The 72089-nt window shown below is 36.6% G+C and overlaps 1 protein-coding gene across 1 annotated transcript; it reads left to right on the plus strand.

The window, feature by feature from the left end:
* Positions 1 to 1988: 1988 nt before the first annotated feature.
* Positions 1989 to 47581, plus strand: COLEC10 (collectin subfamily member 10). The gene is made up of 6 exons (XM_063079071.1): positions 1989 to 2136; positions 28175 to 28246; positions 29641 to 29712; positions 43628 to 43681; positions 45083 to 45178; positions 47190 to 47581. Exons 1-6 carry the CDS (start codon positions 1989 to 1991, stop codon positions 47579 to 47581), a joined length of 834 nt encoding a protein of 277 aa, XP_062935141.1.
* Positions 47582 to 72089: the final 24508 nt, after the last annotated feature.

Below are 72089 nucleotides of genomic sequence, written 5' to 3' on the forward strand. Positions count from 1 at the left end.
CTCTAGAATATTCATTTTTGTCAAAACCAAATAGTATTTTATTTTATTTTATTTTATTTTATTTTATTTTATTTTATTTTATTTATTTTTAGCAGCTGGCTGGTACAGGGTTCTAACCCTGGATGTTGGTATTATCAGCACAATGCTCTAACGAACTGAGCTAACTGAGCAACCCCCCAAATAGTATTTTAAAAGCCGGACTTTTAGGAAATAATTTGGTTTTTTTTTTTTTTTTTTGGTCTCTTTTTCAATGAATGACCTTATGCAAACTGTTTAACTTTTCTGAGCCTTAGCCAATTGTTTGCAAAATGGAAGGATTACTGCCTATTCCACAGGGCTGTTTTGAGGCTTAAATGAGATAAACTTAAGTTGAGACCAGCCCTCAGCCTACCCACAAAGACTATTCAATCAATGCCAGTTTCTTTCCTTCTCTCTCCATGTATTGCTTATGTAAAGATCATAAAAATGATTACATTGTGTAATGTTGTACATACTAATTAGTCTAATTTGAGCCTCACATATTGCACACAGGTATGGATATGCAGCACTGTACCCCACAGTATGTACAATCAACTATGTTTCGATAGATAAAAAATTTTTTTAAAAATCATTTCAGTCATACTATAAAGTCTCTTGTTACAGGTTGAACTGTGGCCCTCCCATCCTGAAATTCATGTGTTAAAGTCACCTCAGAACAAATTTCTGTTGTTTAAGCCACTCAGTTTGTGGCACTTTGTTATGGCATCCCTAAGACATTAATACACCTGTATTTCTTGGATTGACTACTACTTGTAATGACATCTCTTAGGGATACTTCTTTAGCAGTTGATCCTTATCAAGATCTGTAAGGTCCTTCTTTTTAAATTTCATGGAAGGTAGATCTAAAATCCTTTTCACCCAACTCTTAGTTAGCACGCCTTTTCAAGCATGGAGGGCGTAAGGGGCCTCTCCTGTGTATAGGATTCTGGTTCTAGTCTTCCAATATCTTACTAAGCCTCGGTTAGTCATACAGGTTATGTATTAGTGGACTAGATAGATAGACAGATAGTTATAGAGAGATCTTGATCTCTATATCTATGTGTATATCAGATCTATATAATTTATACCTAAATCTATTAAATTTTTTCAGAAACATACTACTGTATTTTTCCCTATTTTTTCAAAAATGCTTACAAACATCATTTTAATAAAATTGTCATGTCATACTCTCTAATACATTCCTATTTACCATAATTTACAAATAATTAATGCGTTGTTAGGCAGTTAATGTCCCTTCCCTTTTTGCCACATTTCCTAAAACAAAGCTTTGTCCATCAGAATATTTCCTTGAGATAGTGTACCAGAAGGGCAATTACTAAGCCAAAGGTTATAAACATTTTTATATTCTTAGTACTTATTGCAAAATTGCTTTGCAGAAAAGCTGGTTATTCTTTCCCTTTGGGTTTAACTCTGAGATAATTCTTGGTCACAAAAGAAGGAAATAAGATCATGGAGAGCATTGGGAGCATTAGTGTTCAACTCGCACAAGCAGGTAATGAATATTATGTTATGAAAAGCTCAAAGCCATGGATAGTGTTTGCACAACATATAGAAAACTGAATAAATCTCTGGTTCACAACATTTCTGGAACCTAGCATTTAAATGCAATATAACCTATTAAATTGTCAGCTCAAGTACTGAGCAGAAAGCATCTCTATTGTCTCTGCTCTTGGGATGTTTCTGCTGACCTGCACATTTGAGTGTTTAGTTCAGAGATACTTCTCAATAAACTCTTGTCACTTGAAAATAAACAGTCTGGACAATGTATGGTTCGTTTGGAATACTGAGAAAATAAACAACTGAAGATATGCTTCCTTCTTGTCTTTGTAGCCCTTTTTGGAATGTGTGATCCAGATACTTCCCTTTCTTCCCCCCAAAAGGAGGTATTATTTAAAATAAAGCAGTTTATTTGGCATATCTGGGAGATCATTTTTTGAGAAGCCACAGCAATGAATGGCTTTGGAGCCCTGCTTGGAAGGAACCAGTTTATCCTCCTGGTGCTATTTCTTTTGCAAATTCAGAGTCTGGGTCTGGACATCGATAGTCGTCCTACCACTGAAGTCTGTGCCACACACACAATTTCACCAGGACCCAAAGGTGAGGAAAGAAAACCAGAATCTTCATGTATAATAAATATGATCTCTTTCCTCATCTCTCAACCCCATCCTAGCTTCTCAATGACTTTCTCTTCTCATGCTTTCCTTCTATTTTGGAAAATCAATGGTCTCTTACTTATTTAAAGCTCTCCCTGAATGTTAGGTAAGAGAATGTTGGGAAGGGATGGAACCCTGGGGCAGGAATCCCAAAACTCACCCAGGGCAGGGGGAAATTCCATCTTTCATTCTGCTGCAGGGGAAGATGCACAATCAAGGCATTAGTCTCCAGGAATCCTTTCTTTAATAGTATCTCTACTCTTGAGCTGTTTTTATCCTGCTTCTTTCTCATGATTTTGGTAAAGCTATTTATGCAAAAGTTCAGTAAAGTAAAAATTAGATCGTAAACACATATTTTATAAATTAATGGGCTCCAGGGTTCCACTAAACAAGATAGGAAATTTTTTTGTCAAGAATTGGAAGTAGTATACAAATGAACATTTCTTTATTTGAAAGTGGAGTCTTTGGGGCTAAGTGCCTTGAGCTGAAGAATGATGCAATGCTGTAAGATTTTTTCAAGTAGAACCAAGGTCCAAATAGCTTCAAGCAACTGGTCAGTAAAAAAAAAAAAATCTGTATTCTGGTTTCATCTCTCACCCATTTGTTCTCAAAGTGGTCACTGCACTGCAGATTGGTGCACCCTTATTAGTCATTCATGCTATATTTCTCCAGGCTACAGGCTGGAAGACTGCAGCTGCTTTAAATTTTAAGTAGAAAAAAGGGTCTTTCCTAAAAAAAAAATAATATATGAAATACATTGCCCTATGCGTGTCAGTTATTTCAATGTGTATTGCTTAAAATGCATTTTTCTTAATCAGTGAATTAATTTCCCTCTTAGATTGTGATCCAAGTTTTAACCTTTGATACTGTAAAATAAATGGTAGGAGAAACAATGAGACCTTGAAGCTTCCAAATAATTTCTTGGGTGAATAAATGAATAATGTGAGGGCAAATGTTCAGAAAAGAAAGTTTCGATTAGAAATAAAGTATTTAATTAAAACCATTACTATACTTTCCAGAGTGTAGGAAACTTTGTATTATTCCTAGAATGTCATGAGAGGTGCTGAAAATTAAAGTTTTTCTTGTTTCTGCAAATGGGAGAATCCATTTGAGAATAGCACTGTTAAACAATTTTCCTTGCAAAGAACCTGCAACTTCTAAACTAGAAGAGTGGACAAAATGTTGTTAAAATGATGTTCAAAATATAATGCGTTCTAGTTTAACAATTTCATTCAGTCCAATTCATCCAACATATATTGGATACCCATTAGGTGTGAAGCGCTAATTTAGGCACAAGAATACATTAAATAATATATATTAGTGTTTTGGAGAGATCAATGATTTAGCAGAGAGAACAGAGAGCTGAAGAGATTTTCTGAGAAGGGAGCTATTGAGTTGGGCCTTAGGCATGATTCTTTTAGGAAGATGGGGAAGAAGTGCATTCCAGGGAGTGGGTAGAGTTTGGCAGAAACAAGAAAAGAAAATGTGTAGAATGTGCTTGGTAAAGAATTCCATTAATCCTCACTTTTGAGAGTTTACCAAGTATAGGAAAAATCTCAAATCCTTCCAAGAAATAGACAAGAAGTATACTTTCCAATATTTTTAAACCACTTTACTTATCACTTCAATCCATACACAATTAATAGTTGTTAAATATCAGCAGGTTACCCCTCATGAGTCTGTCTACTATTGTTGTTTTATCTAACACAAAACTTCTCCATTCCTTTAGAAACCCTGTTAAGATTTCAAACAATGAAAACCTCTTTAACTCTGTTCCTGAGCTTGTGTAGGAATTATGAGATGATTCCAAGCTATTTGCAGCAAACCTATTCTAATTTCCCTTCTTAGTAAAGATATTCCATGATTCTGGAATGTACTGAACCTGAACACCTACTAAGTCCGAAGCATCATAATAGATGCTAAGAGCTTGAAACTAAGGTAAGGAACCTGTCCTAGAACTTGTATCTACATATCAAGCTTGGTATTAGATTGCAAAGTCTCACGGTCAACACCCAGTTAACTTGTTTATTTTTCTTTGCAAACTGCCTGCACATGCACATAGAACAACATAAGCATAGTCACTGCTGCCCTTCCTCTGCTCTAGGCACTGTGCTAGATGTTGTGGGTACACCAAAAAAAACCCCTAAAAATGGCACCTTCTCTCAAAATATAAACTGCCATTTACTCTACCTGATTCCTTCATTGTACTGTAAACTTCCCCACCCCCAAACAAGGCAAATTTTTATATTTAGCTCTCCAAAAAAAGAAAAAAAAAAATGCTTAATGGCTAAGTAATCATTTTAAAGGACTGGGCTATTGCTTTTGTTCAATATATTTTTTCATAAAATGAAGCTGGTCTATATTTTTTCTCTGTAGCTAGTCATCTCATTACCATATTTACGAGCACTGCAGCACTGTGCTCGGAAACTTCTAGACACTCTGGAAAAAGACAATAAAAGGAATTTTTACTAAATTCATTTGAGAAAGTGGAAACTAAATATATTACTTAGAATTGCAGGTGAAAAACCATAAGGATAACCCACTGTAGAATATATTGACTAACATACAGACTTTTTTAACAGTATTATTTCCAAAGCATGATTCAGTGGAAAGAAATGAGTCAATCTGATTTGCAAAATGGGCCTTCATCACAGAACTGTTTTAAGAATAATAGAAGATAATCAGTAAAAGCTTTAAGCTGTGTAGACATTATAAATAGATATTTAACAAGTTCTATTTATCTTTCCTTCCTCTCCCTGTCTAAGTCTGTTGAGTAACAATTTTGTGAATAAGCACTGTTTTAGTTATCAACAATTCTTTGTTGTAAGCCATCATTATTTTTCTTTCTATTCCTTAAATTTATTATTTTATGCTGCTTAATAGAAAAATGTTTTTTTCCCCACCTTAGTGGTTTGTTTAAACAATTTATGTGAAATTCTGACCTCTAGTGGATTTACTTGAAAACGACAGGAAATTTTAACAAGAAATGTTAAAAAGAATTTTAAAACCAATAAGAAATGTTGGGATAATGCTTTACAATTTTCAGGAAACTTTAAAAAGCATTTTCTTATTTAATGTCTACAATTGCCCTAGGTGGTGGAAATTTTTTAAACTTCTACATAAGGAAACCATCCCAAAGAGGCCAAGTGGAGTGCCCAAGGTCTTCCAGTATGTGTAGTATGGACCTTCAAGTATGGACCTGCTGGCTCCAGGTCCAGGGTCATTTCATGACATCCACTAGTTTACACTAGTTATATATCAGGTTTGCAAACACAGTTACCAGCCACTTTCTGATAATAAGAAATGAATAGGACAATAAGTGCCGAAGAACATGGAGTTCACGCAACATTGCGTTGGACACTAAAATATGCTGAAAGTGATAGCATGTCTTTTCTTTGATAATTAACTTCATTACTTCATTAATTTATTTTTGGAAATTAACCCTGTGTCACCCTATTGCTTATTTTGGCTTCTGCTATCTTTTTAGTAGGAGCTTTTCTCTTTCAGTGACATTTTTGTATATGTGGTCTACAAGGCCCTCTTTAATCTGGCTTCTCCCAACTTCTCCCACATCATTTCAAACTGCTTTTCCACTTGTGGTTTTCTCTGGCCATGCTGGTCTTGTCTCTCATTCCTAACTCAGGATCTGCCTCCTGCTGCTCCTTTTGCCTGGTCCAACCTTACCCCAGATCTTCCCATGGATAGTTCCTTCTCATTGACATCTTAGCTCAAGTGATACTTGCACAGCAAGGCCCTGCCTGACTACCGCCATATTCTCTGTCATAGTTCTCAAAAATTTTATTATTTTCATAGATTTCTAGTAAGTGGAAATCTCTTGTGTACTTAGAGTCAGTCCTAGAATGCAAGCTTTGTGAAAGCAGGGCCCCTATTTATCTTGCTGAGTATGTTCTCTACTGCCTAGAAAAGTTCTTGACTCAGATTCCAGATTACTGAGCCAGGTATCATTTCATTCCACATGCTACATCATTGTCCTCACCTTTTATCATTCGCATTACACATAAAGTAATACTTCAGTTTTATAAATTAAGGTTAGTAAAGGAGTTCTGGAGGTCAATGTATAAACATGGCACAGTATTGTTTTAACTTGGTCACCTTGATATAGGTTAAGCTGCTGATTCCTTTCTGGTGACTTTCTCAGAGAGTTTAAATAAGTAGGCATTTTCCTAAAACCTTTTTATTAATTGTATTAATCCAATAGATCCTTTCATTATTCATTTTAATATATATTTTATGTATAAGGACAAAACAATATTTTAAGCGGTATGGATATTCAGAACCATTTTTCCTCTCCTTTTTCCATTGTGTAGATGCCAAGAAAACATTTTCAAGGTTAGATTGGGGGGGGTGGGGGGGGAATCAGCTCCAGTAAAAGTGTGGATAAAGATGACTCAGGAGGTACTGAATGGTAACGACTAAAAAAATAGTGTTTAATTTTAATAAGGATGTATCATTTACTCGTGCCATTTTTCTCCCCACTTTTCCTACATAATAATTTGGCTTATGACAATGGCTAGTAGGGACTTATTACTTATAGCAGTAATTAGTTGCATATTGGTAAAGACCATGTGCTTTGGAGACAGACATATATGGTTTTGAATTGGAGCTCTGCTTCTTACCTAGCCATGTGAACTTAAGCCTCAGCATGCTCATCTTTAAAATGGGATGAAGATATTGCCCACCTGAACTGCTTATTTTGAAAATTAAAACATGTTCAGGATGTCACTTAGCTATCATTATTTCTTTCACTGGCTTCCATTGCTGCTACTAGTCACCATAAGCTTCTTCTCCCACCGTATTCCTAAATAAAGGCCCATAGATTGTAATGTTGGCTCCCCAAATAGAAATCTACCAAGGAAAGGCCATGACCTTCTGCTCCTTACTGCAATTTGCTGCCTGTCTTTAGTCTCACTCCAAACTCAACTTTTATTCATCAACAGCCCATAAACTTGAAACTACTCTCTCTCTTCAGTAATATTGCCTCCTTTCTGTAGTTTTCCAAATAAGCCTGGTGTTTCTTATTAATCAAATGGGAATAACAACAGTGTAAATGCCCCTAGAATTGTAACAGAGATTAAATGAGTTAGGACACACAAAACCAAGCCTCAGTTTTCTCATCAGTAACATGGGGATGATAATAGTATAACTATGTCATAGGGTTGGGGTGAGAAAAACTGAGTTAAGCCACATGACACAGTACTTGATATAGTATCAAGAACTGTGTAAATATTACCATAGGTTGGCAAAACCAAAGGGAGAATGAGATGGTGTTTCTTGTTCTTTTGTTCTTTTTTTTTTTTTTTTCCTTTAAGGAATATTTTCCTTCATCTATTGTCTGTGCCCTAAGCAGGTTGTTCTGTTGGCTTTGGGTCATGGACAATATTATAGAGGCTAGGCACAACTTTTCTGTTTCTTAATCTTCTTGTTTATGTTTATAAAATTCTGTTTGTGGAAACTTGGCAACTCTAGTAGAATGGTTTATTAGGCCTCCCCACACCTTTTCTTGATATTCCAACCTATATTTGTCCATTTCGTGTTGCTATAACAGAATACCTGAGACTGGGTAATTTATAAAGAACAGACATTTATTTGGCTTACTATTCTGGGATAGCTGCATCCAACACGGGCCTCAGGCTGCTTCTACTCATAGCGGAAAGTGGCAGGCAGCCAGTGGGAACAAGCAGATCACATGGCGAGAGGAAGCGCGTGAGAGAGAAGGGAGATGCCAGAGTCTTTTAAACAACCAACTCTCACAGTAACCAATAGAGCAAGAACTCACTCAGGCCTCTCTCCCCCAGGGACAGCATTATCCATGCATGAGGGATCCACCCCCATAGCTCAAACAGCTCCCAGCATTGCCACATTGGGGATCAGATTTCCACGAGTTTTGGCAGGGACAACACACATCCAAACTCTATCACAACCCATAATCAATTTGTCTGTTTCTTGTGTCACATATTTGATATGCAATATCCTATAATTTTATAAAATTCTTTAAGTTTATTTTATAGCTTTCTCTGAACTTTTGGAAGAGAATTATATATACACACAGTAAAAATCTGACACTCAGAGACTCAAGTGCAGTAGCATCTAAATAATTTAAATTTTTTCAAATTATTTATTGTGATTGTATTGTTCTTGATTTTTCTTTTATTCTTTTTTCTCATTTTTTTTGATTTTTGTTTTTTTATTTTTTTGATTTTGTGATTGTTCTTGATTTAAAAACTCTAGAAAATCATTTTAGGTATCTGTGGCCACTTGACAATACTCGCACCTATTAAACAAATTATATAAACATAAATCTTTAGAATTTACAAAGGGTTTATGCATTACTTTGTTTTGGTTTCACTGACAAATATAGGGATGATTACCCCTTTTTTAAAGAGTAGGAAACTAAAGCACATTGCTCTTGCATGTAATTTGACTGCATAGTTGTGAGCAAATGTTCTGAAGAGAAATCTTAAGTCCATTCTACCTCTCTAACTATGAAGGAAGGAACCCTAATTGACTAGGGTAACGTGAAGAACTGAGATCAGTTAAATGAGATATCATCTCAGGAAAAATCAGCCATATCTTAATAAGGCAGGTCAGATGTACTGATGGTTCCAAATTCTTTGAAGAGGTGACTATTATTTTTCCTGGAGTTCGAGAACTTCTAGATTCCAAGGGTCATTTATGTGATGCCACTCAAGGATGAGTGTATGCACAAGACATTATAATACTGGGTGCAGTCAAAAATACTTACAAGAGTGTTTTTCTGACTGGCCTGAGATTAATCTAGTATCTAGAAAAAGATTTTGCCATTCAGAGTCAAAAGCTGTGACAGAGTCATTTCTCTCTTGTTAGACATCATACTTGACAACCAAATGACAGGACAAGCAGAAGGAAGAGGCCCATATGTCTAATGGGAAATTGGAAAATGGATTGTGACAGCAAGTGTGACAGTATGCTCCAGACAAAAGAGAAAGTCCCCAAAGAGACTGGGAGACTTTGCTATACCATAAAGGAGCTTCTATGGACCTCATTTATCAATGTCACCTTAGCACTATGCTTATCATTTGAATAAGTCCAACAAGGCTGGACAATGCCACCAATGATTTGGGGGCAAAGCCAGTGCTAGACTGTAGACACAAACCAAATACACTAAGATAAATTCACATAGCATATACAAAGGCAAGAAATCTGACCTGCTTTCCTAGATTGGAGTTCACCTACTAGGACTTTTTTTTTTTTTTAATTAAAATGAGCACAAAATTATGTTTAATCTGTATAGAGAAAGTTTTTCTTGTCTCCCTATTATCAGGGGGTGCAATACCATGTTGGTTTTATTTTAATGTGTCCCAATCACACTGATGTGAAGTTTTCTCCTGCTCCCTCTTCCTGATTCTCTAATATTTAAACTCTGAACAGATGAGGGCATGCAAAACTGAACCAGCATTTACTGCTGCCAAGGTGTCCCTGCATCTGCCTACAAGACTTTATTAATGGGAACTGAGTCTCTCAAAATGCATCCTATCACTGCCTGTCCTGCTGTATCCTTTTCTGTCTTACATTTAGGAGTATGGAAATATGAATGGGGAGTGAGGCGTTAGGGCACAGTATTCTGCCACATCAAAAAGCATGACTAATGCAACAGAGTTATCAGCTCAATTTTCTGGTCAGTACAGAACTTGGGTACTGGGACAGAGGTGAGCAATGGAGGAGGAACTAAGTGTTATTCTACCTGCTGTTAGGTGGACAGGATTGATTTGTTAATAAGGTAGAACACAGAATTATTTTCCCTATTCTAGCTTCAATGGCTTCAACATAAATAAAAACTGATTGTACTAGTTTGCTAACCTAATTTTCAGTGTACCTTGCATTTTCTTTTCTTTCTTTTTAGTTTTCATAATTATTTTGCAGAAGTTGTGAGATCGTTTGTATCTGAAACAACCAGCCAAATAAGAGTTTAAGCCAGAGGATTCACTGGAAGTTTTTGAGTAGAATGACGTAATTAAATTTGTTTTCAGGCAGATAATCTCTTGGCAGGGTTGAAAATAGACTGAAGGATGTGAGAAGGTCTTAGTGGGACCTAAATTAAAAACAAGAAGTGAATTAGGGCTGTTGGAATAGAGAAAAAGGAGCACACTAAAGAGGTATTTCAGAAACAAAATTGGAAGATTATAATGAGTTCTAAACTGGGTTTGAGTACCTTAGGACCTCCGAATGGAAAAGTCCAGTAGGCAGGTGGAAATCAGTATCATAAATATTTCTCAGGCATTACTTTTCCAGAAAAGGTAATCACATGACTGACATATAGCCCTGACTTACAGTTTTTATATTTTGTCTCATTTAAAGATAATCAGAAGATACTGCCATTCTCACAGATAGTTGAAATGTCTGTAGATTGAGATGTCGGTATATATAATAGCACAGTTATTACTTACACTTAATAACAATATGACTCCTTTGCTTTAAATTTGTTTCTTCCCCACTTTGTACTGAAAGGAATTTTAGACAGAATATTGTGTTACATCTATAGATTGTAGTACACATTTCAACCCCAGAAGCAGAAATCTTTTCTGGAAGCAAAAACACATGTCAGCCAAGATGTTGCAAATCTACACACCAAGGTGTGGGTTAAAAGAGGCATCCCTTCCCCTTTGTCCTCTTCTTTGTATCCCACTAATTCCTAGTGGCTAGTAATTCTACATGGCCACATGGATAGTACTGTCATAATGTACTATTTCAAGTACATTCCAGGCACTGTTCACTACATTCCAGGAACTGTTCTAAGCCTTTCGTATGCATCATTCCATTAACTCCTCACAACAAAACTGTGAGGCAGGCATTTCATTATTCTGACTTGCTGGTGAGAAAATTAGGGTTTAAAAATTTTAATGGGGTTGCTAAAATCCCACAACCAATTGGTGATGGAGCTAGGACTTGAACAAAGCACTCTGACCCCAGAACCCATACTCTTAATTACTACATTGCACTGCAGAAGTGTGCCACTTAGTCCTGGACTGACAGAACTCCTCCTTGTCTTGTTTATGCTGGCTTGGCTGAGAATGCATTTTAATAATGAAAAATATGTTAACGTGGAAAAAACTCCCTAACAAACCTTAATGTTATATTTTTCATTAAGTACAATGTTAGTTTCTTTCCCATCCCTCATCTCTTACTCAGACATGCAGTGACTGCAAAAGACTTGCAGGTCCCAAGTAGTAATTATTTTTTGAGACAAATAAGTCTGAAAACAAAGAGTATGTGCTTTGTAATTCAAGTAGGAGAGATTGTGGGATTCTCAAAATCCTGAGATTTTTTTCTTTGCTAGGTTGCATAGGAACTAGCTGAAAGGGAAATGAAGTTTATGGATCCCTGGAATTGATGGGGCACAATTAAGCAGTGGGTTAAAATCATGTTCATGCATATTAATGACCTGGCGTGAGCCCTAGAAAGCACCCCATAAATATTAGCTATTATTATTATTGACATTGATATTATTACTAGATAAATTAATCTTTTTACATATCGTATTTCCTTGCATTTTCTTAGTATACTAATATTGAAAAAAACACTTTCGTTTTATATCCATATTGGATATTTTATCTTGTCATTTGAGGGGAAAGCAATATAGATGACTATAAGCCAGGTCTCCTGATACCTGCATCATTGATCTTTCCAAAGGCTCGCCTCTTTGGATGCCAGCAAAACACACTGAAATTCCCTTTTAGTAACTTATTCATTTGTAAGACCATGTTCAGTGCCTCCTTCCCCACCAAACTGTAAGGCATCAATCATGACCTATCCAAGATGGTACCATATCCTTAGTGCACAACAACAGAGCTTGGGAGCTTGCAGAAACACGATAAATGCTTGTTCAATGAGTGAGTGAGTGAGCAAATTGTGAAGCTTTGAACAACTCTAGAATAAAGTGTAGAATATCTGCCCTTATCACAAGGAACTTACACTGTAAGTAATTGACATTAATACAAACAGTTAAATAACAATGCCTTATTTAAATAATACTGCAAGGCAGCAGCTGGAAAGTAGTTACAAGGAACCAGATGGTGAATTACCAAGGAAATAACTTTATCAATAAATTCAGAGAAATTAGACTTTAAATTGAGACAGGAGTTATGAGTGGGGCTTATAAAGGCAGAAAGGGCCATACTTCCCTTCACATTATTATTTATGTTTTAAATTGCAAGAGTATTTCCTGCTTGTCGTATATGTAACATGCATGAAGATGCACAAAATACAGATATATAAAGAAAAATCTAATGGTCTCTCTTTTCACTGCCACCTTTCCCTTTCTGGACCCATTTCTTCCATGTAATCATCATTAATAGCTTAGTATGAACCATTTTCTCTATATTTATTCTGTCTATTAATTCTTTCTTCTAAATGGTACCATATATATATATATATATATATATATATATATAAACATATTACTTCCCAAGAGACATTCTATAGATAATGTAACGTGGAGCTCAATCCATATCCAGAGAGCTTTCTCTAACTCATTATTTTTCAAATCAGCATAATAATGTATTTTTAAAACAACTTTAATAATTGTAATGTAACTGTAATCATTGTATTTTTAATCAGTCCCATTATAATTTTTTAGATTATTTACGGTTCTTGTTTTTGCTACTGCAAACATTCTTGTGTATAAATTTATTCTTACTGTTATTACTGTAAACTAGATTCCCTAAAATAAGTTAGGGTATGTATGTTTTTTATTTTGAGAGATTGTTTTGCAGAAATGTAGCAATCTACAAGGGCAAGAGCAATGAATGAGAATACTCAGCTCTCTGCATCTACTGCATCTTCGGATGCAAATCTGATGGCAAAATATAATATAGACTAATAGTGAGTCTGGGCATTTTCACCTACTATTTATTGTTTAAATTTTTGCACTATCATCTTTTTATTTCATTCATTCTTTTTTTTTTTTTTTGCAAAGCTCTTTGCATGTTAAGAATATTAAACTTTTTTTATGTCTCAGTGTTCAATTTTTTTATTGCCTAACATTTATTTGTTTATCAGTCTTGTATATTCATATGGTATCTTTAACTGTATAAAACTTTTCATTTCTCATATGGGCATATATGTCTATCTTTTCTTTTATGATTTTTTGGCTTCTTCTCTGAGCAGAAAAATTTCATGTGAAAAGAAAAGCATATGCCTTTCAGTGGAGGCAGGTATTGAAAGACATTTCCATGAACAATGAATAAATAGATTGAACAGAAACAGAAGGTTATGCAAGTCAACGTCAGAAAATAATGCAGAAAGTCCCATTGATTCCAGTCTGTGAAAGCCCACATACTAGATTAATTAGTTTGAACTTGGCCTATAAGCAAGGAAAAACTGTTGAAATGTTTTAAATGGGGCTGTAGCATGATAAAAATGTGATTTTATAAAAGTTAACTTGCAAGAAGGTTTGGAAAAGTGGATTTCCTATCCAGGGGAACTAATATTTCAACAAATATTTATTAAACAGACACAATTCTAGGTACTTGGAGTACATCAATGAATAAAAAATCATAAAGACCATCTAGGAATCACTTGTAAGGAACACAGGTTACAGCATGAGCACAGGAAGAAGTAAAATAATGGCAGTAGTGATGGGAGAAAAAAAGAAATGATGGACGTGAGAAAAATTAAGAATCAAGATGGAAGTGAGAAAGGGCGGACAATCGAAGCCTATTTGAATATTGAGGCTGGGAAATTAAAGCACGGAAGTTACATTGGGTGACAAAGGTAAATTAAAGAGGAAACAGAAATATGGGTGGAAAGTAGCTGTAGAGTTCTGTGTATTTGCCTGGGTTGCCTTGCTAGATTATGGGCCATCACCAGAGATCTACCAGAAGACTGAGGTCAATTCATTAATCAGCCATTATTGAGAATGACTTTTCAATCAATTATAAATTCATTTGCTGTATTGTCATTACATTTGCATTTATCCATCTTGTCTTTAAGGATGTTACTCCTATTATTCCGAAAGCATTTATTGAGCAAACACCTACTGCATCTCAGATTCTGTGCCAAGTGCTAAGAACACAAAGAAAACAATGTATCGTGTTGACCTGTATCATGGTGCACAACACAATGTGGTGGATTCTAGGAAGTGTAAGAGGAATACCATTTAGGGAATGAGTTTAATTCTGACTTTAGAAGAGAGAGATGGAGACAGGAAAGTCTGTACCTAGAAGACCCCTTGGTTGAGGAGAAAACTCATGAGCTGTATCTATAAGGTACAAGGAGTTCAACAGAAGATAAAAATCCAAATGAACTTTTATTGGTGAGGATATTTTAGCACCACCCTTCTCGAATATAATGACAAGTTTGTATTATATTTTCTTTGCATTTACTGTGGAATATAAGTTTATTCAGATGGAGCCCAGTCCAAGAAATCCCAATTCCTTTTTCTTGGCAAAGAATAGAGGAGAGTTTCAGATGTGGGCGGGTAGAGAGAGGTGTTTCCTCCTTCGTGCTTCCATAGCAGTGACTCTTTCAGCATTTGTTATAGATGCCTTTGTGCCCATCTTCTCCTGAGGCTTTGGCCTTCTCACAGGAAGGAACCATAATCATTGTCTAGTAATTGTATTAAGAAGGAAATTCGTGTTTGCAAGTGAAATCAATCAACACAAATCAAGCTTGCACTGGTTAATCAAACAAATGGAGTTGAGAAGGGGGATGTATGGATTCATGTAACAGGGAGAGATTCAAGTTAAGTTAGCTCTAGGTGCTCAGGTGATATGTTATTGACTCAGTCCTCACACCTTGGCTGTTCTTTCCTCTGTAATGACTTCACTGTACAGCAAGTTCTTTCTTTGTGGTGTTAAAATAGTTGCAAGTACTTCAATGATAGTTTATCTGCTCTGCTATCCCTGCAAAAAGAGCAAGTCTCCATTTTTTGAGACTTCTAACTCAAATTCTTAAATCGAGACTTAGGAACTCTCATTGAGTTATATGTCAATTGCTGAATGAATTTTCATGGATAATGTCCAAACCATATAAATTGAGATTGAGTGAGTGTGGTTTACTACACACACATAAAATTGTGGCATTGTTACCAGAAGCACATCTATTGAAAGCTATATTGGTGGTTCAGTGAGGGCACCCTCGATAACAAAGGATTCTTTTATGAATTTTACCATCCATAATCTCACCTAATCTTTAAGTAATTCCATGGGAAAAGGGTCATCGTCTCCATTTTCCAGGATAGGAAACTGAAGCAGAGAGATAATTTGGTATAAGATTTAATTTGAATTTAAATAATTTATTGAATAATTTGATGTTATTTAATAGAGCAATTAAAATTCAAGTATTTATTAACTTCAATTACTTATTAAACTAAAGTATACATTATTTAGTGAGCTATTACATGGCTGATTTAGGATTTGAGCCTAAGTCTGTGTGACTATAAAATTCCTGTTCTGTCTATTGCAGTAAGCTTCCAGAAGGAACTTGAATGAATGTCCTGTTTGCTAATACTGGTAGTCATGTGGTTTCTGAAGGTGGAGTCTCTTGGCAAAACACATCTCTGTAAAGAGTTGCCATCTCCTTTATAAGATTCTCCGTGGGACAGCTTTCCAATTTAAAGGCATTCCTTCCGTTTCCTATAAACTAAGATGCAGTTGGTTCTTTGTGACCATATCCATGAGCTTCATCAATATATCATCTCACCTTTCCAGGAACTACTGCTGCCTTCTGTGAATGACCAGTGGAAATTTGTTTTCTTTCAACCACTCTGTTCCAAGGCTGTTTCTTGATTTTCTAGTAGTTCTCTGAAAAGATAAAATGGAATTATTTGTCATGATTTCTTTCAAACTGCTTAGGCTTACTCTTCTGAATTTCTGCTTCTCTGAGTTCTCACTTCTTTTTTTTTTTTTATTAGACTATATATAGCACAGCAGTATGTGCTCAAGATAAATGAGATCACAGAACTCCATGAAGGTGATTTTAGCACATACCTACATCCCATTATAAAAATACAATTGATAAAATGATAATATGTTTATAGGAGACTATTCTTACCTTTTAGAGACACTCACTAAAGTATTTTAAAAAGATATATCTGTAGTTTACTTTTTAAAAATAAATTGGCAAAAACAAACAGATGAAGCAACATCAATACGCTAATTGTTAAATCTTAGTAATGGGAGTATATCCCTATGTCTTTAATTGTGTGAAAATTTTCATAGTAAGGAGTACAAAGGTGAGGTCAAGATGGTGGAAGAGGAGAGCTGCCTGCTGCTTTTCCGCCAGGAGTAGAAGCAGCCTGAGGCCCACGCCAGATGCAGCTGTAGCAGAATCGGCGCAAAGGAATGGCTTTGAAAGGGTGTCTTTACCCTGCCAAGAACCGGGAATCTTCCCCCAACCCGCGCCCGCGTCACAGCCGCAGCCGCAGAGGTGGAAACATGGAGGCCTGAGCTGGTGTGTGTCACCCTGGGCTGCAGCGGTGACCACGGCTTCTGACCCCCTCCCCCACCCACGCATCCCTGGAGCTGGAAGCGAATCAACCCGCGGCTGAGACAGGGAGATGTCCAGCGGGAGAGGCAGAAGTTCCACGGAGACCACACGCCCTGCGGGGCCGCCACTGTGTGATCCAACAGGTAGGCTTCGCTGCCTCCAACCAGCTTCATTCCCAGCCCAGCCCAATGCACACAGAGTGGGGAGACGTCCGGCAGGGGAGGCGGGAACTCCACAGAGTCCACGCTGCTGCCACAGCAATCCAGCAGCAGGTAGGCTTCACCACCGCCACCGGGCTCCATCCCAAGCCCGGCCTAGTGCACACAGAGCAGGGAGACATCCTGCAGGGGAAGGGGAAGCTCTGCAGAGACCACACACTCTGTGGTGCCTCGGCGCATCCCAGCAGCCCGGACCAGAGTGCACCGAACAGGGAGTCACTGAGGTAGCGATACCAAATTGGCAACCACAGCAACATCTTAGTCAGTCAATAGTGTCAAACCTGTGGACTGTGAAACCCCCTGCCACAATGAATAAACATCAAAGAAAACATACCAGAAATACGAAAAATCAAGAAAGTACACCACCAAAAGATAATAAATCTCAAGCTCTAGATCCTATAGAACAAGAAGCCCTTGAAATGACTGACAAGGAATTTCGAGTGATAATTCTAAGGAAACTGAATGAGATGCAAGAAAACTCAGCTAGACATCATGATGAAATGAGGAAAAGTATACAGGACCTGAAAGAGGAAATGTACAAGGAAATCAATGCCCTGAAAAAAAATGTAGCAGAACTTGCCAAACTGAAGAAGTTATTCAGCGAAATAAAAAAACACAACGGAGAGCTTAACCAACAGTCTTGTGGAAGTTGAAGAGAGAACCTCTGAACTTGAAGATGGGCTGTTTGAAATAACACAAGCAGACAAAAAAAAAAAAAGAATAAAAGGCATTGAAGAAAATCTGAGAGAGCTATCAGATAACCTTAAGCGCTCAAATATCTGAGTCATGGGTATTCCAGAAGGGGAGGAAAAAGGAGATTGCATTGAAAACATATTCAACAAAATCGTGGCAGAAAACTTCCCAGGTATAGGAAAAATCACAGATCTTCAGATCCAGGAAGGTCAACGATCTCCAAATATATTCAACTCAAAAAGGTCTTCTCCAAGACATGTTATAGTCAAATTGGCAAAACTCAAAGACAAAGAGAGAATCCTAAAAGCTGCAAGAGAGAAGCATCAAATCACCTATAAGGGAGCCCCAATCAGGCTAACATCAGACTTTTCATCACAAACCCTAAAAGCTAGAAAGGAATGGGATTATATATTCAAAATACTAAAAGACAGAGGTTGTCAGCCAAGAATAATCTACCCTGCAAGGCTATCCTTCCGAAATGAAGGGCAAATAGTATAATTCTCAGACAAACAAAAACTGCGGGAGTTCACCACCACATGACCACCCTTACAAGAAATCCTCAAGGGAGTACTGGGTTGGGCTCCTGAAAAATAACTACCACTACCATAAAAACCCAAGAAAAATCTAAAGCCACTAGTATAATAAAAATGGCATTCATGAAGAGAAAACAAACAAACAAAAAGGCTATCTACAACCTAAGGAACAGACAAACAGAGAAAACAAACAGTAAATCAGAAAGCAAGGAACAAAAGACACCTAAGAGAACCAAACAACAATCAACAAAATGCTAGGAAGAAATCAACACTATTCAATAACAACTCTTAATGTTAAAGGCTTAAATTCCCCAATCAAAAGACACAGACTGGCTGACTGGATTAAAAAGGAGGACCCAACTATATGCTGCCTTCAAGAGACCCACCTCACCCATAAAGACTCACATAGACTAAGAGTGAAAGGATGGAAAAAGATTTACCATGCAAACAGAAAAGAAAAATGAGCTGGAGTAGCTATTCTTATATCTGACAAAGTAGACTTTGAACTAAAAACCATAAAAAGAGACAACGAGAGACACTACATAATGATAAAAGGACTGATCCATCAAGAAGACATAACAATCGTAAATATGTACGCACCCAATGTTGGAGCAGCCAGATTTATAAAACAAACTCTATTAGACCTAAAGAAGGAAATAGACACTAATACCATAATAGCAGGGGACCTGAACACTCCACTGCCAATAATGGACAAATCATCTAGGCAAAGAATCAGCAGAGAAACACAAGATCTAAACAATACTCTAGGCCAATTGGACTTGACAGATATCTACAGAACATTCCACCCAACAACCTCAGAATATTCATTCTACTCATCAGCACATGGATCATTCTCCAGGATAGATCACATATTAGAACATAAATCAAGTCTCAACAAATTCAAAAAAATTGGAATTATCCCATGTATCTTCTCAGACCATAATGGATTAAAACTAGAAATCAATGACAAACGAAATTCTGGAAACTATACAAACACATGGAAATTAAACAGCATTCTACTTAATGACATATGGGTCCAAGAAGAAATCAAGCAGGAAATCAAAAAATTTACTGAAACTAATGAAAACAATGATACATAATACCAAAACCTGTGGGATACTGCAAAAGCAGTATTAAGGGGGAAATTTATTGCATTAAATGCTCACCTCAGAAGAATGGAAAGATGGCAGTGAACAACCTAACACTTCACCTTAAAGATCTAGAAAAACAAGAACAATCCAAACCTAAAGTTAGCAGATGGAAAGAAATCATTAAGATCAGAGCAGAACTTAATGAAATTGAAACCCAAAAAACAATACAAAAGATCAATGAATCAAAAAGTTGGTTTTTTGAAAAGATAAATAAAATCGACAAACCATTAGCATGGCTAACAAAAAAAAGAAGAGAGAAGATTCAAATAACAAAAATTAGAAATGAAAAAGGTGATATTACAACTGATTCATCTGAAATACAAGGAATCATTCGAGACTACTATAAACAACTATACACCAACAAGTTTAAAAATCTGGAGGAAATAGATAAATTTCTGGACACACACAAGCTCCCAAAACTGAGCCATGAAGATATAGAAAATCTGAACAGACCAATAACAATAAAGGAGATTGAGGCTGTTATCAGAAAGCTCCCAACAAAGAAAAGCCCAGGACCAGATGGATTCACAGCAGAATTTTACCAAACATTCAAAGAGGAATTGACACCAATTCTTTACAAACTATTCCAAAAGATTGAAACAGATGCAAGTCTTCTGAACTCTTTCTATGAAGCAAACATCATCCTGATACCAAAACCAGGTAAAGATATAACCAAAAAAGAAAACTACAGGCCGATATCCTTGATGAATATAGATGCAAAAATCCTCACTAAAATACTAGCAAACAGAATACAGCAACACATACGAAAAATTATTCATCACGATCAAGTGGGATTCATCCCAGGGATGCAAGGTTGGTTCAACATACGCAAATCAATAAAGGTGATATACCATATTAATAAATTCAAACACAAGGACCATATGATCATCTCTATAGATGCTGAAAAAGCATTTGATAAAATTCAACACTCATTCATGACAAAGACCCTCTATAAGTTAGGTATAGAGGGAAAGTATCTCAACATATTTAAAGCCATATATGATAAACCCACTGCCAATATCATCCTGAATGGGGACAAGCTGAAAGCTTTTCCTTTAAGAACAGGAACTAGACCAGGATGCCCACTCTCACCACCCCTATTCAACATAGTGTTGGAAGTACTAGCCAGAGCAATCAGAGAAGAGAAGGAAATAAAGGGTATCCAGATTGGAAAAGATGAAGTCAAACTGTCCCTGTTTGCAGATGACATGATCCTATATATCGAACAGCCTAAAGCCTCTACAAAAAAACTCTTGGAGTTGATAAATGACTTCAGCACAGTAGCAGGATACAAAATCAACACACAAAAATCAGTAGCATTTTTTTTCTCCAATAGTGAACATGCAGAACGAGAAATCAAGAAAGCCTGCCCATTTACAATAGCCACCAAAAATATAAAATACTTAGGAATTGAGTTAACCAAGGAGGTGAAAAATCTCTATAATGAGAACACAAACCACTGCTGAGAGAAATTAGAGAGGATACAAGAAGCTGGAAAGATATCCCATGCTCCTGGATTGGAAGAATCAACATAGTGAAAATGTCCATACTACCCAAAGTGATATACAAATTTAATGCAATCCCCATCAAAATTCCAAAGACATTTTTCTCAGAAATGGGAAGAACTATCCAGACATTTATATGGAATAACAAAAGACCATGCATAGCCAAAGCAACGCTGAGCAAAAATAATAAAGCTGGAGGCATAACACTACCTGACTTTAAACTATACTACAAAGCTATAATAACCAAAACAGTATAGTACTGGCATAAAAACAGACACACTGATCAATGGAATAGGATAGAGAATCCAGAAATCAAACCACACACCTACAGCTATCTGATCTTTGACATAGGCACCAAGCCTATACACTGGGGAAGAGACTACCTCTTTAGTAAATGGTGCTTGGAGAACTGGATATCAATATGCAGGAGAATGAAACTGGACCCATACCTTTCACCATACACTAAAGTCAACTCAAAATGGATTAAAGAATTAAATATAAACCCTGAAACAATAAAACTTCTTAAAGAAAACATAGGAAATAGGACTGGACAGAGACTTCATGAATATGACCCCAAAAGCTCAGGCAACCAAAGGAAAAATAAACAAATGGGATTATATCAAACTAAAGAGCTTCTGCACAGCAAAAGAAACAATTAACAGAATTAAAAGACAACCAACAGAGTGGGAGAAAATATTTGCAAAATATACCTCTGACAAAGGATTAATATCCAGAATATACAAGGAACTCAAACAACTTTACAAGAAAAAACAAGCAACCCAATTAAAAAATGGGCAAAAGAGCTAAGGAGGCATTTCTCTAAGGAAAATATACAAATGGCCAACAGACATATGAAAAAATGCTCAACATCACTCAGCATCCGGGAAATGCAAATCAAAACTACACTGAGATACCATCTCACCCCAGTTAAGATGGCTAAAATCCAAAAGACTCTGAACGATAAATGCTGGCGAGGTTGCGGAGAAAAAGGAACTCTCATACATTGTTGGTGGGACTGCAAAATGGTGCAGCCTCTATGGAAAATGGTATGGAGGTTCCTCAAACAATTGCAGATAGATCTGCCATATGACCCAGCTATCCCACTGCTGGGAATATACCCAGAGGAATGGAAATCATCAAGTCGAAGGTATACCTGTTCCCCAATGTTCATCGCAGCACTCTTTACAGTAGCCAAGAGTTGGAACCAGCCCAAATGTCCATCATCGGATGAGTGGATATGGAAAATGTGGTATATCTACACAATGGAATACTACTCAGCTATAAAAACGAATGAAATACTGCCATTTGCAACAACATGGATGGACCTTGAGAGAATTATATTGAGTGAAATGAGTCAGGCACAGAAAGAGAAATACCACATGTTCTCATTTATTGCTGGGAGCTAAAAATAAATAAATAAATTCACACACACACACACACACACACACACACACACACACACAAACTGGGGAGGTGGGGGGAAGAAGACATAACAACTACAATTACTTGAAGTTGATACAACAAGCAAACAGAAAGGACATTGTTGGGAGGGAGGGGGGAGAGGGAGGAGGGAGGGAGGATTCGGTAATGGGCCACAATAATCAACCACATTGTATATTGACAAAATAAAATTAAGAAAAAAATGAAAAAAAAAAAAAAAAGGAGTACAAAGTCACATAGTCTACTGAAAAAATAAGTAATGATTATAGCTTAGGGGTTGAGAAAGTAAATACAAAGGAATAATCACTTTTTTATTATTATACATACATGTGTGGTACAACACTGATTTTCAATAATTGTGTAGAATGTGTGGTGGTTAGATCTGTATAGTTAGCTTATTCATCATTAGAATATGCAATCATTCTTTGTGCCTGCTGACCAATTCCTCCTTAGCCCCCCTCCCTTTCCCCTTCCCCTTTTCCACCTCTATTTTTCTAAAGTATTACTGTGATTGTTGTTTCTTTCTTTCTTTCTCTCTGTCTCTCTTTATTATTCATTTGTTTATTTATGGATTCAGCTCCCAGCTATAAGTGAAAATATGCAGTATTTCTCTTTCTGTACCTGAGTTGTTTCGCTTAGGATAATTTTCTCCAGGCTCATCCATGTTGTTACAAATGGTAGAATTTCATTCTTTTTTATGGCTGAGTAGTATTCCATTATGTATATATACACCACAATTTCCTTATCCGGTCATCCATCAATGGACATTTAGGTTGATTCCATCACCTAGTTATTGTAATTAGAGCTGCAATAAACATGGGAGTGCAGGTATCTCTTCAACCTCATGTTTTCCAATCCTCTGGATATATCCCCAGGAGGGGGATTGCTAGATCATATGAAAGTTCTATCTGTAGTTGTTTAAGGAACCTCCATACTGTTCTCCATAATGGCTGTACTAATTTACAGTCCCACCAACAGTGCAGGAGGGTTCCTCTTTCTCCACATCCTTACCAGCATTTGTTATTCTCTATCTTTTTTATAATAGCCAGTCTTACTGGGGTGAGGTGATACTTCCAAGTGATTTTGATTTGCATTTCCCTGATGATTAGTGATATTGAGCATTTTTTCATATGCCTGTTGGCCATTTGTACATCTTCCTTTGAGAAATGTCTATTCAGCTCCTTCGCCCATTTTTTAATTGGATTATTTTGGTTTTTTGCTGTAAAGTTGTCTGAGCTCTTTGTAGAAATCAACCCACATATTTACAGCCAACTGATCTTTAACAAAGGCACCAAGAACATACATTGGGGAAAAGACTGTCTCTTCAATAAATGGTGCTGGGAAAACTGGGTATCCATTTGTAGAAGACTGAAACTCTATCTGTACCTTTCATCATATACCAAAATCAACTCAAAATGAATTAGAGACCTAAATATAAGGCCTGAAACTTTAAAATTCTCAAAGAAAACATAGGGGAAATACTCCAGGATTTAGGACTGGGCAATGACTTTATGCATTACACCCCAAAAGCACAGGCAACAAAAGAAAAAATAAACAAATGGGATTATATCAAACTCAAAAGCTTCTACACAGCAAAGGAAACAATCAATAGAGTGAAAAGACATCCTACGGAATGGCAATAATCACTTTTATACTTCCCTTCTATTCTCATTAAAGCAAAAACAGATGAGTTTAGCAAATGAGGCAGGCTGAACACTTTTCCTTTAATCCACAACAATCTTATGAGGTAGGGATTATTTTCCCCATTTTTAGGTGAGGAAACTGAAAACTCGGAGAAATGAAATGGCTTGCTCCAAAATACTCTTAACAGTGCAATGCACTCCCTTTACCCTAGGAGAGCTGTGTGGAAGTGACCAAGTTGGAAGAACCCAGGACAGATGGAGTTGGGGGAGGTGATGGCACCAGACGGGCTGATAAACTGGGTTAATGGGGAGAAGACACACAACAGCAGGTCCCAAGGAGGCCGAAATATTTTAGCAAAATGATGAGGTTATGAATGGGGAAGAAAAGTACTTGGGGGTAGGGTGACACATCATGCTAGTGTACCAGGTATATATGAGAGGTCTGTGGAATAGTTGATATGACTGTTGAAATTCTCAAGAACGAGGATGCAGTTGGCCTGTATGGAAAGAAGACGTGATTAGGGGTGAGAAGGATATACATTAGGCAAGAGTTCTTGCCTCATTAATAAAGCACATCATGCCACTATCCGACTCAGTTCTGAGACTGATCAGGAGAAAAATTGCTAACAACTTCCCCAAGTCTATAAGATTACTTTGGCTATGATCCTTAGCATTTCCAAAATGAATTCACTAATTTTTAATAATTACTTCCTCTGAGTACAGGGTGCCGACCTGTGTCCAGTATTTAATTTCAAACTAGAATTCAATTTTAATTAATTGTTTGTTTAAAAAAAAAAGTCCTCCTTAAGAAAATTTGGTCAAGTGTGTGCTGTGCTGGAATTCTCCTTATGGCTTTGGGAAGCTAAAACAAATCATTTTTGTAGAATTGAAATTAGTTTATTTCAGTTTATAGTTTTTCATTCACTTTTCAAATGTAAGTGGCTATTTTTAAATGAAGGAAAGGAAGTCTAAATTGTCCTTCTAATCCAATGAAGCATTGCCAAAAGGATAAAAGCAGATGACTGTGAGCCATGTGGGGGATCCTTTCCAAAGCTTGCTTTTATATCTCCCCTCTGTTCTCATTAAAGCAAGTCCCAAAGATCAAATGAACGCAGAACCCAAGCTGAAGGCAAGGACACAAGTTGTTTACTTTGTCCCTGTCAGCAGCCAGCTCACCACCTGGCAGGGATGCAGTCACACAGGTCACAAGAATAATAATCCCGTTTTCACCCTTCCAGATCTCCATCAGGAGCCACCAGGGAGCAGCAGATGACTAAGTCACTCACCTGATGCCTCCAGTGAGCCACTTGCTTGAAAATGAATGGGAAGCCAGAAAAGAGGATTTTGAATGTTATAACCACATGGAAATGATAAATTTGATAGACATGCTAGCTATTCTGATTAGATCATTATACAATACATGCATGTGTAGAAACAACAAACTGTACACCATTAATGTGTACAATGAATAAATAAATAAATACATACATACATAAATACATAAACAAACAAACAAACAAACAAACAAATAAATAAATAAAATCCACATATTGAAGTCCTAAAAGAAAAAGGAAATCAATGGAAAAGCTTATAGGAAGGAAGGGAAATAACAAGGGCATCAATAATTCACATCCGTGTGGCTTTGTGATCCACAAAGTGCTTCACATACATGCTCATTTTTGATCTTGCCTTTTAGTGAGCAGGACATGCATCCTTAGTCCAGTTGTACAGAATAACATTTCAAGATCCAGAAACCTTAGGACAAGATCTGTCACAAATCCTTCAGCTTGTTCAGAACATAGCTTTTGAAGGCAAATGCCCTGGTTTGAATCCTGGCTTTCCACTTGTGAGCTGTGTAACCCTGTAGGAGTTCCTTGACCTGTCTTTAACCCCATTTAATCTGTGAAGTGGAGCTAAGAATAGTATCCATCTCAAAGTGTGCTGTGGGATCAAATGAAAGAATCTATGTCAAGTAATAAGAACAGTGTTGGCACATAGTATTCAATAAACGCTATTATTACATTTACAAAATATTTTATGGTTCTCAGAAAATATATCCCAGTTCACCTACACTTACTAAGTGTCAGCCAGGCACTGTGCTAAATTCTAGGGATGCTGCAATAAATCACTATGATCCAAGCCATCCTTCACGTCACAGAGGGATGCAAAGAATAAGCAGAAACAAACCAGTACAGTCAGTCTAAATGGATATTTCAAACAACAGAGGTAATTAGAGGGAGAAGTTGGCCCAGCCCAGGAGTGCTAGGAGGCTTTCCTGAAAGAAAACACCTTTATAACTTTACCTTTGCTAAAAACCCTCTGGAAAAAAAAGGTATTATTTTGTTTATTCTACAAGTGAGTAAAACAAGGTTCAGAAAAACTAAAGGACTTCCCAAGGTCTCTCAGCTAGTAAGTGGCAAAGCTGGGTCTCAATTATGCAACCACCTCAAGGATGCATTTCCTGTGAATTAAGTCATTGGGATAATAAGATTTTTTTTCTTTTTTCCCCAAATCTTTCTAGTTTAAAAAGGAACAAAAACTGTCATTCTTTCTGCATGTACCTTTTTCTCCCTGAAAAATTTGGCAAATTGCCAAATTCTCTAAACTCTACCATCTGCTGAGGGTCACAGAAGCCCAGGCTGAAAAGGACAACTGTCTACAGTTAGGGATCTGCAGAGGAAGAAACATATACATTGTTGAATCCTCATTCAACCACTAACAAGCTCTATGATACAATAGGCAAGCAACCTAACCTCATAAAGTCTCATTTTTCATTATAAAATGGAGCAATAATAGTTTCCACCTCCTCGAATTGCTATGATGATTACCTGTCAAGTCCTTTCAACACAGTGGTTGGCATAGATTATAGTTGCTTGATAGACATTCATTGTTAACTTTAGCAAGAAAAATGCCACCTAGTCTACCCTCTGGTCTGATCTATGCCTTCTTTTTTGAAAGCCTTCCCTGGAAGGAGGCTATAGCTTCCCTTGTGAGGTATACCAATGCTTGACCAATCCCACAGCCTGTACATACATTCCATACATTGCTCATGCTTTCACTTAAAATTTTAACATTCTGCTCCCAGAAAAAAATAGAGAATTTTTAGTCATGCTTTTTCTGGATAAATTAATGAACATCTCAACTTTCTCTCCCCCCTAATTGTCCAATCCCAGGAACTTCATTTTGTCTTTGTAAGTTTTTGTTTCTCTTTCTTTCCTCTGGTGATAGACAGGATTCTTTCATGTCCTGAGATTGCTGTGGTGACAATGTAGGTATCTGGTCATAATATTGTGTGTGTTGTGCTCTTTATTTTCAAAGCACATTCACATGCTTACCTCATTGATCCTAAAACAACTGGATGAGGTGGAGGGACAGACCTTGTCCCCACATTAACGGTGTGAAAACTGAAGCATAAAGGAAGTAACAGCAATAGCCACCATTGCTAAGCACTGATTGCATCCCAGGTCTTCTATGCATATTATCTTATTTGAACTTCTTAAAAAGCCCACTCTAGTAAATGTTATTAGTTCAATTTGCAGGAGAGAAAAGTGAGACTCAGAGAGTAAAGTCATATATTCACGTTCCTCCAGATAGTGAGTGGTAGAGATGAGACTCAAGTCTAGGTCTGTCTTACTCCAACGTCAAAAGCCCCATCACTGACCTATTGAAGATTTGCTCAACCCATCAGAGACTAACTATTAAATCCAGGACTCCTGATTCACTGTCCAGGGTATCTTTTGGTAAGACTATTTATTCAGTCCTCTTTGATCATTCAAGTGCAGGAGCTACACCCACCCATGACTAAGGTGCTGCTCACACAGGACTGCTTTGCAGCTACTCCCCATTTTCAGACTCCTGTTCCTAGTGCCTCGGTCCATGCCCTCAATTTGAGTTTTTCAAGCATGCATTCAGAGAGTAGTAAATTTATTTCTATTTATCATTTATATATATATATATATATAAATGTAAATTATCTATATCAATGTAAACTGTATATATAAATCATGCTTCAAGAATTAGCCAGATTTTACTGCAAGAATAAAGATTTGCCAGGCCAAAACAACTTTTCAGGGATTCAACAGCAAGGATATTTCTTCAAAGAGAGTTGAATGTGGAGAAAAGTAAAAGAAAACATATACTGGAAGTTTCTTCTTCTTACTTAAATGTCCAGTTCATGTGACCTATGTACATACCCACATCCTAGTTGTAAGACACTCACTGAGCTGGAATGGACTCTAACCACGTGCACCTTACCCTGGCGAGTATGTGCTTATGTGACTATCTGAGCGGCTCACTCTCTCATTTTGTTTCAAAGGAGATGATGGTGAAAAAGGAGATCCAGGAGAGGAGGGAAAACATGGCAAAGTAGGACGCATGGGACTGAAAGGTAAGTCAAATGATATGAAATTGACACTGTCACGTCAGAATTGCTCTTCTCTCTCTCTTGGCCCCTGCCCTAGAAATGAGCAGCTTTCATAATGCTCTCTGCCCCAAAGATGCATAAAATGTGTTTCTCACCATCCCAGAGCTCCTATGAGATCGCCTGTCCACAAGACTTGGATACGTTTCTCACGCTGCAGTCTTAGGGATGGCTGCAGCGAGGCAATCTAGGAGACCCAGGGAATAGCAGTCTCTGGGGTTATCTAAGAAACTATGAGTTTTAGAAACACAGCTGTGTTCCTAGCTGTGTCTCCCCTCAGAAGCCACTGCTAGGCAACTTTCACTGGCTGGCCTAGAGGTTAAGGAGGAAAATAAAAAGGAGCAGAAAGTTGCCTATCCATTGATATATACACATTTCCCCAATATCTCTTTATTTCTTTAGCTCCTCTTTTCTTATACAAGGAATAACACAGTGGGGCAATTGGCTGGATATGGAGGGAGTAGGATCAAAGATGATGAGAATAACACAAAGGCTATTAGAAAATGCTTTCACTCACGAAGCTGAGAGTAAACCTCGCCAAAACATAGCTCTGGACTGTGACGTGTAAGCATGTGCCTTCTGAATACCTGAAATATTCCCTGGCACCTGCCACAAGATGGTTGCCCTAGACCACTTATTTTAAAATCTTGAGTAATTTAAAGGGCAGAAAGGACTCGCAGGCCCTTGAGACTTCAATTTTAGAAATGCTGATTTAAACTCATTCTATAAATATGTATGTCAATTGAAAAATTATTCTCGCAAAAATAAAACTTTATAACTGATAAATATTTTTTAGGTCATTGTAGAAAAAAAACTAAAATTAATAACAACTTTGGAAGAACTCAGTGATCCTGGGATCATAGTTTTTTGGATAAAAACTTAGCAGGACAATCTCTGATATCTCTTTGATCACTAAGTTTTATGACTGTACATTCCCTCCCCTGTTTTAGAGTGGCTAAGATTGTCAAATCTTGTTTTAAAAGAGAGAGGAAATGGAATCCCAAACAAAGCCAAAATGGATTTAGAGAAGTACAGAGACAGAGTAGAATGCAAGAATGCTTCCACTCAACCCCGTATCTAACCTTTAGATTAAACAGTCTCTGCTGCAGTCATTCTAGAAATATTGCATCAGTAATTATTTTAATATCATCATGTTGAGATTGTCACACTTGAGCACATTTTAATTTTAATGCATACATTTATAAATCTGTTAAAAAATATAGCACTGGAATTATGTGAGATATCACAGGTAGAAGAATACAATTTTCTGTTTTTCCTTTAAGAAAATACCACATGTAAGCCATATCTTTACAGGGAAGATAAAATCTTATGATATAAAGATGACATGCTTTGCTTTTCAGGAGTTAAAGGAGAACTGGGTGATATAGGAGACATGGGTAATATTGGCAAGACTGGGCCCATTGGCAAGAAAGGTAAGCTGCATTTTACTATTATCCAGTAGTAATTTAAATTAATATCCAGTTGGGCATACTCTTAGTATATTTCTAAGGTTTTGTATCATGAAAATGACCCATTTTCTTTCTTTTTTTAAATTTGTTTTTTATTATACATACTTGTGGGGTACAATGTTGATTTTCAATAATTGCGTAGAATGTGTGATGGTTAGATCAGTATAGTTAGCTTATTCATTATTACAATACACAACCATTCTTTGTGTCTGTTGACCAATTCCTCATTAGCCCCCCTGTCCCCTTCCCCTCCCCTTTTCCAACTCTAGTTTTCTAACAGTTCAACATATTACTGTGATTGTTGTTTCTTTCTTTCTTTCTTTCTCTCTGTCTCTCTTTATTGTTCTTGTTTATTTATGGATTCAGCTCCCAGTTATGAGTGAGAACATGAGTTATTTCTCTTTTTGTACCTGGTTGTTTCACTTAAGATAATTTTCTCCAGGCTCATCCATGTTGTTGCAAATGGTAGAATTTCATTCTTTTTTATGGCTGAGTAGTATGAGTTCTCTCTGTCTTCACAGCATGGCTCTTTATTCCATGTAAGAATATATCTCACAGCTCAAAAAAAGAAAGGCCTTGAGAAAAATTAAACATGATTTTAGAAACAGAATCAAGCATAAAGTTCTGGTAGTCTCTATATTGAACACTTTCCTGGGATCTACTGGTTGACTATTAATTCTATACCTGTAATCTACTAACAGGACAGAAACTTAAAGTATATGTGTACATGTCCATATGTTTTCAGTCCTGATCTTGTATATAACTACAGCCTTAGTATTATAATATAGAGGTAGAATCCTCTTTATTATCTAAGCACTCTTTCCCTATCCTCAACTTATAAAGCCCCACAATGATAGCAGGTTGTAATTGCTTCTGATATTCAGTAATTCATACAGGCATTGTTTCACTTGGTTTAGAGACATGAAGCTGAATGAAAATCAAAATTTTATTGAAAGAATTCATTGACTATTCAGAAAGATAGAAGTTTCTCAAAAATAATTATAATACTGAATAGATGGTGACTACAGCAACGATATGGGAAAGTAAGGCAAGATTGATAAGAGGAATAACTGACCTAGGTCTTCAAGAATAGTAACACATTTATGGAAATGGGGAAAAGGCATTCAAGGGAGATGCAAGAGATTCTTGTGCAAAGGTACAGATTGGGAAAAGCTCAATGCCATGCGTCACGTAAATTCTACAGCCTTGAGGTACCCTCCAACTTTTTATAAATGCCTAAGCAGCTGCATAATTAAACATGGGCCTTGCCACGGCCAGCAGTGTGTTCTTGCAGGCAGTTTAATAGACTGCGGTGCCTCATGGCTCACATGTCCTGCTGCAGTATGTGTCTGTGGTGGTCTTACCATGAAGCTAATGAAACTTTGGCTTCAGGGACCCTCATTTGTTTGGGTCTTTCCCAAGATCCTGTGAGGAGCCTTAGCAATGGGCTCACAGGGACATAAATCTTGGTAAAATTTGCAGTGAAAGACATTTTAACCTCAGATGGTTAAAATAGTGCTTCTCAACATTTTAAAAAATGACTGCCCCCCTAACAAGACTTATTAGACATATTTTTCCTAATTGCCCCTCCCCATGAATTTTTAATACCACCCATGGACTAAGTATTTGATTATGTATTGTGTGTATATTTGTGCTTTATGTATGTTCAAAAAAGAGTACAATTATTTTACCTCACAAGAACTGACTTTGCATCCTTGGGGTGACAGCCCATTGAGAAAGCATGGGTTAAGACTACCCTTACCTTCTGCTCCAACTTCCTTTCATTTTACTTCTCCTTGAATTGGGTGGTTTTGGAGTGGATGAAAGTATTTTGGGAGCTAGCTAAGAGGAGCACAAGTGGGGAAAACATTTAGTTTGGACTTAATGAGATATATTTATGTAGTTTGAAGTTACTTCCATGCACTGATAAGTTATTGCTAACAATTCCAATGTACGAATAGCTTCCAAGAATATTTCTGCACTTAATGTGAGATCTATCCAAAGTCAGTATGCAAAAGTGCTTGGCCAGAGGTCAGGTCGTCATATGAATGTCTCCTGAGGCATCCAGCACAAGAAATGTGTGGGCTGTGGAAAAGAAACAATGTTTGAAATGTACAAGGCCAGAGATAGTCTGTGGAATTTTTTTTCTAAATCTAATAACTTGAATATGAAAAAGACTTTTCAGAGGTATTTTTAATTTGCATATATCATCACTTAGGTATATCTCCAGTTTGATAATATTCTTAATTTACATGTAACACCAACAGCAAATTGTAAAGGTAAAAGAAAATTCTGACACTATTAATAATAAAAACAAAATTCACATTTCTGCTACAGTCATGAGGTATTCACCTGCATTAAGTTAATTCTGCTAAGGATTTGGGTTTTTTGTTTTTTTTCTTACTAACTGGGTTGAAAAAAATATTCAAATATATATCTGAGGGCATGAGAGGACTACTAAAATAAATAGAACTTTAGGGGCCATGATCTGGAGGAAAAGGGGATCACACTAAGGTAAGCTATACATTCTGTACCACTTTTCCTTCCAAGTCGTTCAGCAATTCGTAGGTAGGGCAGCACTAACAGGCTAAGGGGCTTGATGAGAAAGTTTCTCTAACTGAATTGATATTCATCGTCTACTATAGAAGAGTGGCCCAGGAAAATGCCCCATACTTCCAGTTAGAACTATAGAAATTCCTAAAAACATTCAATTAAATATACACCTATTTATGTTTTTAAAAAACTTAGCAAATTTGAAATGGAAAGAAACATACTAAATCTGAAAATAACAACAAAAATCTACTTAAAAACCATTCTGAATAATGAAATACTGAACACTTCTCTCCTGAGATTAGGAATGAGATTAGCACAGCCTTTTATCACCAATTTTAATAAACATTATACATGAGGTTTTAGCCAGAACAAAAATGCAAGAAAAAGAAATAAGAATCATAATAATTGGAAATGAAGAAATAAGAGGGTCATTATTTGCAGATGACATGATTGCGTACCCAGAAAATACAAAAGAATACACAGATAAAGTTATGTTGATAAGTTTTTAAAGACAGCTTAACATACAAAGATCAATTTTATGTCTATATAGAAACAATTTTAAGAAATACTATTTATAGTAGTATCAAAATTATCAAATACCTAAGGATATGTCTAACAAAAGTTGTACAAGTCCTTCACAGCAAATGCTACATAATAGCAATGAAAGAAATTAAAGAATATCTAAGGAAATGGAAGTAAAACTATATTCACAGATTGCAAAACTTGATATTGTTAATATGTCAGTTCTCCCCAAATTGATATATAGATTCATTGTTTTTCAGTCAAAATCCCAGAAGTGTTCTTTTGTAAATTGATAAGCCAATTCAAAACTTATGTGTAAATAAATTAAAAGAAAAAGAATGCCCAAGCCAATCTTGAAAAATAAAACAAAGTTGGAAGACTTAAATTACCAAATTTAAACATTTATTATAAAACTGAATCATTAAGATAGTGTTGATTTAGTGCAGAGATACACAAATAGATTATTGGAAAGGAATAGAGAGCTCAGAAACAGACTGTCAAAATTGATTTACACAAAGTTGATGCTATTTTGCAATGAGAAATCATGAGCCTATCAATAAATAATGCTGGGTTATTGGATATTCATGTTAAAAATAATAATCTGGCCCTATACTTTACACTCTATCTAAAATCAATGGTTTATAGATCTACATTTGGTTGTAAAGCCAAATTTGATAGACCTAAATTTGAAAGCGAAAACAGTGATGCTTCTAGAAGTTAACGTAGAAGTCTATTTTGTTGTTGTTGTTGTTGTTATTGTTGTTGACTGGGGATCGCAACCCTTGGCACGGTGTGGTCCGCATCATGCTCAGCCAGTGAGTGCACCAGCCATCCCTATATAGGATCCGAACCCTAGTGAGCCACGGGGCTGGCCTGAGTGAGCCACAGGGCCAGACTGAGTGAGCCACGGGGCCAGCCTGAAGTCTATATTTTTGATCCTAAGGATTGGAAAGAATTTTTTAAACAGGATACAAAGAGGACTAACCATAGGTAAAAGTAACCAATTGGAATCTATCAAAGTAAAGAACTTTCATTCATTAAAAGATCTCTCTCAGAGAACTAAAACAGAAACCACAGAATTGGTTATGTGCTACACGTCTACCCAATAAAGAACTTATGTATATTTAAAACATATAAGGACATCATATGAATCAGTAAGAAATATGACAGATAATCAAAAAAAAAAAAAAAAGGCAAAAGACTTGAGCAGGTACTTCACAAAAGAATGTATTTAAATGAAAGAATGCTGGCCTCATCAGGATGGTGCAAATTTGACTAAACTGTGATAGCACTGCATACTCACCAAAATGGCTAAAATCAAAATGACTGACAATACGTGATGGTGGCAAGATGTGGAACTGAAACCCTCATACACTGCTTCACCATGGCAATGGAAATATATGTACTCTTTCTATATGCAACAAAATGAAAGAAATTCATGGACATACTATTGGGTCAAAGGATCCATACAGATAAAAAAACCCTGCATGCCAAATGATTCCATTTATAGAAAATTCAACAACATGAAAACTTATAACATGAAAACTTAACATGGTTATAAGTTGGGATGGTGACCTTAGGAAAGAAGAATTTAATGATTGAGAAGCGGCATAAGAGGTTTTTCTTGAGGGCTTAATCTCTGTGAAAAGTCATCAAGCTGAGCCCTTATGTTGGTACGCTTTGTATTTTACTTCAATAAGTTTAATAAGCAGATATCACTCATAAGTGGGAGCTAAGAAAGAAAGAAGACTACAATAAAACGCTGAATCTTTGGAAGGAGAGAACAGACCTATAGTTCCTAGAGGTGGGAAGGGTTGGCAGAGGGCAGTTAGGGAGCAACTGAGTAAGGGGCACAAAGAGTAATTACAACTTGTAATGATGAACATGCTAACAGTATTGATTTAATCATCACATACTGTACACAAATACTAATAGTCAACTCTTTACCCCATAAATATGTATAATCAATTATGTTTCAATTTTTAAAAAATTTTTTAAAATAAAAATAATTTCTGATTAATCATGCTAGAGGAATGACTGTTTTCGAACTGTATCATCCCTCTATCCTTTCTTAAAAATGATATTAAAAATTTATGGTCAAATAAAGAAGCAATAAATGTAGCCAAACATATGCAGCCAATAATTACAAAAGAAAAGGATTACAGAGGCCTAATTCATTCATTAATTAAAATGTTGTTTTCAGTAAATTTTGTGATGTGGTTTTGTCTACTTTTAAAATTTAGTGATTTGGCATCCAGATTGGAAAAGATGAAGTCAAACTGTACCTGTTTGCAGATGACATGATCCTATATATCGAACAGCCTAAAACCTATACAAAAAAACTGTTGGAATTGATAAATGATTTCAGCACAGTAGCAGGATACAAAATCAACACACAAAAATCAGTAGCATTTCTTTTCTCCAATAGTGAACATGCAGAAGGAGAAATCAAGAAAGCCTGCCCATTTACAATAGCCACCAAAAAAATAAAATACTTAGGAATTGAGTTAACCAAGGAGGTGAAAAATCTCTATAATGAGAACTACAAACCACTGCTGAGAGAAATTAGAGAGGATACAAGAAGATGGAAAGATATCCCATGCTCTTGGATTGGAAGAATCAACAAAGTGAAAATGTCCATACTACCCAAAGTGATATACAAATTCAATGCAATCCCCATCAAAATTCCAAAGACATTTTTCTCAGAAATGGAAAAAACTCTCCAGACATTTATATGGAACAATAAAAGACCATGCATAGCCAAAGCAATGCTGAGCAAAAAAAATAAAGCTGGAGGCATAACACTACCTGACTTTAAGCTATACTACAAAGCCATAATAACCAAAACAGTATGGTACTGGCATAAAAACAGACACACTGACCAATGGAATAGAATAGAGAATCCAGAAATCAACCCACACACTTACTGCCATCTGATCTTTGACAAAGGCACCAAGCCTATTCACTGGGGAAGGGACTGCTTCTTCAGCAAATGGTGCTGGGATAACTGGATATCCATATGCAGGAGAATGAAACTAGATCCATACCTCTCACCATATACTAAAATCAACTCCAAATGGATTAAGGATTTAAATATACACCCTGAAACAATAAAACTTCTTGAAGAAAACATAGGAGAAACACTTCAGGAAATAGGACTGGGCACAGACTTCATGAATACGACCCCAAAAGCACGGGCAACCAAAGGAAAAATAAACGAATGGGATTATATCAAACTAAAAAGCTTCTGCACAGCAAAAGAAACAATTAACAGAGTTAAAAGACAACCAACAAAGTGGGAGAAAATATTTGCAAAATATACATCTGACAAAGGATTAATATCCAGAATATATAAGGAACTCAAACAACTTTACAAGAAGAAAACAAGCAACCCAATTAAAAAATGGGCAAAAGAGCTAAGTAGGCATTTCTCTAAGGAAGATATACAAATGGCCAACAGACATATGAAAAAATGCTCAACATCACTCAGCATCGGGGAAATGCAAATCAAAACCACATTGAGATACCATCTAACCCCAGTTAGGATGGCTAAAATCCAAAAGACTCTGAACAATAAATGCTGGCGAGGTTGCGGAGAAAAAGGAACTCTCATACATTGTTGGTGGGACTGCAAAATGGTGTAGCCTCTATGGGAAATGGTATGGAGGTTCCTCAAACAATTGCAGATAGATCTACCATACGACCCAGCTATCCCACTGTTGGGAATATAACCAGAGGAATGGAAATCATCAAGTCGAAGGGATACCTGTTCCCCAATGTTCATCGCAGCACTCTTTACAATAGCCAAGAGTTGGAACCAGCCCAAATGTCCATCATCAGATGAGTGGATACGGAAAATGTGGTACATCTACACAATGGAATACTACTCAGCTATAAAAACGAATGAAATACTGCCATTTGCAACAACATGGATGGACCTTGAGAGAATTATATTAAGTGAAACAAGTCAGGCACAGAAAGAGAAATACCATATGTTCTCACTTATTGGTGGGAGCTAAAAATTAATATATAAATTCACACACACACACACACACACACACACAAAAACCGGGGGGGGGGGGCGGGGAAGAAGATATAACTATCACAATTACTTGAAGTTGATACGACAAGCAAACAGAAAGGACATTGTTGGAGGGGAGGGGGAGAGGGAGAAGGGAGGGAGGTTTTGGTGATGGGGAGCAATAATCAGCCACAATGTATATCGACAAAATAAAATTTTAAAAAATAAAAAAAATATTTTTTAAAAAAGGAAAAATCTTGGTATATTGTGAAATGCATACAAAAAAAATTTTTTTAAAATAAAATTTAGTTATTTGTTTTTATTTCTTTTCTTATAATAAATATTCACTTTTACAACTACTTTCCACTTGTAATTTTGTATTATTTTTTCATGAAGAAGTCCTCTTAAATTGTTTAAGCTTCAGATAATATGCACCATGGATTTGCTCCTGGCTGTATCAACTTCATTTAATCACTGGTTAAAGGGATGGAAAGATGTAGCTAGAAAGTGGGATGTTGGACTTCAAGATTTCGGAGATACAGCCACATTAAATGAGGTTAAGATCCCGTGTGTTGCTCAGCAGATGGCAGAAGTGGAAGGGGAGGGTAAGTCACTGTCATGAACAACTCCACCAACTTGAGAACTTCACTTTTAAGTGAGTCATTCTAGACATTGCACTTCCCTAGATTTAGAAGTGTCAGGTTTAGATGAGTTTCCAATTAAGAACTGGAGCTCATAATCTTGAGTCAAGTTTTAATTCTTTCATAGAGTAAGACTAAGTGACTCAGGAGAGTGGTAAACAACAGAATCAAGGAAGAGTCAAGAGTTTTTAGTATGATTGGTTGAGCCTCAAAGTAGATGAACTCCCAGAAATGTTGCAAAAGTAACGGTCTGGAAATTATAGGGTTAACTCACCTTATATCCTTCAGGCCAGTTCCTCCTTCAAGGCTCAGGTACATAGCAGCTAGTTTGTACCTCTATCACTGTACTCATTCTCATGGCTAATTAGCTTGTCTCCTTCCCCTATAGATTGTGAACTTCTGGGGGGAACAAATGAATGAATGTGTTACTGGGTCTGTTTGCTTAAATAAATACTTGTGTAAACTCTAAGTGGAGATCCTGCTATTTAATCATTTTATTCCAATGCTTATTAGGATATAGTAGAAACTTTCTAAATGTTTGTTGCATTAAGGGTGAAAAAATGAATGGTGAAACATATTATTTCCTATAATGTGACTCACTTTTCTACTCCTTATTCCTACAAGTACCACTTTCCCTTTGCATCAACCTCCACCATTGGCTACAAAGACTTCTTTCTCCTCCAGGGTTAGTGCCATCAAAATTTATGAGCATATTCTGAAATTCTTTTAAAAAAATGGAGATGCAGTGAACTGGTTCACCTGGATTAATTTTATTTTTAATCTTTACTTTGAAATTTATTGTCCTCATTTTGATGACGACCCTTCTAAATTTTTCACTGACTCAGATTACTCTCAACTTTCTAAGCTGACCGTAATGTTGTCACTTGCATGGATAACGTAGCTTTCTGGATGTCGATATTTCATTTTAGGAAAAAGAAATAAGAATGATTTAATATAGGTAAATTTAATCTCATAGCAAAATAAACGTTTCTACTTAAGATCAATAATCTTTTTACACTGAAAGCATTAAGATTTTTTGTTTGTTTGAATGTGACTTCTAATTCTTCAATCTGAAGACAGTTATTACAGACATGTTCCTACTCATGGGCCAAAATCTGTTTTTGTGGATGGCTTTAAACCATAATTCATTTTGTGGAAATAGGTATTCTAAGCCCAAATCCTCTGTGAACTGTCTCAATACTTGGCATGCATTCCTTTACCATAACTCAGATTTAGGGAACAGAAGTTAGTATCAGTTCAGCTTTCTCCATAGGTGAAGCCCAGTGCTAATCCCGTTATAAGATAAAATTGCCTATTTTTTTCTCCTTAATGATCTTATAATTTTGGAAAACATTGTTTACACTTTACGAATGAAGAAATGGAGGCTTAAAGACATTAAGTAACTCATCCACCTTTAGTAAGTTGCAGAGTCAGGATTCAAACCCTATTCTCAGCCTTCCATGGTCTTTCACTTCACCACACTGCTCTGGTGTTCCCATTTGTCACAAAGAAAAAACATAAAACAACAACAAAAAGAATTTGTATCAAGTACTGGAAAGTAGTCACAGTTTTTACATCTTCTGAGAGAAAACAAAAAGCCACATACCAATTCTAGAAGATTTTCCCCACATTATTAGGGTCCAGGTAAGGGGCTAAGGGCTACTGTTTCTAATGAAGTCTTCTCTACTCTGACTCACAGCCACCTTTTCCTTTTCCAGGTACCTACCAGGCTTTTTGTTAATCTCACTGTGGTAGTACATGATAGTGTCCCACCTATTTGTTCTCTCATGCGTTCTTTGCTTTCCTTAAAAGCCCATGATTTTCCCAAAGCAAATACTCTATTTATGCTTCTTCTATGTCCATTATGGGGCTTAGCCCAGACCTAGGATCATAGCAGGACTGGAATCACCATTCAATTCATGTTGGATTGAAAGGGATTTACATGCAAAGATAACACAATGTATTTTTTAAATTAAAATATTAAACCTTTATTCATACCATATAGACTTTGAAGTGTATGAGGGGCCTTCAAAAATTTTATGGAAAGATTTGTATTATCTTTTTTTTTTCTGTAAAGGAATTTACTTTTAATTGACATGTATTGATTGTGTATATTTACGGGATACAGAGTTATATTTCAATACATGTATACAACGTGTGATGATCAAATCAGAGTAACTAGTATATTCATCATTGTGAAATTTTATCATATATTTCTGTTGAGAGTATTTGAGCTCCTCTCTTCTAGCCATTGGAGAAGATATGATAAATTACTGTTAATTATAGATGCCTAGCACCACTGTATACCACTAGAACTTATTTTTCCTACCTAGCTGTAATTTTGTGTTCATAACTAACCAATCTCTGTTATCCCTCTGCCTTCCTCTTCCCAGCCTCTAGTAACCACAATCCTACTCTACTTCTAAAAGTTTAACTTATTTATTTTTTTAGCTCCTACATATGAATGAAAACATGCAGTGTTTATCTTTCTGCACCTGACTTATTTCGCTTAACATAATGTCCTCCAGGCTTTTCCATGCTGCCTCAAGTGACAGGATTTTATTCTTTTTCATGGCTGAGAGGAATTCTGATGTGTATATATACCACATTTTCTTTATCCATTCATCTGCCAACAATCACCTGGGTTGATCTATATCTTAGTTATTGTCAATAGTGCTGCAATAAACATGGGGGTACAGATATCTCTTCAGTACTCTAATTTTCTCTCCTTGGGATAGATACCCAGCAGTGGGATTGCTGGGTCATTTGGTAGTTTTTTAGTTTTTTGAGAAACCATCAAATAGTTTTCCCTAATGGCTATACCAGTTTAGGTTTCCATCAACAGTGTATGAGAGCTTCCCTTTCTCTGATCCTCAACATTTGTTATTTTGTATTTTTTCATGACAGCCATTCTAACTGCAGTGAGGTGTAATCTCATTGTGGTTTTGATTTGCATTTTCCCATTGCATTTTGATTTGATGTTTAGTGATATTGAGCATTTTTTTGTATACCTGTATGCCATTTGTATGTCTTCTTCTGAGAATTGTCTATTCAGGTTGTTGGTCCACTTTTTAAATTGGATTACTTGTTTTTGTTTGTTTGTTTTGTTTGTTTGTTTGTTTTGAGCTAAGTTCCTTGCACATCCTGGGTATTTATCCTTTGCTGGAAGAATAATTTGCAAGTATTTTTTTCCCATTCTGTTGGTTGCTTCTTTGCTCTGTTTATTATTTCTTTTGCTGTGCAGAGCTTTTTAGTTTTATATAAACTCATATATCTAGTTTTACATTTGTTGCCTGTGCTTTAGAAGTATTGTCCATAAAATTTTTGCCCAGACCAATGTTTTGGAGTGTTTCCCCTATGTTTTCTTCTAGTATTTTCATAGTTTTGGGTCTTAAATTTAAGTTTTTAATCCATTTTCAGTTGATTTTGATATGTGGTGAGAGATAAGGGGATAGCTTCTTTCTTTTGCATTTGGATATACAGTTTTTCCAGCACCATTTATTGAGGAAGCTGTCCTTTCCCCAGTGTATTTTATTAGTGCCTTTGCAAAGACTAGTTGGCTGTAGATATGTGGATTTATTTCTGGGTTGTCTATTTCATTCCATTTGTCTATGTGTGTGATTTTATGCCGATACCATACTGTTTTGATTACTATAGCTTTGTAATATATTTTGAAATCAAGTTGTGTGATGCCTCCAGCTTTGTTCATTTAAATTTTAGTTCTATTTTTCCACAAACTTCTTGAAGTATATCATTTTGGGTGGTGATAAGGACTGCTATTCCTTTTAAATTTTGATTATATCTTTCAAACACTTTGCTTTCCTTCATTACATCATTGATTAACTCTTTTGGGAAGCACCAGGAATTGGAGAGTTAGAAATGGTTGGGTTTGAATACCAGCACTGCCATTTATGCTGGATGTCATTGAACAAGTCATTTTGCCTCTCGATCCTCAATTTTTTCAGGTGTATGGTAAAGATAATGATAGTATCTAGCTCATAGGATTTAATATGATAATATGTACAAAGTATCCAGTATGGTACTTGGCAACTGATTGCACTTAGTAAATATATAATTCCTTTCTTTCATTAATATATTCTCAAAACCTTTTCTTATCTTTTCCAACTTACATATAAGAGAAATGAGGAATTTGCAGGATACAACCAAGGAATGAGCAGATCAATCTTTCTCAGCAGAGTGCTAAACATATTTCTATGCTCTTCTCCACTGTTTCCTCTGCTATACATTGTCTCCTGCCTTGCTCCCATCTTCAGCTGCTAAAGCTTTTCATAGCTAAACTAAAATGCTAAGCCTTCCTTCATCCTTCCAGCTGAAGCACTGTCTCTTCTGACTCCCTCTCAGAGTAGCAGTTCAATGTCTCTCTCACAACATTTATCACATTCGATTGTCATAGATTTCACCATTGTCTCATTTAATCCAAGTACAAGTTTTGATGCTCTACCCTGCACACTTGAACTTCATTCTGCATTTCAAGGATCCTCCTCCCCACCCGCCACTGCCCCTTCTGTTTGGGGAGCACATGAATGTCTGGCATCACTGTGAAGAAAGGTGTTCATGTGGGTCAGTTTAGAAAGGCTCAGCAAATCCTTGGGGCCCAAGCAGGCATGCCTTCTTCTGGACAATCAACATTCAATATGTAAGGGACTTATTGACATATCATAACTGTACATATTTATGGTGTACATGTGATAATTTGATAGATGCATACAATGTGTAATGATCCAATCAAACTAACTGGGGTACCTATTACCTATATATTTTTAATTTCTTTGTGCTGAGAACATTCCAAATCTTCTCTTCTACCTACTTTAAAATACACAATAAATGATTGTTAATTATAGTCACCCTACTGTGCTCTTGAACACTAGAATTTATTCCCTCTATCTAATTGTACCTTTGTAATGGACTCTTAAAAAACAAACAGTGATGAAAGTACAGCGAAAAGGCATCCTCAGTGCAGGCAATTTGGGGCACCCTACAGGTTTTAGAGTGGCTTCCACTTTATTCCTGTTGCTGGTAAAAGATGAGGTTAGGCAGAACCTCAGTACTGACTCCATTTACCCCTCTCATTGTCCTTTTGGTTTATATACTCAATTCCCTGGATACACCAAACTCCTATAAGGGTAAGCCCCACACTCCTAGCCTGGGTGACTTTCATTCTGTATTCATCACTTATGAGCGTTTATTCTTTTTCCAGATCACCATTGAAGCATAAACTCCATTTCACTTCTGTCAGGGTTTTCTCTTTTGATTCTCAATCCCACAGCCAAGCATTTTCTCTTGCAAATCAAAAGCTTTTGCTTTCAATTATGTCTGATGTGGGCTTTAAGAGCTTATTTTGAAGTTAAAATATATATATTTTTTCTTTCTCTTGGCTTTAAAAATCCTGATTCTCTAAGAATTATTTTGCGGATGCCTCTGACTAAGAAAATAGTCATATACAAAGAAGAGCAGAAAGGAAAATTGCCAATGTTGATATTTCAGTATTATATATTTGACACAACTTTATATTGTAGGTATTTGCATAAATCACATCTTTTCTAAAAATTGTAAACTTCTTCAAGTCAGAAATTTAATCCTGTCTCTCTCTACTCCTGTTTCCTCTCAAAGCACCTAGCCTTTTGTTTTACATAGAATAAGTAAATAGTAAATATTTGTGGAATTAAATTGCAAAAGAACAATACATGTTTGAAAATCCAAGGGCAAAGCCTCACGTAATAACTTGGAGCATAATAAATACAGTCACTGCAATGTGCTAACCAATTGATCCAGATTTGCAAAACAATGGTATTTTAAAAAAACATACTGAGAATTGTATCACCCTTGTTCAGAAGGCCATATATAGAAAATATGTTAGTGGGATAGGTACCACAAATTCAAATGTTCCTTACACATCCCACCAGAGTTTTATATTCAATCTAAATAAATTATGACTTGTTTGATTAGTCATGCCTGTGCAGCCAACTCAAAATCAAATTATTTATATAAAACAAGGGACATTAGTTGGATATATTGCAAATAGAATTTTACAAATCATAAAATTTCTCTTATTTTAAGTGTGAAATAATTCACTCTTTTATTTCATTGTTGTCTTTGTTTGTTTGCTATTGTTTTTATTCAGGCGACAAAGGGGAAAAGGGTTTGCTTGGGATTCCTGGAGGAAAAGGCAAAGCAGGTATAATACACTCATTTTTCTCTTTGATTTCTAGCATCATTCCAAATGTTTTCATCTCAAAACTAAATCCATTTTTAAGGAAAAATAAAAATTCTTTCAATGTGCTTTACTTTATTTTCCTTGGGTTAGAAGAAAGGGAGGAAGGGAACTTTCCCCTCTATCTCCTGGTGACTTTCCAAGTCCTGGGAAGGGGATGGTGGCATATTCCATCCCTGCCATGCTGACCAGAAGAAACAAACTCAGCACATAGGGAAACAGCCCTCAGTTTCCTGGACCAAGAGGAAAATCCAGCAATAGCACCTAGAAGAATAGAAGGTATTCTATTTATCATTGCTATTTATCATGCCATGTCTTCTATTCCACCAGCATCTCAACCAAACACTGGCCAGCAAGTCCCCAAGATTACAGAGCACACGTTCTATGGCCAAGGAGATTCTCCCTGAACACTGAGAGTTTTCTGTTCAGGGTTTTATGCTGGAAAAGAAAGTAGATTGCCCTTTGGGAATTTCAGCTATTTCTCTCCATACTACTACTACTAATAATAGTGAAGACTAATTTTAAGAACTGTTTTACATTTTCTATATTTAACTGTAAATATGGATAAATAAAGCCATAGATTTTTTTCTTTTGTCTAATAAAATTATTTTTTACTTTTTGCTCTACAAAAGAAAAAAGCAAATAGAAATGTATACGTGAAACAGTCATTAAACAGAAAATGGAACCATTTAGATTTTGCATCATTTTCCTTGCAATTCTTCCTCTGTCACAACAATATCAGTAGGTAGCTGAAAAGGTAGGTGAGCAAAGGGGAAAGAGTGACAAATTAAATCATAGTTAATCCACAAACTGGACAACTGGCTCTTAAAATTCTAAGTTGGATCTACTTCCAGAATTTGAACTTAGTCCTTGAAACATGCAGCTACACTTCAAATTGATAACCAGAATTAACATTTGACTTAATCATGAAAAGGTTCTCCTGTCTTGGGAAAGTTGTGGGAGCTAGTGAATAATGAAGTAACAGAAGAGAGAACTGGCTGGAAATATGTTTTACAGAAGCTGTAAAAATTTTATTCTGAGATTGGGCAGACATGTTTTGTGTTCAACAAAAATGCCAAATGGTTCACAATGTGCGTGCAGTGGTTTATCAAATTTATCTTCTTTTAAAAAATATAGTTAAGAATTGTCTTTTGTCTCATTCAAAATGTTTAAAAAGATATTTTCTGAATTTCTAAAGATAATGTAAATTAGAAACCTTGCTTTAAATAAAAGATTACAAGTATAGCCACTCACAGATATAGCCAGACTAGAAAGAGATAGTAAATATTGGGACAAGAGCAAATGTTCTTCGCAACTGGTCTGCATGTACTTCAACATTAATTCACAGTTTTTGTCATTCAAAAGGCACTGTCTGTGATTGTGGAAGATACCGGAAAGTTGTTGGACAACTGGATATTAGTGTTGCTCGGCTCAAGACATCTATGAAGTTTGTCAAGAATGGTAAACATATTCTCTTCTGCTTTGTGCTATACTCATATATCTATCAATTTAGTCTCTTTAAACACTACGATTCTAATACTCCTAGGAGGAAATACCCTGTGTTGAGCAAAGGCCTGTTGAGTTAGTGTCAGCAGTTTAAAGGTCTCTCAAAATGCTAATTATCCACTCAGACTCACAACAGTTCAAGTCCACTACATATTTATACATATATGTGCATTGCCTACGGGTAGGAAAAGGTACTTTCCTAAGAGAGGGGAATGGAGAAAAGAGCAGAGTTTGGCAAACTGTGCCTTAAGAATAAAAAGGGATAGCGAGAATCAGAAAATACAAGTAACACAAGCATCTCAGAAAATACAAGTAGTATTAACAACAATAGCTACTTTCTTCAGTACTTGGAGTAGTGCATAACTACTAGTTTTATCTTACTGAATCTTCATAATAAGTGTTATAATGTAGGTACTATGATTAAACTGAAGCTTAGAGAGAGTACCTTGGCCATAGATACAGACCTAATAAAACAGTGGAACGGGGATTTGAATATAGGTTTCTCTGACTCCTCTACCCACAAATCAGTGAGAATATTATGCATTCCTCTAAGTTTTGCAACTTCTCATTTTAGTCATTTTTTTAATCCCTTGTTCATTTCCCCATACTACTAGTAAAGCCCTTAAAGTCGAAAGAGCTTATATATTCTTTTCTGAGACAGTATTAGTGAGGGAGCTATTGAAGTTACTGTTACAATGGGTTTCATTTTGTTGTACTTTCACTTACTGTAATCCATCTGTATTAGTTGTATGTTGTTGGAAGCACATAGATTCATCTTGTATTTGTCTTCTTCTTGTAATACTAGAGGCATAGGAAATACTTGATATTAACCAGCCACCCTATTTATAGCTCTGGTTGTAACCCATACTGAAGATTCCATCTCTGACTTAGATTGTCATGAATTAACTAGATCTCAAAGATATACCATAGAGCGGTATATACCATAATATTTTAGTGGTTACAATTTTTTGTGTGTGAATTAAAGTTATAGATCCTAAAATGTGTATGCCTCATGCCATATTATGAGCTCAGGATGATTCTGAGTCTCCATTTTTGTCCTGAAGCTTACTCAGTAGCTGTCTCCCTCCTGTACGTGGGATTAAGTATGAACAATCTCAATCGATGTACATGCTCACAGCCCAGGAATTTGGCCCAAAGTGCACAAACTTCTGTATTATTCCTATATTATTTTAATAAGCATTTACCATCCCCTGCAATATTCCAAGCACCGAGGCCGGAGAGTATTGATGACATGGTCATTGTCTTCAAGACATTCATAGCTGAGTAGGAGAGACATGCAAGCGAAATATTAGATAAGAATGTGTTGAGTGCTATAAAGGAGGAAGGGGAAGGACAGTGAAAATACAGAGTAGAGCACACGAGAACTCCCATGTCTGTCCAGGAGTGCTGGAGAGACTTCTTACAGGACAAGACATTTCCACTGAGATCTAAAGGATGAGTAAGAGTTTGCCAGGTAGAGAAGCAGTGAGAAGACTTTCCAGGCATAAAAGTCATGGAAATTAAAGAAAAAGGACATGCTCATGGGACTACATGTATGGCTTACAGCATGAGCTAGGTTGAGAAAAATACGCGAGGTCTCCAAAAAGTTCATGTAAAGAGTCATATTATCTTTTAATCCGATTTTTCCATGAACTTTTTGAAGTGCCCTCATAACATAAAATGAGCTGGGTGGAAATTCACGTAACAAGACTTTGTCAACATAGCTCTCTGCTGGACAACTATGTGGGAGGTTAAGGAGGAAGGGAAGGGAGGACAATTTGATAACTAGAAAGGAGGAGAAAAAATTAAACCAGTGACTCCCTCATAATAGGGCCTTTCAAAATAATTCTTGAACATTGAATAAATGAATTTAAATCTGGCAATGTTATATACTTGCCTTTTCTCTTTTCAAGATATAATGATATTCTCCCCTCTCCTCACCTTCCTACCCCTCCACCCTGCAAAGTCATAGCAGGGATTAGGGAAACTGAAGAGAAATTCTACTACATCGTGCAGGAGGAGAAGAACTACAGGGAATCCCTGACCCACTGCAGGATCCGGGGTGGAATGCTAGCCATGCCCAAGGACGAAGCTGTCAACACTCTCATCGCTGACTATGTTGCCAAGAGTGGCTTCTTCCGGGTGTTCATTGGTGTCAATGACCTTGAAAGGGAGGGGCAGTATGTGTTCACGGACAACACTCCACTGCAGAACTACAGCAACTGGAATGAGGGGGAGCCCAGCGACCCCTATGGTCATGAGGATTGTGTAGAAATGCTGAGCTCGGGCAGATGGAATGACACAGAGTGCCATCTTACCATGTACTTCATCTGTGAATTTGTCAAGAAGAAAAAGTAAATTTCCTCATGCTACACATTTGTTATTTCCCCATGACTACCATTACAGTTATTTTTATCCATTCTTTTCTTTCTAACTACACTAAGTCCATTCTGACTCAAGATGAGTAGAAAATGCTAAACTGAGGTTTGGAATCTCCATCGCCATGCTCTTCTGTTATGATTTTGACATTTCATACATGGTATATTATGGACCAAATAGCTCACCAGGTACGTAGGTCCTGAGAAAGAGTTTGAATTAGTAATTGTGCAGTATAAGGTTGTCTGTATCAGAAATGAAATGTCTTCTTGGCATTTGTTCTGCCACCTCTCCCCAGAGCCCTAAACCACTCTCTAGCCCAGTGGATAACGGCATACTTGTTTGGTGATGATTAGCTTGGTTGGTGATGATTTGGCTAACCTGCCCTTGCCCATATAGGAAGGCCTTCTGTGAGTAATGTCAAGATATTATTTATCTTTGAGCTGGAAATGCCCGATTCTTGGACTAGTCACTCACCATGGCCATGGCCATACTTGCAAAGTCCTCTTATTTGCACAGACATAGAACTGCTTTAATCCCAAACCTCTGTATGAAGAACTTTTAGCCTAATGACCTGCTCCAGAACATGTGGAATCATAGAGACTCCTTTTGTGCTTCTGATCTACAGCCTTCACTAAAGTATATCAAGTAGGTACACTGAAACCCTTTCTATATGCCCACACATTAATCTTAGGTCCCTCAGTATTGATCCTCTCATTTAAGGAAAAGGGAACTCTGAAACTGAAAAGAAAAAAAAATAGGGTTTGTTCCCAAAAGATATTATTTGTAGTCCTCTTGCTAAAGTTTTCCGTTATTAACATGACTTGATTTTTTTTTTTCCTTTGGCCTTAGGTTTACCTGTATCAACTTTCCTCCCCTTAGGCATGGGGAATAAGGGAAGGGGTTTGTGAAGCCGTCAGAAAACTTTAGAAGCTTCAAGGTGTTTCTAACATTAAGTTTCCAAGCCCCCTCCTCCTTGACTCTAATATATCACTCATGGTGAAATTTCATGGGAGGCGCTTTACTCTCCTTATATTTATGTTGTGTAAAAACTCATACCAGAGATACCCTTTCTAGTATTCTGACATCCCAAGAATGTGTCAGGCATGGAGTCTGGAACATACATAGACTCACACTTACTGAGCTAGTAAAATTCTTCCTTTAACTGAAGATCAAACCTCAAAGCAACTTTCACTTGGAATTTAAAAATAAACAGTTCAATGAAACTCTAGATTATCCCCTTATAAACTTCTGTTCCACTTATAGTTTATGACATATGATTAGACTGTTTAAAATGCTGGCAAAATAGTTAATGAAATAAGAGAAACAGATCAACAACATATGTTCACCTTAAACCATCTGTTCATGATTTCACTGATGACTAACTGGTTATGAGGTAGGATTTAATTAGGTTATTTTTGTGGGCTCAACAAGGGTCACAAACTCAGATCCTACAGGGACCACACAGATGACATAAATAAATGAGGTGGAAAGGTGGGGACCCTCGCACACTGAACACGGCTCGCCCTCTTGAAGGAGCCGGGTGCTTCTCAGTCTGTTACTGCTGCCTTGGGGGACTCAATGTTGCTACATATTCTGATATTTCAGGAGAAGTCAGAAAGCTGGACCTTAATAAGATATATTCATATTTTTAAATGTTGGCAACTCATCAATGTTTAATGCAGATTTTAACTCATACAAATGTCTGCTAGCCAAAATTGTGACCTTTCCATTTCTCATCTCTGGAGAAGAATTCTCAAGGTTCTAACCATTTAGAATGTCATTAGGATATGATAACATCTAAGTCAAGTTATCCCCATTAATACTTTATTCAATTCAGCTCAGTCACAGGAATTTGTTTGACATTTATCATATTGTTAAATAGTTTCTTAGACTTTTTTGAGAATATTTTGAAGGCAGGGAATTTTAATAAAAATTACAAAGCAGGACATCATATCAAAGCCAGTATCCTTGGGTAGAATGCCAGCCAGGATCATAAGGATTGAGAACCTAGAGACACCTGGAGGAAAAGAAAGGGATTAGAAGGGAAGGAGCAAACGTTGCCTAGTGGTAGCTCCTGTTGGAATCCATGCTCTGATTTGTTCTAAGCCCCCTGAAGTATTAATACTTATTGTGTGTAGTGTAAGTGCCATTATTATTTCTATTATGAATATTATTATAAGAACCACAGTTCTCGCAATGAGTCATCTTTACTGCAATGCTTCCAAGAGAAGATAACAGAGTTTCAATGAATATGATTCATCCTGCAGCCTTGCCTAGAAGAAAGTTTGAAGGCACCGCACAATTAATTAGAATTACTATGAAAGTCCACATTCATGAAGCACTTTGTGCTTTATAAAATGACTTCTCACATAAGTATTTGAAGCTAAGCATTTTACCAAAATCAACTTATTTGAAAGAAAAGCAGGCCTCCAGCCTTTTGGTGGAAACTGCTAATCCAGTGTTTTCTCCAGCTTCTGTCCATTGATCTTATATGGAAAGAAAGTTCATCTACTACGGCTTTGTAATAGCAGGGGCTCGTCTATCTCTCTCACATTCCAAAGTTAAAGATGAGAGTTAATTACAGAAATACTGGGGAATCAGAAGTTTGCCTTACAAATTCTATGTTTACTGGTTTATTTTTTAGATTTATGAATGTCTATCTGTGGCATTAGTGTTGTGGAGGTGACAGTTCATACAGCCTCAGTACAATTTTGCAGATAACTAAAAATATAGGGAAATCAAATCAGATATATGACAATCAAGATTTGCTCAAAATAAAAATAAGCAAGTAATTATTATCCCCATAGAAGAATTTACTAGAGAAGTCCCTTAAATAGCATTTAAAGTTAATTTCATTCTCAAAAACTGGAATTTATACTCAACTTTTCAGGGACATGTCTTGGTACCTCCCAAGGATTACATAAAATTCCAAAGAAAGAAAATAAAAAAGATATTGACAACCTCACGACACAACTTTTCAAAGCAACACATTCTATAACCTGGCAAGAAGAAATATTTTGTCTAAAGTCATCGACTGAACATAGTAGAAAGGTGTACACCCTTGTTTTAAAGAGAGATAGCAAACATTGATAACACTTTGAACAATTCACCCATGAAAACTGCTGGCATTAAAATAAAAACGTATTTTGTTTTGCTTACATCTGTTTACCCAAATACAGGCTGCTCCAATTGCCACTGATCAACTAATTTCCAGCCTTCTGGATTGCATACTTTCAGGCCATGAGATATCTGTGAAACAGGAAAAGTAAACTAAGCAGCATCACTCACAACATAAACAACAGATTGAGACTGAAACTCTGCAGGTATCAGTGATAGAAAAAAGATGGTTTGCCTGGCTAGTTAGCTTAGTTGGTTAGAGCTCAGTGTTATAGCACCAAGGACAAGGGTTCAGATCATGGTATAGGCCAGCTGCCAAAAAAAAAAAAAAAAAAAGATTGTTTGATTTTATGCAGGGTAACATTGGTTTGACAGCATCACTTAGAAATTCAAAATATAGATCTGGTGTCATGACTTTCCGAATGTCAATGCCAGATGTGCCACTTACTAGTAATGTTAGGAGAATATTTTAAGTGCTGTACACCTGTTTTTCTAATCTACATTGTTCTTCCCCACAGTGTTGTGACAATTAAAGGAAATAATGTGATGAAGTATTCCACAGAGTACCAGTTAGACATATTGTATAGGTTCAATAATAGTTAGCCATTACCGCCAGCTACATGTACTACCAGCTACATGTTGAAAAGAAACAAACCGCATTTTAAGACATATTAAAATATCACCTATGTGGATATATACGAGTATACTCCTATATCACATATTACTATATATACAGCATATAAATTCAAGTATGTGTACAGCATATATATGTATATACTAAGTGTGTGTGTATGTATGCACAACAAGGTAAATCTTTTTGTCTTTATTTATAAATTTTTTGTGGTTACTAAAGACTGGGAAGAGGAAGGAGAGAGGGAATAGGGAGAGGTTGGTTAATAGACACAGAATCCCAGATAAACAAGAAAAATAAGTTCTTGTGGTCTACAGTAGTGCTAGGAATCTATAATTAACAATAATATGTTGTATGTTCTAAAAGGCTGTCATCACAAAGAAATGATAAAGTTTTGCAATGATGAATATGCTAATTACTCTGATTTGATCATCATACATTGTATATATGTATTGAAACATAACTCTGTATTCCATAAAAATGTACAATCAGTACATGTCAATTAAAAAATAAAATATATATAAATAAAATTTTTATCTTCAGGGAAGTTAATAAATTTGCCAAAAGTTGGACTGCTTGTCAGAATTAGAGCTGAGGTTCATAACTGGATAGGATTGATTTTAAAAGAATCTATACTTTTTATAGGATGCAGTTAAACCTAGGTTTAACACATAAAAATTAACTATTTTTAAATCTAAAAATGAAGTCATTGGCTCATATTACCTTGAGATTGCAAGAACTTTATAATATAGCTATGTCCTTTAAAATTTGAGGTTAAAAATCTGTCATGTCCTTTCAAATAGGGATTGAAAGAAAAGAACCATCTTCCACAGATATTGTACACATGAATTTTTTTATAAATATAGAATTTTATTTTACTGTCCCCCTAAAAGATGGTCATACAATCTGTATTTCAACATTGTTGGTAATTTGATAAGCCTATTAGAAAGTTATTCCCTATACTTAACTAATATACTCTTTTCTCTGATTTCTGCTGATTATCCTTGTTCTGCCTTCTGCTGTTCATAACTCTGAGAGTTCTGACCCTCGGACAAACAGGAGCAACAATAACAGGCTCTTAAGGAAGGACCCATAGGGATGGGAATAACTGTCCTCAGTATGGTCCTGGTCATCACGTTGGATATCCTGTACTACACATTTCTCAAAACCGAGATGGTGTGCTGTACATCCGATTAAATCAGATTTTGTTGGTGAGGCATAAGAAACACAGATGTAGAGTATAAGTGCTAAGCAAAGTCGAGGGTAGCATCTCAAACATAAGTAATCTATTTATTAGAAGGGGATACATTGTGGACAGTGTTCAACCACCAGAGGAGCAGGCTGTTTAGAGATCGGTGGCTTCAGGGCAGGTGTCCAGTCCCAGTGAGAGGATGAAGTCAAAATCAGAATCCATGTGCACAAAGCCTGAGCAGCAAACGATTAGGAAATCTGTAGCTTAGGTAAGTGGTAGAGATTGTCTCATTAATTCATCAAAATGTTTATGGCGCATCTAATATGTTTTCAGTGGCACCATGATAATGGCTGGAGATACAATGGAGAAGATGACAAATCAGATTCGTAGCCTCATAGGCAGGACTCACTTCAGGCTCATTGAATATCAAGCCTGTGACATTATGACATTAAGGCTCAAGATTCAATCTATTGCCAGGATAATATAAACCTATCCTATTTTTAATCCTATGTTATATTACAACCTAACAACTCTTCAAAGATACACTGAGATAAACTGGGCAAAAGAATTTTTATAGAAGTACTGCATCACCCTTTCTCGAAGAGTGACATTGGTGCATCTGATCAAATACATTAACATCCCCAATCTGGCTTCCTCATTTTGATGTCAACAAGACGTTCTCATACCAGTGTGTTTCCTCACCCACACCATTTCCTCACAAGATAGAATATATCCTGTGGTTGTGCAAGAATGAGCATGGACAAGTGGCAAATGTTCCTTTGTTTTATTTTTTCTTGGTGACCTATTCCTGATATTCAGTGAAACTTGGATTTGCCATAAATGGCCACTTTCAAAATGAATGAGGAGGGGGAAGGAGGAAGGAAGGAGATGTGAGTTAGCCATTTTGCAATTTATTTAAATGTGAGTTCAGCAACTCCAAATTAATCACCATGTTGGTGACTGCAGTTGGAAGATAATAAAGATTAATGTGTATCAGTACAATTTTAAAGATAAATAACCCTTTGATATATATATTTCTCATTTTAGGACCCTGAAACTGATTAATTTATCAATAGTTAATCCTTGCTCTTTGTGTAAACCTGGTTCGTGGGTCTTCAGGAAAGTGGCCAGAAATGTGGACTGTCTACTGTTCACCTCTCAATATGTTGATAGAGTGCTAGAACCAGGGAAGGGTACTCAAAAGCCTTGTGTTGATGTGTAAGAAAGCCAGGAAGGCACAGAAGCATTTTCCACATCTTGAGAAAATGAAGTAAGAGGAGATGTAATTGCAAAACACATTCAATTTCTATACAATAAAGTCTAGGTGAGTATTTTTACTAAGTATAGTCTATACGTTATAAAACTGTATGACTTTTCCCTAGTAGATCACAACTTCACATGGTTATTTTCTGAATCAACTCAGAGAAAGTGATTCTAGAGAACGCTTACCAGGAGGAGAAGCTGATGTGTTTTAGGAGTGGATACTTTCTGGAAATGTTTACATTAAAAAATATTTTTCCCCAATTCCCATTTTGCGTGATCTTATCCTTGATTTTACTAACCTTGGTACTTTTCAGGGACTCAAACTCTAGGACTGGGGAAGTATTATTGCACTGGTACTTAGAAACACCATAGTTCTCCCTTCCACAGAATAGGAACATTGTCCTTGCCTTAAAGGACCGTAAGATTTAAAGAACAGAGTTAAACACAGGAAGCAATTTCCAATTTTGATCTCTACATTTGAAAAAAGAGATAAACTGATATATCCAAAAATACATTTGAGACACTAGAATGAAGTATCAAAAATGGACAGTTTCTGGGTAAGCTTGAAAATATTTCTTCTGAGTTTCTTAACCCTAACCACCATGTTGGGGAGATTTTATAAAGAGCATGTCAGAGAGTAAATATGTACGTTTGTGTCTCCACCCTTGAAAGCGTGAAAGAGAAAATACTTGAGTGCTTCTTTTCCCAGATAATCTATTTCATTGGGGGTGAAGTGGGGTATTACACTACTGCTTGTCTTTAAAAATTTTGTATGACAAATTTCCCTTATTCTTACATTTTACAAAATTCAACAGATCAACATGCACTAATGTTCTGGCCTCATCCATTCATGTCCCTATGAATAATCAAGATAATATTTGCAGCTTTAAATTACACATGAAGCAAATGATGTGTCTATTTGATCACCACAAACAAGCCCTCAGTTACAAATGACAGAAGTTACTGAATATCTGGACCCTAATATGCAAAATTTCTTTCATTGAAATATGTTACTGTCAAATTGTTTGCAATCACTCCCAAATAATTTGCATGCTTGGGATTCTGAAACATCCATGCATTTAATATCATCTTTCTGGCCCATTAATTCCTGGGAATTACCAGCCATAGTTGATGGAGACTATCCTTACCCTTTGCAGAAGTGTAATTACCACATACCTACCAGAATTATAGATCCTCATTTCCTTTACTCTTAACATGGCTTCTTCCTTTGACCCTTAATGCCCAACAGTAAATTTCATCTGTTTTGTGCCAGGTCACTAGAAGCTTATCTATGCAGTATTTACTCAGTACCCTCAGTCCTCTCTTCTAGGATCCAGATCCCTTCTTCTAGGGGATCTTTGGTTAAGCCTTTAATCTAGTAAATCTTCCCACTAAGCTCAATGAAGTCTACCTCTATTCACCAAAACCAGACAAACAGATGACTTAACTGGCATTCCAGCTTCTGAAGATATTTGCCCTGGAAGAAAGCAGATATATTGTCTAGCTTCAATCTCAGGTACTCCTCATCATATTCCTACTGGAAGACGTAGGCTGAAACTGTTGATTGTAGTGAAGAATGATGTGAAACATATTCTATTCATTGGCAGACAGCAGAATAAGCTGGGGCACTCACTGGACTTTAAAAGATTCAGGGGACTAAGACTTTGAGACTTTGCTATATTGGATCATTTTCTGTATTCAAGCTCTTCCAAGGCTTTCCTAAGAAACCTAATGTTTAGTCGACTATATCTTCCTTAAATATGGCTGCTAGGCATTGCAGTTTCTGCCCATGGCCCCATCAGCTGGGTGACCAGCAATCTCATGCACTGCTCCTTTCATTTACTGATGTGATCCAGGAAGATACGGGCTTCTGCTTTTACTTTCCCAGTGTCCTGCCTCTCTGCTATATTTGCTCCCTCCAAACATTCCAGGACAGTAAAGAGGACTTAGTCTCTAATTTACCTCCTTTAGTATCCATCAGGATAAAATTTCCCCTTTTCCTCATGAATGGAATGTGCCTAGTAAGTCTTTGGTTCTTTTACCACCAAGTGGTTGGCTTAGCACTAGGCCACTCTGACATGAGGGGAGTGCTGTATGATTCTTGTTTCCTTTCATCTCACATTAGCTAATGGGTCATTTTTACCATCCAGCTCATATGCTAACCATGTCTTAGACCTAAGTCAAATAAATCAGAGATGAATTCAAGGACTAAAGAAATAAAAGTCATGGATATTTTATTAATTTATCAACAGGGTTATCTACCAAATTATACATTTGAGCAAGTTTCCCTTCTATGCCTCACTAGATTTCACTCAAGACAGTGGAAATACTCAGCAGCCCCACATGAGGTGAGAAGCACACTATGTGTGAGAAGCCCTGAGCAATCAAGTTTCCTCCTCTTCAAAAGGCCTTGTCAGAAACAACTTGTTACTATGCAAGACAATAATCTGCAACTCAACAAGCCATATCACATACATCTGAAGGCCAGATTTCAGGACTTAAAATTCTTTTGTGCCAGCAACTTTGTGATCTTGCTTTATCTGAGCCTGCATCATAAGACCTAGATATTTCTCATTTATGTTCTTTTAGCCACTTTCCATGGGCAGTCCTGGCCATAGAGTACATTAGCAATTATGAGCATAGAGGTAGGACTTGACATTATAAAAATGGGTTACGTTGCTTACGATAAGAATTTCGAGTGAGGATAGCAGCAGATACCCCAGGACTGAGATCTGAGTTATTCTAACATTTAAAGGATGGAGAGAAAGAACTGGGACAGTTTCTTAGGAAAGACTGCTAAAGAGTGGTAAGAGAAACAGTAATAGAATCAGAAATGTTTCTTGGAGTTCAAGTAAAAACAATGATTAAGAAGTATCTATCGGGCTTGTCAGTAGCATGATGGAAGCAGAAGACAAAGTAGGGTTGTGTTGAAGCTGAAATGGGCTGCAAAGAAAGAGATAGTATATATAGAAAATATTTTCAAGAAGCTTACCTGTAAAGGCGAGTTAAAGCAACACAATCAAGAACGGTGACTGAACATGTCAGCCAGAAAACAACAACGATTACTATATTATAAGTGATAATAATATAACTTGAGCATTATGCTAAGCATTTTACATGTGGTTTTAGTTTAATCCTCAAATCATCTCTGTGTGGCACATGCTATTACTATCTCCGTTTTACCTATGAGGAAACTGAGGCACAGAGACTAAGTGACATCCCTAGGGTCACCCTTCTGACATTTCGATGTAGCAGTCTCATCCAGTGCTTGCACTGTTAACCACTGCGCTATTCTGCCTCAGCATATAATAATGGGCATATTTGGAAGGTTAAGAGTTTCTACTATTGTTTAGCTACTCGTGGTCTGTGTGACTTCTCACAACTGAGATTGTTATCTGCATGTATAACACATCTATTTGTGCATATATGGGGGAGAAAAAAGCTGTACAAAAACATTATGGTTTCACAACACCTCCACTGGTCATGAACAGACTTGAAACTTAGGAACATTTCATCCATTCTTCAAAAAGAACAAATAGATATTTCAAGAATTCTGAAGACAATCTTTTTCTGTCCCTCAGAAGGCAAGGGAAAACATAGCTTCACACAGAGGAAATGATTCTAATAGAGGTAGAGTGTTCCAGGGGGATCTGGTTGAAAACAAAGTCAAACATGATAAAATTCCTGAAAAGAACCTTGAGAAGAAATTGCTCTGAGAGAGAAAAAATGACATACTGGGGTCCCCTGGGCTGGAGTGATCTGATCCAGGGATAGAATGTGACAGGAAGATGGAGAGCAAAGGGTCCTCTTCAAGGGCATTGTGTGTGCTACTGGAGGAACCATGGTCTTGTGAGTCCCCGGAGGTGAGGACATCCAGTCCTTTGTTTGGGATGCTAAAAGCATTCAGGTCCCTCTGCTGTAGAAATATTATTCTAGACTAGAAAAACTATTCCCCATCAGTTTTAAATGACCCTGTCTTCCTCTGTTATTACTGTGATGTGTGTAACAGGATATGCTGCTTTAATTTAATTTTAAGAATGAAATAGCACTTAATCCATAAAGCAATCATTTTCTAACTTTTAGTCAAAGAAGCCTTGCCTCCAATCTTATCTCTTAGTTTTATAGTTCTACAGAATAAACCCACAAATTCATAATAAAACATGCTATGAAACCTATATATTTGATGAATGAATATGCAATCTTTGTATGTAATAACACCTCTGCCTACATTTTCAACTCTGCCATTTGCTACCTGCTTTTGGTACACAAATCAATACATGTACTAGCAGTTTCCACAACAGGTTCAGTCCACCCCTTTGCATATTCTAGCATCTCAAGTCTCTGAAGACTCTTCTGTGATCCCCAAGTCTTTGTCCTTGAGAGCAATTTTTGAAACATTTCCAGCAACAAGATCCTGAAATTATTTGACACCCCATGCATCATGCTTATAAGGGTAAATATACATGCAATCATATTTTTATGTCATTCAAAAAAATTACCAGTAAGTAGGTCATGACTCAACATTTTATTTTCAATCACTATCAGCTCAATCAAAAAAAAAGGTCATTTGCACAATTTATGTTTACTCTGGAAACATGTTTCCCCATGCCCTCTGCACCACCAGTTCTGGGTTTGTAGCTCTCCTAGAGGACTGCGTCAGCCTAGAATCTTTTAATGGAAAGAGATAGAAGCCCAACTCAAGGAAGGAAACAGGGCTGCTGCTGGGTTGTAGTGCATTTGGATCCAGGGTTTGAAAGTGTTCTTCTCATCTCTTTTTGTCATCTTTCTACAGATTCTTATCCCATGATGGGAAAGATGGTCACTTGCAAACCCAGACTTTCATCCTCCCGCTTTATCAGCTTCGGAAAAATACAGTGTGACCTGTTGTCTGTGAAAAAATTTCCAGTGGTTGTCCCCAGGTAGCTCGGTCATGGTCTTGGGCCAAACAGTATGGCAGGAGTAGGGATGTGAAGGGGGTGAGTAAGGATTCCATCAGCTTGTGGAATCGCTCTCTTTCTCTATGTCTTTTTCTCTCTTTTTATCTATCTATCTATCTATCCATTGATATGTCTTTGTATGGAGTACTATTATTTCGAATTATGTTGATTTCAGTTGCACTGAAGGCTGAATGGGAGGAAAAGAAAGAAATGAAAAGGGACAGTGCATAGTTGTGCCATCATTCCACCTTCATGCTGCCCAGGTGACATCATACATCAAATTACTTGGAACATTCAACCTTAGAAGTCTTAGGCCTCGATCTTGTTTTTCTACCCAGTGGCCTAAGATAAGTGGAATTTTAAATATAAATATCACTAGGCAGCAATATCCATCTTGTTAAATTGTAAAATGCCTCCTACACCCCTTCTTTCCTTCTGTTCTTTCTCACCTCCCAGTTTCTCAGCTAACGTAGGCATGCAAATTCATTCCTGCCAAATGATTCAGCCCAAGGAAGCTGAAGTACGTTAAAGCTGCAAAAATAAATTTGCAGTTTCCTATCTCATCTCAAAAATTCATCTAAATGTTGCAATCCAACCCACATTATAATGTGTTTATTTTCATATAAAATAGTGTGCCCACCCTGCTTTTAAGTAAAACTAGGAGTAGAGAAAGGCTATATGTTCCTTTGCCTTAACCTCCTTGGCACGCTGGTCTGAACCTCAATCCAATAAGCAAGGCTGGGCTTACTGTCTCACACAGAAACCAAACAAGGGAAGACCATGAGGATATAAGTACCAGCTAGAAATCAATGCTATTGTGCCATGATCACTTTCATGTTCACTGAAATTTCAGTTTCCCTGAATGTTTTGACAACTACTGGAAATGTCCCGAATGGGGAACTGGCAATTATAGTTTTCCAAGAATCATCTGCCATGAGGTATTTCAAATTGTTATAATCTCCATGGTGATTTTATTGTCTATTTTCTATCAGGTTGACATTTTTTGAGATGCAAAAGGTTTGTTTTTATTATTTAAAGCAACATATTGCTGTTAAAGTGACACATTATACCTGGCAATTTGACAGTGCCATCAGCCAGTTTGGGAACATGAGGTTGTTTGGGCTGCCGGGATAAGTGCATGTGCGCTCTTTAATTCTGCTGACTCTCCATCCTCATTATTCTCCATGGGAGGAATGCCTTGGGCCATTGTTCTTCACTACCCCTGGTCCTGTGTGCAGGAAAGCTCCTTGTCCACTATTCTCCTTGGCCACATCTGCTGTGGGTGTTAGAGACCACCACGTCTCCTTTGGGGGCTATAATAGCCTTTGAAGCCTGGCTCTTTTTTTTCAAAGGTTTGAGACCTAAGGATTGCTTTAGGTCTCATATAATCAAAGTATTTTTTCAGACCAAAGTTGTGGTTTCGTTAGCAACGCAATCCCTTAAAAAATTAGTAGGCATCTGATCTATTTGCTTTCGGCTCCATGTGCCGGCAACCACACACATCGCTCTTTGACAGGATGAGTTCTCAAACCTGATGTATTCCTATGCTTCCTTGCTCAGTGCCTGCCCTGCCATCCGCACCCGTGTCCCCTCTCTCTCAAGTCAGTGGCTATTTCTTTGAGACTCTCTAGAACTATAGGTGAAAAGTCTACATTCTCCATCTTATCTTTGCCCTGGATTGCTTTATTCAACTGAGAAGCTTTATTAGACCTTTTCTTCAATGTCTTGTAACATCTCACGTTTAACTATTTGGCATCTTCTAACACAGCAACACTCAAATTTCTATACTCTCTCCATTCTCTCTTGATAATTCTGTTTGTACGCTTGTGTGTGTGTGTGTGTGTGTGTGTGTGTGTGTGTGTGTGTACACGGATACTTGAGAAAGCTCATGGAAAAACAGAATTGAAAGATAATGTGAATCTTTCCATGAACCTTTGAAGTACCTTCATATATATATGTTTGTAATAACCTTGCCAAAGACAGCCAGTAATAGCCAATACATACTAATATCTCTTATACTATTTCCCCTAAAATTATAAGTTAAAGAGGCACCTATTCTGCCTCCTGGGTTATTAGCAGCAACAGTTTTTCTAGCTGCTCTTCCACAGTGTAAAATGGGTAGCTAGCTTCTCATATCCTAGCCTCTAATATTGACCTCCTTGTTGCTAACATAAAGCCAGTGCCATATATTATAGCTTTATTTTAAATCAGTCTGATTCAAAATACCAATTTCTTTATTATTCAGGATACGCTATGCTATATCTAAATAAATGCACTCTCAAATCATCATGGTTTGTCACAAGAGGTTTTATTTTTTCCTTTTTTAAATTTATTAATTTTTATTATTTATTATTAGCATATTTATTATTACAAATTTTGATTTTTCTTTATGCCCTTTACCTAACCCATCACACCCCGAACCCCCTCCCTCCCTCCCATCTCTAGTTTCCTTAGGTTTGTTCTGTCCTTCTGAAAGTTCAACGTATTGTTGTGGTCTCTTTTTCTTCCTTCCTTCCTTCCTTCCTTCCTTCCTTCCTTCCTTCCTTCCTTCCTTCCTTCCTTCCTTCCTTCCTTCCTTCCTTCCTTCCTTCCTTCCTTTCCATCCTTCTTAGTACCCAGTTATGAATGAGAACATGTGGTATTTCTCTTTCCTTGTCTGGCTTATCTCATTTAACATAATTTTCTCCAGACTCATCTGTGTTGCTGCAAATGGCAGAATTTTGTTCTTTTTTATGGCTGAGTAGTATTCCATTGTGTATATATACCACATTTTCTTTATTAAGTCATCTGTCAATGGACACTTAGGTTGGTTCCATATCACGACTATAGTAAATAGAGCTGCAATGAACATGGGAGTGCAGGTATCCCTTTGGCATGATGATTTCCACTCTTTGGATATATACCCAATAGTGGAATTGCTGGATCATATGACAATTCTATCTGCAGATGTTTGAGAAACTTCCATACTGTTTTCCGTAATGGCTATGCTAACTTACTGTCCAACTAATAGTGTAGAAAAGTTCCCCTTTCCCTGCATCCTCACCAGCATTTGTTATTCTCGATCTTTTTAATAATGGCCAGTCTAACTGGGGTGAGATGATATCTCAGTGTGATATTGATTTGCATTTCTCTTATGACTAGTGATGCTGAGCATTTTTCATGTACCTGCTGTCCATTTGTATGTCTTCCTTTGAAAAATGTCTATTTATCTCCTTTGCCCATTTTTTAATTGGATGATTTGGTTTTTTTATTGTATAGTTGTTTGAGTCTCTTGTATATTTTGGATATTAATTCCTTGTCAGATGTATAGTTTACAAATATTTTCTCCCATTCCATAGGTTGTCTTTCTGCTCTGTTGATTGTTTCCTTTGCTGTGCAGAAGCTTTTTTGTTTGATATAATCCCATTTGTCTATTTTTTCTTTTGCTGCTTGTGCTTTTGCAGTCTTATTCATAAAGTCTTTGCCCAATCCTACTTCCTGGACTGATTCCCCTACTTTTTCCTTTAGCAATTTTATGGTTTGGGGTCTTATATTTAAGTCCATTTTTAGTTGATTTTGTTATATGGTAAGAGGTACCGGTCCAGTTTAATTCTTCCACATATGGATGTCCAATTTTCCCAGCAGCATTTATTGAAGAGGCAGTCTTTTCCCCAGTGTATGTTCTTGTTGCCTTTGTCAAAGATCAGTTGGCTATAAGTATGTGGGTTGATTTCTGGGCTTTCCATTCTGTTCCATTGATCTGAGTGTCTGTTTTTATGTCAGTACCATGCTGTTTCAGTTACAAAAGCTTTGTAATATAATTTGAAGTCATGTAGTGTTATGCCTCCAGGTTTATTTTTTTGCTCAGGATTGCTTTGTCCATTTGGGGACTTTTGTTCTTCCATATGAATGTTAGGATTGCTTTTTCTATTTCTAAATGTTAGGATTGCTTTTTCTGTTTCTGTGAAGAATGTCATCGGTATTTTGATGGAGATTGCATTGAATCTGTGGATTGCTTTGGGTAGAATGGACATTTTTGTGATGTTAATTCTTCCCATCCAAGAGTATGGTATGTCTTTCCACATTCTTGTGTCCTCTTTAATTTCTTTCAGTAGTGTTTTGTAGTTACCATTGTAGAAATCTTTCACCTCCTTGGTTGAATTGATTCCTAGGTATTTTATTTTCTTGGTGACTATTATAAGTGGGCTTGCTTTCTTGATTTCATTTTCTGCTAGCTCATTACTGGAGTATAAAAATTTTACTGATTTTGGGGTATGATTTTGTATCCTGTAAATTAGATAGAGAAGAAAATTATCTCAACACAATAAAGCTGTTTACAACAAACGAATCATCATATTATCCTGAATGGGGAAAAACAAAGCTTTTCCCTTAAGAACAGGAACAAGACAAGGATGCCCACTCTCACCACTCCTATTTAACATAGTATTGGAAGTACTAGACAGAACAATCAGGCAAGAGAGCAAAATAAAGGGCATCCATACTGGAAAAGATGAAGCCAAATTGTCCTTGTTTGATCTTCAATAGAGAAAAACCTATAGAGTCTATCAAAAAACTCTTAGAGCTGATTAACAAGAGTAGTTTATATCTCATTCATATCACAGTTGAAAAGAGGTTGGACATCCCTTCATCTCATAACGATTCCATGTGGAACCCCAGGCTTCCTAGGTTGCCACAAAAGAGAAAGAGAGAGTGGGAAAGCTGTATGGGATGATTTTAAGAGCCAGGCTTCAAACGGGGTTACATTACTACTGCCTACATTCCTCTGGCCAGGATTCAGTCATTAAGCCCTATCTAGTTGCAGGGCAATCTCAGAAATGTAGGCTTTCTCCATGATCTGGAAAAGGAAATATAGTGAACACATAACATTATCTCTGCTACTGACAACTATAAGCTAGCAGTTAAGTGTTCGGATTCTGATTTCACCATGTATTAGCCATGTGACCTTAAGCAAATCACTTAACCCCTGTATGTTCTGGTTTCCTTCTTTGTAAAATGGGAATAATGAAAGAGTAACTATATCAGAGGATCATAGTTTATACATATAAAGTAATTAAAACAAGCCTGGCATATAGGAAGTGCTGTATAAGGTTATATAAATGTCACATAGAAAATTGTTGAAAAGTCAGTACAGAGCACACCATGATAATTAGCAAATATGCCATTTTATCAGATATATATTTTAAATATTTTAGCCCCCGTGGCTCTAAGTCCAAAATAATGTGTATCTTCATGACTTACTGTGTGCCATTTTATTTTAGCTCATTTAAATTTGCATAATTCATTCTGGATAAAATAACTGGCTCTAAGCTGATGGGAAGAAATGGTAATTAAAGTTCTTCACATGGGGCTAATCTGGCTCTCACCTAAGAAATATTCTTTCTAAAGGCTTTAGAGGAATTATCAGATTAACAGCTGCCAAATTTACCAGAAAGTGTGTCTGTAGGAGAAAATATTGCCTTCCATTCATTAATTAATGTATTCATTTACCAAAATTTAATAAGCTCTTAGTATGTGCCAGACACTGAACTAAACAAAAAACTATAAATAATTGATTCTCCCTATGGCAGTAGGATTGTGTACCCGTAGAGCAGAATTTACTATTATGCACATTTTTATTAATAAGAAATTACAGTTTGAAAAGTTACCCTAGATGCTCCACTTCCTCCATATAGCATATGAAATACTATCATCAAGATTTGCATCCAGGACTGTCTCATGCCAGTACCCACTTTTTACTCCTTCACCATGTCAGTCATGTGCTCAGAGGACGCAGCCAGTACAATCAAAATGGGAAAGTCAAGACAACTTTAAAAGAGGGACTACAAAAAAGTGGGCAAAGTACAGGGAAACACAGAGGTAATGTAGTACTCTAGGGCTGGTAAAAGCTAAACATCACCACCACCTATAAGCCTGAAAGGAAAATAAAGGGAGTAGTGACCAGAAGCCAGAGAGAAAAGGCTACCTGTCTGAAAATGAGAACTTTGATCCAGGATGCAGCCAGCCCAATGTGTCCCCACAGGGAGGGAGCCAGGGCAATAAATACTTAAAACTTTCCTCTCTTTGATCTCTTGCCAGTGTTTCTGATTGGCCAAGATAAGTGGAAGCCAGCAAGCAAGACAGCCTGTGGATGAATAAGTCCTTAGAGTTAGGCCTCCTGGATAACAGAAGAGGGTGGGAAAAGGAGAAGAGTGAATCTGAGGGGAAGACATCCAAGGTGAAAAATGGAGTGAAATGAGTCTGAGGTGGTAAAGAAGGTAGACAGCACAACTAATTTATATAAGTGGTGCACTTACCTAATTATACAGCATTTTTCTGAAAATTTTATTAGCCAAGAGTTTACAATTAATTCAGCTTAATTTTCACAGAAACAAATTTCTTTATGATAAATATTACCTCAGTTTATTAATGTTTAATTTTTTTATTACAGTACTAAGTGAACTGGCATAAATAGGTTTGGGAACAAACACATTTGACTCTCAGTAAGCACACACATCATTGGGTGAGAGCTGAAGCATGCAGGTACAGCACAGGTGCCTACTCTCTGCAAGAATCCCGTGGCCAGTAGGAATGGGTCGTTGTGATTTACCGAGTGATGAAGCACACCAGTGAAACCAGCAAATCAGATTTAAAGGGCAGAGAAGAGAGCTTTTGGTGAAGTTTTATGCTGAGCATCTGGCCATTTTTGCTTGGTACCTTAAATGGCTAGAACATTCAAAGTCATTTTTCCTTATCTTTTTTTCCTTATGGTATCAACAACCTTCAGTTTATCAAAGCCATCACGGGTGTTTAACATCTATGTGGTCATCATAACTGAAAATTTCGTGGATCAACATCTCTACCACATGCTTGATCATTTTAACAGACCAGTTTTGCAGGCAACATAAATGATTAATGGATCCTGCATGGTGAACTAGCAGCTTGTTTAGTGTTTCTGACCTAGGTGCTTTAAAACTCATTACTGGTACTTACTGAAGCTTTTCTAATGGATTTAAAATAGATTTCACTACTGTTAACATGATTCTGCCCTTATGCAATCTTGATTTTCACGTTGCTTGTTTATGTGTTGTTACTTGTCATTGTTAGTCACTATTGATAGACTTAAATTTTTTAAAAAGCCAATCTATGTTCAGGGTGACAATTTACCTTACTCCATTTAGAGAAGAAAGGCATTTAGTACAAAGTTACATGTTGATAGTCATTCGACACAAGTAAGCAATTTTTTAAAGTAGAATTTATGGTTTTAATATTACAAGTAAAGCCAGGTCCACACTAAAATAGTGCCCTGGAATAACCCCTATAATGGACACTGGTTTTTTGCTAAACCTATCTTCTTCCATGTGGTTGTGAGGAGGCTGCCAAACATATTGCTCCGCCTCTCTCTTTCACGGGTGGAGACATGCTGTGGGCTGGCGGGTCAGAAGACGTCCTTCCCCAACAACTGCGATTGGTTCAAAATTGGGCCTGTGACTCAAGCACAAAGCCAATTGCTTTTTTTCAAGTTTTAATATATGGATGACGAGAGAGACGAGGTATCTTTCTTCCTCTGGGATTACAAACAATAAAGGTGATGGAAACCACACTGGTCACAGATACCTTTCCTTCTCACACAGCAGAAGTCATCTGCAGTAGGAGAGAATGGGAATAACTCATAAAGATAATTATAATCTAGCACATGTAGAAAAAAAAAATGACTTCATGACCAATCCCTTCTCTAGTGAATAGTATAAAATCTAAAATCTTCCTGTACCCCTGTATGACTCATTTATGCCAATTTAGACTTCCATCTTTAGACATCTGTTAGGTTAGGAAGGCCAGGGGATTGCTTCTCTGCCTTTTGACTAAGATCAGTGTAGGAAAGACAGGGAACACTGATGGAAATGCCACCAAAACTGCGTTCTATAGGGGAGACAAACTGGGGTTATCAGAGGAAGGAGGGACCAGCCTAGCAGCAGGCCATGCCCACACCCAAGCATCCAAGGGGCACACACAGGCCCACCTTCCAACCCTGCAGCAGCCCAGGTGAGTGTGCAGGACTCGTGCACTGACCTAATAGGAGCCAAGACAGCCCACTCACGCTCAACTGCATTGATACAAGAAGAGTCACCAGCAGAACCTACAAACAGAGGAGGAAGTCTTCCCCCTCATAACCCACTGCAGAGTGATAGAAGAAATAAGTGTTCGACCAGATGACCAAACATCAGCATAAAAATGCTAGAACTACAAATAAACAAGAAGATACGACACCACCAGAGGAATATGGTAATTGTCAAGTACCCAACAGAGGAAGGAGGAAATGAATGTGAATGATAGAGCAGAAAACAAAAAAGGAGTGAAGGAAACAAAGAAAATTAAAAGCCATGAGCAACAAGCTACTGTCTTAGTTTTCTGTTGCTTATAACAGAATACTGGGAACTAGGTAATTCATAAGAAAATAAAATTTATTTTATTGTCTTGGAGGCTAGGAAGTCCAAGATTGAGGAGGCACCTCTGGTGAGGACTTTCTTCTCGGTGGGGACTCTCCACGGAGTCCCCCCACAGCACAGGGCATCTCATGGTGAGAGAACTGAGTGTGTTCACGTGTTCATTTTCACTCCTTATAAAGCCACCAGTCTACTCCCATGATAACCATCAATCCATTCATCCACGAACAGATTAATCCAATTATCTCTTAAAGGCCCTACCTTTCAAACACCACAGTTGGATTTCCCACTCTCTTACTGCGGTTACAATGGGAATGGAGCTTCAACATGAGATTTAAAAGGGACAAACTTTTAAACTATAGCAGCCACCAAATCTAAATTGAAAACCAAATTGTGACCAAACTTAATGGTTGCTCAAATAAATAAAATAGATGAAAGGCAGACATTAGAGGGTATATTTTTTTAGACATTAAATCTTGTACTTCTAAACATTATGATTCCAGAAGGGCAAGAAATGTTAAAAAGGGTCAGTCAGGGAGGTTGGATAAATTAACAAAAAATTCTCAGGTGAGTAAATAGAATTGCACACTGAAAAAAGACAATTGATATAAGGAAACATATGATGCCCTCATATTCTTAATTTGGATAACTTTGAAAATACAATGTTTATGGTAAGAATTTCTAAGGACTTTGTCACTAAAGATGATATAGTATAACAAACTTAAAATGACACCCCAATACATAAGTGGGGCAAATCTTTATGCTTATCGATACTTAGAAAACTGCATTTTGGGCCGGCCCCGTGGCTCACTTGGGAGAGTGCAGCACTGGTAGTGCCGAGGCTGTGGGTTCGGATCCTATGTAGGGATGGCCGGAGCACTCATTGGCTGAGTGTGGTGCAGACAACACTGTGCTGAGGGTTGCGATCCCCTTACCGGTCAAAAAAAAAAAAAAAAAGTGAATCACTGTCTTTCTTACTTACCCAAAGTTATCGGAAAATAAAGTATTTCACAGAAGGGTGTCTAGATTGATGGAACTTTCCCTACTCAGTGATCAAATTCTTAAACAATATTAACTATTTTGGAGGAAAATATTATAAACTGAATTATTATAATTGCACTCACTTACTTACTCCTTCAAAAGAACATATCAAACTGAAAAACATTTTTGGTCATTGAAGTGGTGATTACAAACATGAATTATTGCATCGCATCATAGAAAAAGGAAACCTTGGGAACTTATAAGGTGTTTGGAGTTTTTCGCTGATCCCAGATGTCTGTGCTTTCAAAATTTTGATGTCTAAATTTTAAAATTCTTCTTTTCCTTCTGCCTTTTTCCTGAAAGTTGTTAAGTTTTAACTTAGCTATTCCTATTATTGCTTGAATGCCTTTAGGATCTCAATTTCTAGTCACAACATTTTTGGTGCCTTTATTTGCTAAGGAAGAGGTATTACATGTAAGCTGGAGCCAGTGAGTGAAGGATTAAAGCTACCCTGTAGTAAAGTCATTGGCATTCTAAGCTGTGCTATTTGCCAGCTACTTTTTTAGATCCTTAGATAATCTAATTCTCTCTCTCTCTCACTAACTTTTTCTCATTTTTTGTGTAACTCACTCTGCCCTGTATACAGAAGCAGCCTCATGTTTGCTGTTGAAGTATATACTATTGTGTGTGTGTACATATATATACATATACATATATACACACATATATACATATATATGTACACACACACACACATATATGTTGCTGTGGTTTGAATGTCCCCTCAAGCTTGTGTTGGATCTTAACCCCTAGTATGGTGGTGGAAGGTGGGGCCTTTAAGAAGTGATTAGATCTCGAGGACTATGCTCTTGTGAATGGATTGATCCATCAATGGAGTAATGGGTTGATGGTTTAATGGGTTGTCTTAGGTGTGGTTCTGATAGCTTTATAAGAAGAGCAAATGAGAAGATTAGCTCTTTTGCTCATGCCTTTCTTGCCATGTGATATCCTGCATCAACACAGGACCCTGTAGAGAGAAGGGGACCCACCCGGAAGAAGGCCCTCTCCAGATGAGCCACCTGGACCATGGACTTCTCAGCCTCCAAATTGTAAGAAATAAATTTCATTTCTTCATAAATTATCCATTTTCAGGTATTCTGTTATAAACAGCATAAAGTGAATGAATACATATGAATACATATACATACACAATATATGTACATATATAGTATAAGGTATAAAGTATACCATATAAAGAAGGGGAAGAGTTGTTAGTTTATGATTTAATAATAGAAAATTATAACTATATATGTATTTGAAGATGTAGAAAAGTGAGTGAGAGTGAGAATGAAATCAAAACATAGACTGATACAGAAATTTTAGACAGAGGGCTGGCCAGTTAACTCAGTTGGATAGAGCTAGATTTATAATATCAAAATCACAGGTTCAGATCCCCATACTGGCGAGCTGCCAAAAGAAAAAAGAAAAAAAGAAAGAAAGAAATTTTAGACAGATGGCAGAACTTAAATTCAAATTTTTAAATTTCAACCATAAAATAATTTCAATGTAAAGATTTAAAATTATTTGAAGCAATATTTGGACCATACTATGCTTTACATTACTTCCCAGTTATAAGGACTGAGAGGTTTCAGCCATGAAAATTTAGTGCCTTTGAGCAAATGAGTAATACAATTTATGATATAAAGAGAATTACCTTTAGATAATAATTGTGACTCACTTGAACTCGGGAGCCAATCATGTTCATCAATGCACATGGCAGGTGCTCAAAAAAGGCTTGTTGAAAGAATGACTCTCAACCTTGCAGAAACAAAACACATAGCTGGCTTCCTGGCTAAATAGATGAACATATGCGTGGATATACAGGTAAATATACTGGAAAACATGCTTCATTAGTTATGTAATCATTTATAAACAAAAACACTTTATCCCTTCCAAAGATATTTATTGTCTTTAAGACAAATGGATCAATAAGAAAGTCTCTGCCCTGAAGAAGAATGTAGTTCCTGTGAAGATTGCAATACACGTTATAAGACTTATTTCTGTAATATTTGGCAGCATAGCTATTTAAAATGTCAAATATAACTGAAATTTATAAAATTTTATAACATTATTACTCATATTTATTACCTACTTTTATTCAGAATAGTTGATGTAGTTTGTAAACTCTACACAGTTTTGCTTCTAATTATTTTTTCTGTTTTAAAAGAGAAAAATCTTAGTAAAAGAGATAAAACATGACTAGGCAAAGGTTATGAAGTAAATTAACAGTACATCTAAAATTAAAAAATATATCTTAGTATTTTACATTCATAATTAAACTTCTATTCTGTTGTTAAATTCATTTATTAAGGCAGTGGTAATTCCAAAGTATTATTTAGAGATGACAAATCTGTACCTAAATTTCTTTCACTAACTTTGTACATTCTGATGGTGTGAATAATTTAGTTTAAAACTTTTGTTCTTTTATTCCAAGCTATTTAAATTTCTGATCGTCAGGATAAGTCCAATGCTCAAAAGTTCCTATTTTTAAAATAATTTAAACAAGAAATACAACAGTTTACTTTTTTAGCAGATGTAGTCTGAGAAACTATTACCAAAATGAATTAAGTAACTCACTTTATGTATTTCCTAGGAACTAATAAATCAATGAATGACAGTTGTACTTTCCTGTAGCACCATGTATTTCCCCAAACATAACATTACTCAAACTTGTAATCTCTTGTTTAATATCAGTACTCACTGCTAGACTCTAAGCCCCACAAGTTCAGGGATGTGTTAGTACTGTTCAGTCCTTTATGCCCAATGCCACACAAAAGTGTCTGACACATAATAGTCAATACAATAAATATTAGCTGAGAATGTACCACTAATAATAACGTAAATAATAAAGTAATATAGATAAACATTTATTGAGTTCATAGTATGTAACAAGAACTATGTGCTTTACACGTACAGCAGTACTTTGAAAAGTTCATGGAAAAAAGGAATTAAAAGATAATACAAATCTTTCCATGAACTTTTTGAAGTCCCCTTGTATTAATTCATTTGATTTTTGCAAGTGCTCTACTTGGTAAGCACAATTTTATCCCTGTTTTTCAGAGAAGGAAACAGCTTAATTCTACAGGTACTATAAAATAAATGGAAAGCAATGTTGCCTTTTCAGTAAGACCAGTTTCTCATATGACAACAGAAAAAGAAAGAAGGAAGGGCGGAAGGAAGGAACGGAAGAGGGAAATTCCTGTCCAGAGATTGTTAAATACAAGTCCGTACAGACCACTCAGTTAGAAATTAGGTTATGCCACCTGTTACAGGAAGAAAAGTTAGTTTAGTTGGGTGTAGTTCTGTAGTATATACACTGAAGTATATTCCATTGATCACTGATTCCTTTTAACTTCAGGCTTGCTTTTCATATTGCATAAAGTGGACAAAAATAACTTTGTAAACAGAAAATGGCATATTGCACAAACTTCTTCCAAGATTTCTGATATGCTAAAAAAATCCACAGAATCAAGCTAAATTTAGGAATAGCATGTAGAAAATAAAAGATCCTTTCACAGGTAAAGATAAAGCAACGTGGATCTATTCATAGCTCTTTATGAAATAAAAACTCAGTGTGTCTCTTGATATAAAATGGAAATCTAGTCCTGAAGGTGACTAACATATAAGCCACATAAGTTCAGTCAATGGCAAGAGCTATCAAGCAACAACTTTGTATACCATCTTGAGGAGAGAGTGACATGTAGGTATTTTACACACACACACACACACACACACACACACACACACGAGTGCTTCAAAAATTTCATGAAAAGATTCATCTTTTAATTTTCTTTTTTCATGAACTTTAAGTACCCTCATATAAATGTATGCTTATGTAATATACAATAAATAAATATATGTTTACATAAAATAAGTCAATATAATT

Source organism: Cynocephalus volans, chromosome 15, assembly GCF_027409185.1.
Source record: "Cynocephalus volans isolate mCynVol1 chromosome 15, mCynVol1.pri, whole genome shotgun sequence".
Classification (NCBI taxonomy): Eukaryota; Metazoa; Chordata; class Mammalia; order Dermoptera; family Cynocephalidae; genus Cynocephalus; species Cynocephalus volans.

Bases quoted from the DNA above. Each gene is read 5' to 3' on its own strand.
- COLEC10 (XM_063079071.1), top strand. From the start codon at position 1,989: ATGAATGGCTTTGGAGCCCTGCTTGGAAGGAACCAGTTTATCCTCCTG. The intron at 28,247-29,640 runs GTAAGTCAAATG...TTTGCTTTTCAG, and splicing joins AGGACGCATGGGACTGAAAG to GAGTTAAAGGAGAACTGGGT. The intron at 43,682-45,082 runs GTATAATACACT...GTCATTCAAAAG, and splicing joins TGGAGGAAAAGGCAAAGCAG to GCACTGTCTGTGATTGTGGA.